The 72089-nt window shown below is 41.1% G+C and overlaps 3 protein-coding genes across 3 annotated transcripts; 2 read left to right on the plus strand and 1 right to left on the minus strand.

The window, feature by feature from the left end:
• Positions 1 to 188: 188 nt before the first annotated feature.
• On the minus strand, positions 189 to 7502 carry LOC139645361 (dynein regulatory complex protein 11-like; the record flags this gene model as incomplete). The annotated part of the gene is made up of 5 exons (XM_071521053.1): positions 6937 to 7502; positions 4795 to 5122; positions 3628 to 3747; positions 2707 to 2895; positions 189 to 260 (listed from the first exon to the last, which is right to left on the minus strand). Coding segments are annotated over exons 1-5 (1275 nt in total), but the record flags the coding sequence as incomplete, so codon positions are not given.
• Positions 7503 to 12874: 5372 nt separating this feature from the next.
• On the plus strand, positions 12875 to 21256 carry ackr3b (atypical chemokine receptor 3b). Its single transcript, XM_071521055.1, has 2 exons — positions 12875 to 12978; positions 18956 to 21256. Exon 2 carries the CDS (start codon positions 19018 to 19020, stop codon positions 20125 to 20127), a length of 1110 nt encoding a protein of 369 aa, XP_071377156.1. The 5' UTR covers positions 12875 to 12978; positions 18956 to 19017; the 3' UTR covers positions 20128 to 21256.
• Positions 21257 to 57881: 36625 nt separating this feature from the next.
• LOC139645366 (piggyBac transposable element-derived protein 4-like) lies at positions 57882 to 61115 on the plus strand. The gene is made up of 2 exons (XM_071521058.1): positions 57882 to 58027; positions 59276 to 61115. Exons 1-2 carry the CDS (start codon positions 57882 to 57884, stop codon positions 61113 to 61115), a joined length of 1986 nt encoding a protein of 661 aa, XP_071377159.1.
• The last annotated feature ends 10974 nt before the right edge of the window (positions 61116 to 72089 follow it).

The raw sequence follows: 72089 nt of genomic DNA on the forward strand, positions 1-72089 counted from the left end.
ACTATCAGAATGAATTCACTTTGAGGAAATTTGAGAAATACAACATTATTCTTATGTTTTTATTTTATGTTGTTCACATCATTGTGATTACAGTATACTCACCTTTTATTTCAACGCTGCACACTCACACTCACACACACACACACACACACACACACACACTAGCATAGTGAATGAGACTACCTTACCATGCCCAGGAATATCATTTCCTCAATACGCTCTCTATTGGTCTTCTTCCTCTGGCTGTAGCCTCGCCACACCTACAACACAACAGTGTGTGTGTGTGTGTGTGACAGAGAGAGAGAGAGAGAGAGAGAGAGAGAGGAGAGAGAGAGAGAGAGAGAGAGAGAGAGAGAGAGAGAGAGAGAGTGTGAGGAAAAGAGAGAGGTTAATATAGATTGTTCATTTGACCTTTATTGATTGTCTTTAATTCATTGTCTTTTATTGTCTGTCTTTGTTGTCCACCCACCTAAACCCAGTTACCCTCTTTTTTTAGACTGATATAAATCTTCAAGACATAAATAAAGTATAAAGTATTCATCATAGTTTCACAAGTACGTAAGTACATAAGTATTCATCATAGTAAGTAGTATCAAACTGATGCAACTTCTATAAAGAAGGTTTATTAAGGAAAAAAAAAGCATAAATCAGTGCTTTTCTGAACATATAATTGATTTTTGTTTCTATTGGTACTTGTTAGCCTTACGATGTTTACCGACTGGAGGTCATAGGTCATCCTCCTTTTTAATTGCCATTACATCACTGGCCTTATAAATCAACTGTACTAGCAAAGGTGCAGCGAACTCACTAGTGATGCAAGCAGTCACCATTTAGGACAATTAGTGATAGAAAGTTATGAATTCTTACTATTTTATAGTCTGTTGAGCAGAGACAGACAGATATGTGAAAGTTAGCATGGAAAACAACATGGCAGACTAAAAAAAATACAGAATAGATGATTTGGTTTGCCGAAAAAATCAAAAAGATATATTGTTTGGAAGGGAATCTAGAAACATGGGACAAATATGTACCATGCTTGTGTGTTTTTTCCCTGTATTTTTTTTTCTCAAGCGACACATTTTCATATGAATCTATTAAAGTTGTACAGTTCATTGCTGGATTTCTTTTTCAGGCAGCATTGCATTGAAGTAAAGTGCATGTACGGCAGTTTGTCTGACACTAATAACTGGTCCATTTGAGACTGAACCAGCAAAATCACTGTCTAACCATTAAAACAGCCCTAAAAGTTCAGGATTCATGGTTTTATCTGGATGCAGAGGCTGGGAGAGTCCACCTAAACACCGAAAAAGCCCATCGATGAATTACACAGGCAGATAACGGAGCAACATTTGTCTTCAAGCTGTGTATATCTGGACCGAATCCAAGGCTGCTCTCTGCTGCGTGTCCAGACACCAGTTTAAGCCCTGAGAAAAAAAGCACGCGATGTTCGAGTCGGCGGCGCTATCTCGGTGCCATCTCTGCTCGCCTGAGGTCGGTACACAGAGATGCAACAGGGATGCGGTCCATAACCACAACTCATTCATCCCCCCCCCCCCCCCCCGTACGCGCATCAAAGTGCCAGTGATCACATTACCAGATTAGCGAGGTCACGAAAACCGACACCTGAAATCCCGACTCACTTTCTCCCCCACCCGGGCGGGTCGGGCCTCGGACGAGCAGAGGCCGACGCCGCGCGGCTGTCAGCGAGGAAAGATGATTGGTCGATGGGTTTTATGGATTGGGTTTTTTTGGATCGTATGACGGGTTGTTATCGCTGGAGAAAGGTGGGTGCGAGCGGCGGCGGCTGGCGATAAGCTGGTTCATGGTGGCAGCGACCTGTGAACCAGTTTGTAGGTTCACAGTCAGGAGGTCAGATCCTGATGGTGTGGGTAAAACGGTATGAACTAGACCGATACGTCAGGCAGATATCGGCCATGTTGTCCAGCCTGTCATATCGTCCACTTTTGACATGATGGAGGCTCCTTTCTCTTTTTTTTTTTTTTTTAATAATAGTTTTATTGGGATTTTCCATAATACAGTGCAGAAAACAGAGACACATATCAGAAGGAGGCTCCTTTCTGACCACAGCTACAGAAAAACAGGCTGGAAAACCTGCAGTGAAACTGTATTTTTTTTTTCTGGATTTCAGTGGAGAGATTTAGCATCCCATGATGGTTTAAATGCTTCCACCCTGACAAGAATGCAATTCTGGGGAAAACAATGACTTGTTGCAATTTTTGGCAGGAAAATAATCAAACTTGGCAAAAAAATATCAGCTATCAGCAACTTCAGTCTGAAAATGTTAGCATCTGTACCGAACTTTAAAAACCCATATCTGTCAAACCGCAACATGACTCTATTCATTAGGAGTTAGGAATCGGGTGAATCATCTAAACTTGGATGATAATACTTAAATGTTGAATTCTTGAAGGTCTTACTCATACATTCCTGCACATTTTCCCATTTCAAAATACTTTTCCAGACCTATTTTTGTGACTGGGTTTGCGGATTTGTTGGATTTGGGATTTTTCAATATAATGTGTTGCTATTAAGTGGCTCAGCGCTGTGTCACTCTGTGGAGAATTTGAACTCGTAACCTTAAACTCACAATCTCGTCTCTTTAACCATAAGGCTCCCACTGCACTCCATATTGGTTCTGATCTGACACAAGCTAAATTCAATTATAATCCATCACGGACTCGGTACCTTCTGGATGTGGGTGGCGGCCCGGTCGGGGCTCAGGGTGCTGGGGGTCCGGCTCTTGCCCAGGCCGTCCCGCTCCGCCTGCCGGATCTCCTTCATGAACTGGGCCCTGAGGCGTCCCTGCCGCGCCCGCTCACACACCTGCAGGACCCGCACCGCCTCCTCCACACACATCGTCTGGACGGACAGCGCCTGAGGACAGAGAAAATGCTCATTACATACAGTATATATACTGAAATACATGTAACCTTGGGGCAATTCTTTTCTCATGGCAAGAACTTGAATTAACTATTTAAAACTGTATGTAAGAGTTTAATCATATTTAATTGGAATAAGAAATTAGTGTGAACAAGTAGAACGAACTAGAGCTATCTTGAACTTTTGGACTAATATCCAATAAATCTTCTATTTAAAGGTGTTAAATAGAGGCTGCCAATCATCTTGACCATGCTCTCATTTGTTTACAGTCATTATACCAAACTAACACAATTCATTTGACAATGATAGTGTATATGGATGTAAAAAAAACAAAATCTAAAATTGCTTCTTGCATAGCAGTGTCCTCCTGCAATTATCAGACTAATGCATGTTCATCAACACTGATACTAGAATATATATTAGATACTGGAAATGTGCTGAAAACCTAATTACTGACAAAACAACTAAAAGCGGAAAGCTGCTAAATGAACAGTTAAAATGCATTTGACTGTAATTATAATATAATAGAAAAATGAGGTGTGGAGTGGATATGCAGTGTGCTGTGGATGTACTATGAAGCAAAATGTACTATAAAATTGTCGTTATATCTCCCTGCAAGAATCTGGACAAACTACTGAGTTTGTGGACAAAACTAGAGAAACTAGCATACACTTATTTTATTTGGTAATAATAAAAGGGAGCATGTTAAAGTGTAATCTCTCTAACCGGCTCTTGCTCAATGAGTCCGCCTTTAGCCAGGATGTGAGCGAGCATCCTCTCTCTGTCTTTCAGCACTTGCATCTTCTCTCTCACAAAATACCGTGGGATGGGAATCTCAAGGTCCTCCTGCAACGAGAAACACACAAAATCATAACTTCCCTCTTTCCAGAGTTGGAGTCAGCACAGTTCAGTCAAATGCAATGGATCTTCTTCTAATTTCAAACACTGGAAACAGTTTCAGTTTACATTTTGAATTGAGTGGATTGATTGAAGTGTTATCCATCTCTCACAAAGACTGCACAAGACGCAGACTTCAGAGAACTAGATGAGTTTGAGTTTGAGTTTATTAGTATTCATGCTCACAGTTAACAACTGAATAGAAGCAGAATTTACATTAATATGATGATTATGCAGCAACTATACTCATCTTTTACCATGCTCAAAAAGTACTAGTACTAGTAATATAAGTAAAAGTGAAGGGTTTTTTGTTTGGAATTTACAGAACTCAACTGCAACATCATACACTATTGAAACCTGAGGAAAGTCTTTGTACCGAAACGTTGCTCCTAATAAAATTAATTTAATTGTTTTGCAAGTGAAGTGGACAGAGTGCTGGAAGTTTTTCCTTTCTAACTCTAAACTATGTTTCCCCTGGCGTTGGAGTGTTTTCTGCTCGATTTCAGGCCAAGAATGCCGAATTTGAGTCCGCTCCTTCACACCTGTCTTTGGAACATTCAGGTGTTCAAAAACTTTAGATTCAGATTCAGAAAAAGCTTTATTGACAGGAATCAATTATTGCCAAAGCATATTAATGTAGTAAGGTACAATACAGATAAAATTATAGGCAATATATGAATACAAAACAAAAATAAAAATATAGGAATTCCTAATTATAAGAACTCTATTTTAAAAATGGACAATACTCATATACAATGCATCCTAGATAATTTCACTAATTATCATCCCTGAGATTATAACACAGTGAAGCAAGTATCATTGTTTTCTCCTCCCAAAGAACCACTGGGAGGTTGAGTGGGTTTGGGAGGGAATAGGGAAATTAAGAAATGCACTTTCAAATTTTGAGAAGCATATATTTTGTGTATTTTGGACATTCTAATAGAAAGTGCTTTATAGTTATTATCATACACTGTGTAATTATAACTGTATACTCACAGGCGTCATCTTGAGGTCCAGCAGCACGTCGTCAAAGTAGTGAAACTCGGAGAACTCCAGCTCCACCATCTGGTTCCTGAGCTCCAGCAGCCGGCCCATCACCCCGTCCAGCACGTGCCGCACCGCGCGCCTCTTCTGCGGGTGGACCAGCTGGTCGTACACGGCCTCCAGGCTGCGGAAGATCTGCAGGTACTTGAGGTAGAAGGCGGCCAGGCCCTGGAAGACCTGCAGGCGGTCCCTCTGCGGGCGGGGAGCCTCGGGGGGGAACTCGTCCAGCAGAAGGTCCTGCAGAGCGCCGTGAGCCGCTGCCCACATCCTGGCATAGGAGCTGAGGAGGGGAGGGGTCAGATAAGACTAGAAATCATTCTGTGGGGCGCAAACCTTCACCAACGCTGAATAATTCTCCAACTTGCAAAGCTGCAGCCTCTGTAACAGTTTATGTCTTCAGGCTTTGATTTTCTAGCAAAATAGCATGTGAAAGCAACGCTGTTTAGCAGCTGACTTGGAAGTCTCTGAAGTCAAACTTTCCCATCAGCACATGAACGCAGCATAATAGTTTTGGCAGATATCTCAGGTCCAGATCATCACCAAAATCGAATTAACTGATCTTTGGGCCAAGAGCGATCTGTCCACCAAATTTGAGCCAAATCCATTCAAAATGTTTCAAGATTTTTTTGAATTTTTTTGAACAGACAGACAAGTGAAAAAAACCCCAGCAGAGGTTAGCAGAGGTGAAGATGATTAAGATTAAGATTAAGATTTCATTCCATTTCAGTACAGTTTAGTTGTGCTGCTCAACCTTTATTTATCCAGGTAGGACCAATGAGAGCAAGAATCTCTCTTTCCAAAGGGACCTGACCAAGAAAACAGCATCATGACAAAGAGAAAGGATGCAGACAAACATACAACAAACAATGAACATGGTATAATGTAAACCTGAGCACACCTAACCATATATTTGTAAATATTGCTTTCCTTGACGTTCCATACTCTCACTTTTCTCACTTCTCACTTTGTTAATATTATCATACCCTATAGGGACACTGGTATAGTCTTTCTTCCAAGCATGTTAAAGGGTTTGAATCCAAAAAAATCTAGACGGAGAAAGTGAATGAGTACAGGATATGGTATATTTGCTGCAGAAACAAATTTTGTCAGGTTCACGTGGAAAGAAGACATGTTTGCAGAAAAAAACAAAACAAAGTGCTGCGTTGGCTCAGCAGTGTGTACAGGCTTGGTAGTCTGCTATTGGTCTAAAATGGTCACATGATTGGTTGTGTAGCGCCTCCATTTCCTCTTTTCCAGTTTATTGCCTTTGTTTACATACAAACTTTCCCTGCCTGGATAAATAAAGGTTAAACAGAAACGCTGATAGGCTGAAGCAGGACAGTCAGCGGTGTCTTTGTCATGCAGCGACAGGCAGGTGGTCTGGTGGACTCTCCGAACCTTCAAACAGTCTTCACACCAGCTGACTAACACACCTGCAGAGGCAGCACCGCCCGGCGCTTTACAGGTGACAATTAGCAGGGAGGCGTAAAAAAAACCGCTGGCTTCCCATGCAGGGCGAAGCAGAGACAGTCTGCTCGGTATCGATTGGACGGTCACATGACTCAGGAAGCAGAGACTGGTGACTTCTGAAACTTTTTCCCCACTATGGCCAAAGAATGAAGAAATTCCTGTGCATCTATAAGTAGTTGGGGAATAAAATTGCTCTGATTCTCTAAGGAAAAACAGCCTTATTTTCAGATATACAATTGAAAGAGTTTTATTAGGTCAAGGGTCATGGATAGGGTTTGACCCAATATGGGTTTTTGAAGGCCGACATGATAGCTGACAGCTGATATTTTGTACCGATTTGAAATTTCTTTGAATTTGACCATTTTCATGCAAAACAAATCCCCAAAATTACATGGATTCAGTATTTTCCTCCAGAATTTTCTTCTTGTCAGGGTGGAAAAGCCTCTGAAACAGCATTTGGACCATCATGGGACACTAAAACTCTCCACTGAAACCCTGTTAATAATAATAATAAACATATTCATGCACACTTGAGTGGAATACTGGTTATTTTCCCATAGATAACCAGTGTAGTGTTGATCAATTATATAATAAATATAAAGGCCCGAGTCCAGGCCAAGGAACAGGCTCAGGAAAAGGCCCAGGCCCAAGCCTAGAAACAGGCCCAGGAGCAGGCCCACAAAAAGGCACAGATCCAGGTCCAGGCCCAGGCCCATGCCCATGAACAGGCCCAGGAAAAGGCCAAGGAACAGGCCCAGAAATGGGCCCAGGAAAAGGCCCAGGAACAGGCCCAATTCCATGCCCAAGAAAAGGCATAGGTCCATGCCCATCAACGGGCCCAGGAAAAGGCCCAGTACCAGGAACAGGTCCAGGCCCAGAAACAGGCTCATGAACAGGCCCAAGAAAAGGCACAGGTCCAGGTCCAGGCCCAGGTCTATGCCCATGAACAGGCCGAGGAACAGGCCCATGAAAAGGCACAGGTCCAGGTCTAGGCCCAGGTCCATGCCCATGAAAAGGCCAGGGACCAGGAACAGGCCCAAGCCCAGACGTAGGCCCAGGAACAGGCACAGGAAAAGGCACAGGTCCAGGTCCAGGCCCAGGTCTAGGCCCAGGTCTATGCCCATGAACAGGCCCAGGAACAGGCCCATGAAAAGGCACAGGTCCAGGTCCAGGCCCAGGTCCATGCCCATGCCCATGAACAGGCCCAAGTCCAGGCCAAGGAACAGGCCCAGCAACAGGCCCAAGTCCAGGCCCAGGAGAGCCACCTCCTTCAGCAGCAGGAGGAGAAAACCGGTCTCCTCAAGGCCAAAATTGACAACAAGCAGACGCAGGAGGAGAAAGAGCAAGAGTGGGCAAAGAGAAAAAGCTTCATGCTGGATAAGATTACTGTTCTGGAGAGGGACATCAATGAGGTTTTGGAGAAGAAGAAGAAGAAGAAGAAGCGTAGCTTGCTGCGTAGACTCGTTGAGGCCCTGACTCCGAAACGCAAGGAGAAAAAGAAGAAGAACAAGGGGGACAAGATGGAGTCTTCTTCAGTGTGAGCACATTGATACCTGTGCTCACATACACACACATCCTTTTCCAACCCACCACACCACCACCCCCCCACCCCTGTACATCCCCCAAATTGCATTTAATAAACGATATCACAAATGATATCTCAAAAAATGTGCTGCCTGCATAGTTGTATTTCTGTAGAGATTTGTAAGTTCCACTACATTCAGTAGTGTATGCGTAACTAGATTATCAATTGTTTGTGTGTTTTCTCTATTTAAATGCTGTTAAAAACAGGACCTGCTCTTCTCTCTCTCCTAAACGATCAAACTCAGAAATGGAAGTGGAGCTTCCATGTTACTCTACATGTATTTCATCCTGGAGTCACATTGTGACCTTGGAATCTGAAGGTTCCAGTTGACATTTTAATCCAAAATAATTTACTCATTTAATGCAGCTCTAAAAGAAGTCTTAATATATTGCTGAAGTTTGATGTAGATGGGTATATTAACTTTGCAATAGTGGTGACGTTTGAAAATGTGACTCTGACAGCCCATAATTACAACCAATAGAAAATAATGAGAAAAAACATGGAGCAAACTTAAATTCTTAAATTGTCAACATTATAAGCAACTATACTTTTCCTCCACTACAATCTGCCTACAATACAGATAGTCATGGAATTCTGGACAAAATTGTATCTAACAATAAAAATATTCTCAGATTTGGGTCAGAGAGAAAAAATCGAATCAAATGGGGGTCCGTGGCCCTAATGTGGACTAAATTAGGGGTCCATGATATGAAAAAGGTTGAGAATCACTGGTCTAGAGGCCCAGGTATTCCACTAAAAACACTGAAAATCAAAACTAAAACTAGAGCTGGGAGGTTTTCCCCTGCGTGATAAAAGCAACATCCTGCTCAGCTTATCATGAAGTCACAGAAAACTCAACAGGAGTTGATGCAGGAGCGGTAAAACTATTCTCCTTTCATATTCTGATGAGTCTCTTAAACAGAAACCCTCAAGGCGAATTTCCATCGCCTCCCTGGAGCAGTTTGTTCAGAGGCTGGGGGCTGAATCAGAGGGAGGGGGGAGGGGGGTTGGGGGTTGGGGGTTGGGGGGTGGGGGGGGTTAAGGGGGCGGAGCAGTGAGGAGGCTGAGAGGGACGACATTTACAACAAAAAAGGAGGAGGGCGTGAGTGGGATTTAACCAGATACCCGACTGGCGCCCGGCAACAAAGTCCCGAGTCAAAGAATCCTGCGAGGCGAAACCCAAAAGAAACGCAACGTCGACGAATCACAACGGCTGCACCTGACAGGAAATGAAGGCTGCTGGGTAATATGAACAGGTGTCAGTGAGCCATATGTGTCAGTAGCATGTGCTGAAAAACTCTGCAAGCTGTTAATATGTTGTCAGAAATGTCACCAAGATGAAACCCCTGGTGTTTAGTTAGTGATTAAAGAAAACAATCCACCATAAAACTCTTAACACTGTTAAAAATAGCTATTGGTGATGTATTGTATATTATTTGTTAACCCAAACCCCAGCCTGTCTCTCTGCTGCAGTGCATTCTGGTCTCTCTCCTGCTCCTGTGGGTAGAGAAAGTGGTCTCTCTCCCTCTTCTACGATGGATTTCTCCCTGTATGATTGTTGAACGTCTCTTGGTGCAAAAATGGCGGCTCTAGAAAGAAGCCCTCGCTCTTTGATTCTGAGGGACTGACACCAAAACCTGATGTTTACTGCTGAGGTTTTACATCCTGAAACATTTTCTCATATCAAACTCCACTGGAGCTGCTGGAAGAAGAAAAACAATCCAAATAACAAAAGGGAACCCTGAAATGTAAGGTAGCCTACATTACAAATAGCTGTTTTTTTTAGTGTTAAAGAGTTTTAGGATGGAGTTTTCCTTTTAAGATACTGAATATCAGCACAAAATATCAGTATCATCCTTCAAAAAACCATATTGGTTGATCCTTACTTAATATCCAAATCAGAATCGCAATTAATTAAATGGCCAAGTACAATAAATGTACAGTAATTTGTCTTTAATTTGTCTTAGAAAACCTGTTGAAACCAGTTGGCTCCATTCATGTACTGAACTGAGAGTTCATGGTTAACTCCAGTTGAGCTCCTGCAGTGTCAGTGTGAAAGTGAAAGTCTCCCAGCTGTAAGGAAACAGAATGAGAATTGAATTGGAATGACAGGAAACAGAATTGAATCCCATGGAATTCCACTTCTGAGAGAGTTTGTCTCATTGTCTCATATGACACATTCAGTCATAATGTATGGGTTACCATGACATGTTCTGCATCAAATACCAGCTGAAAGGAACCTTTAACATGTTATGATATTCAGTATTGATCATATATAACACTATGTGGAATCTCAGATATGTGGTGAGAAGAAACAAAACATTTCGTTGAACTAAATGAAACTTCCTGAAATTCCAGCTCAGTTCCAATTGTGTTTCCTGTAGGGTTTTTTTTCAAATTCCAATGAGTTCATTCACAAATTCACTCCAACCCTCATACTGACACAGTTGAGGACCAGCTGGGCCTCACACCGAGCAAAGAGACAGAAAACAGAAAACAGACAGTTGGCTGTATGAAACTCTGTAAATTCAGACAGAATTCAACTCCTGAGTGAATTCGGGCAGTAAAGTCAACAGTAAAGCTGCAGCTGCAGAGGAGCTATGAGGAATATTGTTATATATATGTGTGTGTGTGTGTTCTCTGCTGGATCTAAATGCTTTTCCATGAAGCCGGGTTATAAAGCCATGCCTGTCTGTTGTTATGGGAACAGCAACACAATGTGGACTTCCTCTCTCTCTCTCTCTCTCTCTCTCTCTGTTGGATTTGGATTACTATTGAGACACAGAAGCTCACATTTTGTTCCCTTCCTCCTTTAAACTAACAAGATATTCCAGAAAATATTCACAGGAAAAGGTTAATATGTTGATAATTTGCAAGAGGAAAAGCCATATAGAGAGTTCAGACCCTTTGGAAGACATGCAGTGAGGCTTTTATTTCAGCAGCTGAGGAGGAACTTCGTGTTGATTCCCATGCGGACACACACCGGATCTGTGCAAATCAATGTTTACCTGTGAGACATCTCTGTCCGGAGGGAGTATCACACCGAGCCGGTGATGCTGCTGCAGCCTCCTGTGGCGCATCAGTCGCGCGCGGCTCACAATATTCTACAACACTGATGGAAGAAAATTGGAAAATATCAAAACTTCAGCATTGCATTTCGGCTGTAATCCAAAAGCAGCGCTGCGGCACGTGCGCATGACTCATCATTTGAATAAAGCATCTGCGGTGACATCAGGTATGTCTGAACGCGCTCGCTCCATGTGAAGGCTTGACAGAAACTTTACTCCTCGCGTCGTTTCCAGTGTTTTGGCTTCTTCGCCTCTGCTGTGTGTGCAGCGGAGCGTCTAGCAACGGCACGCCGCGCCTGCGCACAGCGACTTGTGAGCCAGGATTTATGCCAGGGCTTTTCAGTGAAACTACTGTGGGCGCTGCGGCCTGTCATCTCTAATTTAATAATCATCCTCATGTCAGCAGGTTATGCAATAGTTGAGGAAATTGCAGCATTATCCCGCGGCTTTATTTGCGGTAGGAAAAAAAAAACAACCTGTGCGCACAAAGCGCATCATTATGCGCAAAAGGCGGCCCGTTGCGGCCCGTTGCGGCCCGGTGCAGGCCTTTCCCCCGGTGGTCCTGCTACACAATGCTGTGTTATTATGAATGTCATATGATCCGTCATGCTCGCCTGACGGGCTTTTCTTCATTGAGAATACCTGCGTAGGTGAAAGGCAATTACAGAGGCGCTTTCTGAAATAAACTTTCCATTGTTGGAGAAGAAGAAATTGAGGAGCTGATGATTTGAGGCTTGAGATAATCTTATTTGTACCATCTGAGGCGGATGAACATCAAATGATTCAAATAGGTCTAATATAAATTCAGTCTGTCACTGCATGGAGACAGAACACTGACGCACTGGATAATGAAGTTATTTCCCCTAAAACCATCATTTGCTGTCATGTTTGTTACAGTGTCGAGCAAAGATTATCACAGCTAAAATTATTTTGGCGGAAACTCATCCCACTTTCTAATGTTACAGTTCAGATTGATCCAAACAACTGACACTTTTGGCTATTAAGCCTATAGGCTACACCCTTTTCAATGTACCTCTTATTTTAACGCATTCAGCTATTTGCACGTATAGTCAATGAATGGGATTTTTTCCTAAATCTTGCCTATGCTTTATTGGCATGAATGTCAAAATTAACAATGCTGCCAAAGCTTTATAAAATAGGCTACAGTATAATAAAAGTAAGCGCTTTTTGGGGGGCAAACAGTTATCATTAGGTCCAATAAGCTTGGCCTAAGTAAGATGTAATTGTGTGCTAAAAATACCAAAAAAAAAAAGAAAAGAAAAGAAAACCTTAATAGTAGCAACGTGTCTTCAGTTTTATGTTAAGATTTTCAAAAACCATCAGTGTTAAATGTAATGTGATGGAGTCTACAGGCTAGTATACGATTTATTAGCCTGTGCGCACGTTTCACTCCAAAACTAATAAAATGTATCTTTTATGATGATAATACAGAGGCTTCTTTATGTTTATATTTGGTTAAGAACAAAAAGCAAAATCCCCAAAACCTAACATAAATTTTCCAGGCCTGTTTTGCTCTTCTCCAAACTAAATGTGGCTATAAATAACTTTATAAAAGCCCAGACCTGGATCTGCATGCCGCATCACTAAACAGCAACAAAGCTTTCTTTATGTGTCCAGTCCATTTTACGCACATCCATCGGTGGAATTGGACGTCAAACATCATTGAGACTATTGTCTGCATGCATATTGTTCGGGGGAATGGAAATCCGACGTTTCGCACATCCTTCAGCAGCCATTGTCCAAAAGCAGAAACCACAATAAATCACTTTTCCGAGCTGCGTCGGTAGGCGTTTCTCTCTCCTCCTATAACAGCAAGTGCAGCGGGTCTCCAGCCTCACAGTCAGAGCAGCACAGCCTCACTCTCTCTCTCCTTCTTTCTCTCTCCACACTCACCCTGGGATAAGCGGGACTTAACAGCCAGTTCTTCTCCGGGAGACTTTGTGTTTTTGCGGAGCAGAGGAATAAAACGCAGGATAAAGTCTTTTTTTGCCAGTAAGTCTTTTAATTCCGTAAAAGTAGGCTAATGCAGTAGCCTACTCCATATGCTTAATATCAACTTGTATGTGTCGCCGAGTAGCCCCGTTCCGTTTGCTCTCGTAATGGAAAGAGTTGTAGCCACGCTCTGTTCAAAATCTGTAAATTTAATGTTTTTTGCTCATAGGCAAACATACACACATCCTAGAAACTGACTTAAGACTTTACACGAATCTGTAGGGTCTTCTGGCTATTTCGGCATGCAAGAGATCCACCAAGCAGCATTTTATTTAAACACAATCTCAACTTTTACACTTGGTTCACACTGCGCGCTCCTGCCCACCACGGTGCATATTTAGGTGGAAGAAAATTGTGGGAATGACAGGCGAGCCGATTCTAAAAGTTGATATTTTATTTAAAGTGCTTATAATGTGTATTGGATGTACGCCGAATTGAAGAGTGGATACTAATGATTCGTATGAGGTCTTAAGTTAGGTTTTATCCTATGTGTCTGTTTGTCAGTAACAAGGGAACATGAAACTGCTCTTTTTTGAAGCAGAGTTCGGCGACTCTTTCTCTCCATACGAAACACGGGGCTACTGCGACTGTAGCAAAGTCTGAAGTAAGAGTGGGAGCGAATGGGAGTGAAACAGTCTACTTTCTGCTGCTTCAGTTATATTATGATGGGTTATTTGCTAGTGTGCATCATTGCAGCACTGAGATTATCTTGGTGCGGCGTTCAGGAGCCTCTCGGTCAGCCTGCATTGTCAAAGATCTGTTGATTTTCGCAGTTGGTGGCGCGGATCAACAGTGCGTCTTATCTGCCAAACAAGTTTACATTGAATGGGAACTCAGATTACACTGTATGTAAGCTAAGGATAGAGAGATACGGACCTTATTAACCTAAACCTAAAGATTCCCACTAATTGTAGCAGGATTGTCGGATAAGTCGCTAAGTAAAAGCATAGGTAAAGCAAAATGTTTTCTCCCTAAAGAAAAATAAATCACTAGAATATTCCTATAGAGACTTACAGGCTGCTCAAAGTTTATAGTGACCTCATGGTACTTTATGCTATTTATATTTCTTATAGAATTCCTATGGCATTGCAGATAGCTACTATCGACCTGCTGTGAGATCTATTGCATCGTTGTTTTATTATTCAGCGCAATTATTTCACTGTTGGGTCTACAGACAAGATGATGTATTAAACTGCTTATTGAAAAAAAACCCATCAACTGATATGACAGAGAGAGAGAGAGAGAGAGAGAGAAAGAGAGAAAGAAAGAGGGACTTGAAGAGAGGGGGGAGACAATGAGAGGGAGAGAGACTTAGAAAAAGAGAGGGAGAGAGAGAGAGAGATTTGGAGGGAGGGAGGCATAGAGGGAGACAGAGATTACAGGTAGAGAGGGAGAGAGCGAGAGAGAGAGATACGTAAAGAGAGGGGGAGAGAGAGAGAGAAAGAAAGAGAGAGGTTTGGAGAGAGGGAGGCATAGAGGGAGACAGAGATTACAGGGAGAGAGAGAGAGAGGTAGATACTTAAAGAGAGGGGGAGACAGAGAGAGACTTGGGGAGAGGGGTGGCATAGAGAGAGAGAGAGAGAGAGACAGAGATCACAGAGAGAGAGAGACGCTTGGCTCCCAGTAAGAAAACAATGCAGATCTAAGTGAGTGTTTCTACAGTGAAATTTGGAGGAGGGGGTGGAGTCACTGGTGTTACTGGGTCTGTAATGAATGGGAGAGAGAGAGAGGGAGAGAGAGAGAGAGAGACAGAGAGGCAGAGAGAGAGAGAGATGTAAAGAAATGATAATGTATAGAGAATAGGGGAAAAAACAGGAAGACAAAGGGAAGGACAAAGCTACAGTGAAAGAAAAGAAGAAAATTTAGGCTAAAAGCTGACATTTGAAGAGTTTCTGTCCCAAAGAAAATCTAGATTTCCACCACATGAAAAAACAAAACTGTCCTCTAGTTTTTCAAAATGATACCTGGCATTTCTGTGTGGAACTTAATGAAGATCGACTGCTGTCTTCTACCTTTTTCTTTCAAAAAAGTGACATTTCTAAGGATGCAGTCACCTGGATTTTTGGGAAAATTGACCAATAAATATCAGTAATCAATTTTTTACATTGTGAGCTTGGAATTATCAAAATATAGCCTATATAAATGAGTGTCATGGTAAAGAGGGCGGCTGCTTGTGAGCAGTGTAAACACCAGACGTTAAGGAGTGACTCAGGGATCCCTAATAGGTCCTCTGCATTTTTTATGGCACCTGAAGCTGAGGTCTCCCAATTACCCAACAGCCTCTCTGCCTATTGTCTTTCTGCTTCCTGAACCCACATATCAAAAAGAAGAGGGACTGTGCTAAGTTCTCCATACAGGGAATAAAGCCTCTGTTTTGGGTAATATATGCTGTCACATTATGTGCTTATTGGAAGTGGATATATATTTAAAATGTAATTAATTAACAATAAATCCTACTGGAGATTTCTGACCCTTTCATGACACATGTTTATAATGATGAAACCACTTTAATAATCCTTTCAAAAAATCCACATGTGAATTCAAAGCACATGTGTTTTTTGGACACATGTTGGTTTTCATATGTGAACATGTGAAATTCCCCGTTTCCCATGAGGAAATGACATTTCCACCTGTGAATTGTCTCTGCATGTGAAATACAGTTTTCACATGTGAAACAAATGTAATAATTGTAATACATAATGACTGACAGGTGAAAATGTGAAAACAATGTTCACATGGGAGGGGAAAAAAAACATTACTGTATGAATTGAAACTTTCACATCTGACGTAAAATCTGTCACAAGTGATGTCAGAACACAATGTGAAAAAAAAAAATTGTTCACATGTGAAAACCAACATGTGTCCAAAGTGCACATGTGCTTTGAATTCACATGGATTTTCACGTTTTTTGTTAAGGGGTTAATTACTTTTGTACCGGCAGATGGAGTGCCTTGGGGTTTCCCCCTTTGATTGGAGATATACAGTATGTTTTTACACTTTTAGATAGGGATGTTTTGTTTTTGTTTTTTCTTTGCTAGTAAGAAATCTCCATAAAGACCTATTGTTAGCTTCCGTTTCTTCTGGTCTGGTCTGGTCTTTTCTGGTTTGTTCTGGTCTGTCCTGTGATTCCCCAATTTTATGTCCTTTCCGCCTTTATCCCAGTGGAAGGTACTGTAGGATTCAGGGCAGTAAAACAGAGAAACCTCACCACCTCGCCCACTGGCTTTTGTTTGGATGCCCCCCCTCCCCTGTCCTCAGTTTGTGGCGGTCTCAAGGCTTTTTGTTTTTCATCTGCTGGTGATTTAGGACTACTTCACTACAGCTGTCCGTCTACTCACGTTACCCCTCAATGCTTTTAAGGCTATCTAGCTAACTTTGTTAGCAGAATAAACATCTGGCTAATTTTAAGTGCACATAAACAGAAGGGGATTCTTTCCTTTGATGGTCTGAGCGGCTTGAATTAGCTGATTTAAGGCCTTAAAGTAATAATCCGCAACATTTTCATATAACTAAATCTTAGTTTTGCTACTCTCTATGTCTGATTGATACCATACAACAGTGATTCAACCTACACCCAGTTCATGAAAGCTTTTCCATTTGCAGTTTGTGTCTTTCTTGGGGAAAATCCTCTGGTGGGAAGGCAGAACAAATTCAGCTACTTTGGAAGCTGATGGCTGTATTTAAAAATGTCTTTATTGGTACATAAAGGCCAAAATGTTTCAGCAGAAAGCCTTCATCAAGTTGTTATTTTTTCTAGGCTTCATGCACCATGGTTGTAAGGCGAGGCAGCAACAGTTTTGTTTTTCTTGACAGGTGATCTGTTGGAAGTGCAGAAACAAAACAGCAATGAGCGCTTAGCACCAAAGATGAAAGACAAAATCAAAAATGAGAAACCAACTACCACTTTAATTTGAAGATGAATTGATGTGAGAACATATCAAGTTACTGAACAAGACATTTTTGCATTCAGATCAGCTAGGCGATGTCACCGACTTGCCTAAACATCACTGGAAATGGTTTTTAAAGGGTTAAAGTATTACTAAAGGAAGGGACAACAACAGGGCAACTTCTTGGGCAACTCTGAATAATGCCAAGGGAGTTGCCTCAGCGTTGTTAAGCTTGTTGCCAGGAACAACTTGTTGCCAGGAAATATTTGAAAACATTTGGGACGCGGCGGCACACTTTGGTGCTTGTTGCACATCCACATCGCCTAAAAAATGTATATCTGCTTTATATTCCACTCCCAGTTAGACATGGATCTTCCTGGTGTGGATATTTTGGTCAATAACTTCCAGTAAACTGTATTATGATGATATTTATGAGTCATTGCCACTTCACATTGGTGACTGACTCTGTTTGTTGTGCCTGTCAGTTTTTTTTTTTTAATGTGGTACCAATTACCCAGTGGGCCAAAACTTGAAACTTATAATTAAACCATTATGATCAACTTCATGTTCACTCAATCAATTCTTATTAGCTGAAAAATTGATTAGTAACACTTTACCGTATGTTTTCCATCACACATTCGGTATAAACGCTACGCTTTGAATATGAGACTGAGCAAACAGATTTATATGCTCACTTTTTTATGTTATGGGTTTTGAAATTTTGTGGTGGTATTATTGTGTTTTTTTTATGGAGGCATATAGTGAAAATGTTATACTGGCAAATCCACCCATTCATCTCCATCTTCCCCCTCTTTCAGTCTGAGGCTGTCAGTTCAAAGCGAAGTGGTAACGATGTCGAGAAGCTATTTCTGGTGACAAGACAGACTGTTCACCTCCTATAACCGGCGACCCCCCCCCCCCACACACACACACACACACAAACACACACATCCGTCCCTTAAGCATAAACGCACAGCTGCACACACACAGATGCACACACAGGCATAGCCTCTCTGTCTGTCTGTCTCTGTCACACACAAACACACACACACACACACACACACACACACACAGACACTCTGTTTGTCACCATACTGCCTCCAGGCCGAGACCTGGTCAGTCTAGAAAGCATCACAACGCTCCCATTATGTACACAAGGATGTAGCTGTGTGGTCCTCGTAATGTTAGAAGGTCAGGATTTAGCCCGTAAAGATGATGGCTACTTCAGACAGCACCAGAATAGAAAGGAGTCTGTGTGTGTGTGTGTGTGTGTGTGTGTGTGTGAGAGAGATGACACAGACTGGGGAGGTCAAGGCAATTAAATGTAAGACTGTGAGTTGAGTGCATGTATGTCATTTTATGGCAATATCTGCCGTTTTCTGTGTTTTTAACTTGACTTGCACTGAGGCTAATTTCACGCTTTTGACAATACAATGGGTCGTTTTATCCAAGCAGCCTGCTTCGCCAGACACATTACAACTGGCAGATTGCAGAAATAATAAATAACTGGCAGAAATAATCTCATTGGTTGAGTTAAACCTCAATGGGCGGAGCCAAAGAAGCACAGTTTCTCGAAGCGCAAGTTAGCTAACTGTCATTTTGATTCATTATTTTATTTTGTGTAATTGTCAGAAGATAAGTAAACAAAAGGAGAGGACAGAAGCTTTTGAGTAAGAGCTCCCATTTCAAATAAGTCAAAGAGTAACTTATTCATCACAGTGCGCAAACAGGATTGGACATAACTTATAATAATAGCGTATCATTCATAAAGTAATAATAACATACTGTACAACTCGTTTTAATTGAACCCATATGAGTACAACTCCGGTTTAGACTTCAATTAATCTTTTTTTGGCTACGCCGACCCAGATTCTGCATGTTATTGATGGCCTGAGAGGAACCTGGGAGCTATGGGAAATGTTTCTGTGTGATGAACAAGAGGGAGAACATTCCTCAAAGCCGCAGGGAGTCTGAACCTGTAACATCTCACCACAGAGATGTTTAAAAATGGCGTCCGTAGTCTCTTTAGATAAACAACAATTCACGTTTTTATGAATGAAGCACTAACCTGTTTTGTTCCCGTCTTGCAGATTGAAAGGCGACCTCACCTGACAGCCTCCTTTGAGTCAACCTTCTGCCAGCGGAGTTCACGATGAGTCTGAGCGCCAACGACCTGACGGAGCTGATGGAGATGTGGGAGGAGTTGAACTTCACGGCGGCCGAGCACTACGACAACGTCTCCCACGTGGAAACCCTCCTTTGCACGGGCGGCTTCAGCCACAGCGCCTTCCTCTACACGCTCTCCGTCCTCTACATCTTCATCTTCCTGGTGGGCCTCGCCGCCAACGCCCTGGTGGTCTGGGTCAACGTGCGCTCCGAGAGAAACCGCTACGAAACCCACCTGTACATCCTCAACCTGGCCGTGGCCGACCTGTGCGTCGTGGCCACGCTGCCCATCTGGGTCAGCTCCCTCCTGCAGCGGGGCCACTGGCCGTTCGGCGAGGCCGTCTGCAAGATCACCCACCTGGTCTTCAGCGTCAACCTCTTCAGCAGCATCTTCTTCCTCACCTGCATGAGCGTGGACCGCTACTTGTCCGTGGCGCTGTTCGACGACGCCTCCAACAGCCGCAGGAAGAAGGTGATCCGACGGGCCGTCTGCGTCCTGGTGTGGCTGCTGGCGCTGGCGGCGTCCGTCCCCGACACCTACTTCCTCCAGGCGGTCAAGTCGTCCCACTCGGACAGCACCGTCTGCCGGCCGATCTACCCGTCCGACAGCCCCAGGGAGTGGATGGTGGGCATCCAGCTGAGCTTCATCGTCCTGGGCTTCGCCATCCCCTTCCCGGTCATCGCGGTCTTCTACCTCCTCTTGGCGGGCGCGATCCCTCCCGGCTCGGACCAGGAGCGCCGCATCAGCCGGAAGATCATCCTGACCTACATCGTGGTCTTCCTGGTGTGCTGGCTGCCCTACCACGGCGTCCTGCTGGTGGACACGCTCTCGCTCCTCAACGTCCTGCCGTTCAACTGCAAGCTGGAGAACTTTCTGTACGTGACGCTGCACCTCACCCAGTGCTTCTCGCTCATCCACTGCTGCGTCGACCCCATCCTCTACAACTTCATCAACAGAAACTACCGCTACGACCTCATGAAGGCCTTCATCTTCAAGTACTCCACCAAGACGGGCCTGGCGAAGCTCATCGACGCCTCGCACGCCTCCGAGACAGAGTATTCCGCGGTGGCTATGGAGAGCAACGTCCCGATGTGAACGGGGAATTTCGGGAAAAAGACTTTTAACTTCCAGCTCTCGACCAAAGCTTTACCGGGGCTTGGACAGACACCTGGGAACTGCGTGGGAATAGAGGGACGATTTCAAAGGCACTGTGTGAATCTATGACCAAAGTTTTTTTTTTTTTTTTTTTTTACAGTATGTTCTGTACTGTTTGTCTCTCCTCACAAACAGTAACAAGGGCTGGGGGGGGGGGGGGATCTAAAGAAAGCACTTCAACTGAGCTGGAGACACTGCGTCGCCCAAACAGATGGGCAAAAGACACTGTAAACACCGTCTCTCACACACACACACACACAAGCATGTAAACACACACAGACACACACCATCCCCTGGTTGGTGCCTCAGCCCAAGTCTATGTTTATCTGAGTCTGAGTTTTGGAGCAATCCGTCAACAAAACTCTCGATGGAAGGGCCTTCCGCTTCCAGTACACTCCGTCTCTGTATACAAATTCCAGGTAGAAGCTCGACTCTTGAGTCACAGATCTATGCCAAGATTACCCAAACCGCAGACCTGCAGCGAGACCAGTACGCATCTTTCCATGTAGCTGCAGGCTACATGGAAAGGCAACTTTGGCCCGTGCCGGTTTCCCAGGGGAGTGAGGAATGTCATACATTTCGGAAACGGAGATGAAAAATTTGAACGCCCACATTTCATAATCTGGCATTTCCGATCTTTTGAGTGTGTGCACGACATTCGGTAAACTGTATAATAGCATTTCTTTTTTACTGAATATATCCAAGCCAAGGAGTATACAGTCTAATTAAACCTACTTTCTTGGTGCTTTGTAAATGAATTGAAGGAGTATATCGTGTACCTTCAAAATTTAAGATACTATATTCTGTGAATATATTTATATCAGTATTTACGTGTTTAAGTGCTATGACTCTTAAGTTTGATGTGGCATGTGATAGTGGTATGCTGTTGTGATTTTTTTTTTACACAGAATTTGAATCAATGAAGGTTTTTGTTTTATGTTGCTGTAAAGAGTTCCTGTCCGGCATGTTTGCATTTATCTACACACAGCAAAATTATGTGAACATTTCAGTTGTGCAAAGTTTTGACATCCTATTTTTGTTACTATGTTGTCACTGATGTTCTGCTTTATGCTCCGATGTAAAATAAATAAGTGTAAGAAACAGGCTTTTTGTTTTAAGTGTCCACATATCTTTTGCCTTTTCAATCTGTGTGTATGTGCGTGTGCGTGAGAGAATGTGTGTGTGTGTGCGTTGGAGACCTCATGTAATTCATGAATTACATGAAGTCTCTATGTTTCATGAAACACAAAAATGAAACATGAAAATGAAATTCACAGAAATCAGAGGCGTCCGATTGTGAAAGGTTGGGATTTTACAATTTGTGACTTCCTGATTTAACAAAGCAGAAGTTGAAGTTTGTGTCTAGATTCCACTACTGCCTGCATTTTTCACGTTAGGAGGAAGATCAAAATTGCGTTTCTAGAGAAAGCAGAAAAAAAAAATTGTGCGGCAATAACAAATTACCAAGATAACCAAAAGTTAAAATCACACAGGATCAGTCTCATCGGCGGCCCTCTGTTTTCACCAAAAGACAATAGGTAATTTGCGCTGTGATTTTTACTTTACAAATTACAGACATGGTAGATTTGCACAGGAATAAAATCACAGATGATCTCTGCAGGTAATATTAGTCCCATGTGAATAGAGCTTTTGCCACTTCTGTGTGTGTGCAGCTGTACCTATCCAAGCATAGGGTTAGGGTTTGTTTTAAAAAAAACAAAAATAAACATGGCTACCCATTTTTGCCTTTTTTGTGTGTGTTCGTGAAACTGTGTGAGGACATGTCTGTTGCAACACATTGCAACTCACTCTGAAACAAAGACTCCTGTCTGTCTGGGTTAAGCCGAGCCAGTAGCAGGCCTTCGGTAATCAGTACCAACTGCGTGGCGGAGCGGCCTCCTGTTGTTTGTCCTGCGGAGATGAAGAGGCGGCCCAGGTGTGCAGGGAGCCACTTCAAAGCCTCAATGACAGACCTCTCAACCCGCCGAGGTCGACGGACGCCATGTAGACCATACAAATTACACAGCCCCCCCCCAACCCACGTCACTGGCAGATGAGAAACAGAGAGGAGAGCTGTGTTTTACACAGGATGACGTCTGAGAAGAGATGCAGAGTTGGGTGGATTCGAGCCAAACTCTTTCAGCACAACACCACAGATTGTTAGCTTTACATTTGACTCAAATTTGCTTGTTAAAAAAAGCATAGGCCTATTCTGTTTAAATGGTGAATTCAAATGAGCATGTAGTTAGCAATAAAACGGGGCTGGATCCAGAGGTCAGATCCAGGATCAAGAAGTCTAGGAACTGCGTCTCTCTGTATCCATCAAGACATCCAGACTTTTTTGACAAGATAACTTGAATGTTATCAACTCTCAATGAGAATGTGTCAAATTCATTGGTTAAAAATAATGCAAATGTGCAGCTCAGAAATATGGAAGATAAGCATGAAAGCCTGTCTCATCATCACAATTAAAATGATCCTTAATTATGCTTTTCTCATTAGATTAACCTTTATTTATCTGGGTAAAGTCAGTTGAGCATGTAATTGCTGTGCTTCAGTCGCACACATTCAGTGCCTTGCTCAAGGGAATCTTGACAGTAGTAAGTTGAGGCAGAGAAGTTTTTAATTCACTTTCCATGTCCAGATTTTCCCAGATGGTCCGGGGATTCAAAACCATTACTTTCCAGTCACAGGACCTACTTCTCAAAACTTCTATCGACTAAAACATGCCATGCAAACATAAACACAACACCTCCAGCACCCCAGAGAAAGGTGTGCACCCTGGGGTGAGAGAGAGAGTAGCTCCTGGGATTCCTCCTGTCCTGCCCAGGCTCGTCTTCAGCCCCGAGGCCCAGAGCCGCAGCGTGGAGCGAGGCCTGTTGGGCTAAACCAGTCTGGGCAATCCAGGTTGGAATGACTGCTATGAAAACATAACAACAGTGTCGTGAAGATAATTTATCTGAGAAGATAAATAAGGGGCATGGATTGTAATTTGAAAAAAGTGCTATTTTTAGTGCTATTTAGTACCTGACCCAGAAAACATTTACATGGTGATAGGATGACTTGCACCAACATGAAACGGGTGTTAATAATCATCCATAGTCGCCCAGCTGCTGCCTGCATCGTTTTGTGAAATCAGGACCTAAATATCTTTCTGATATCAGACCAATACAGTTTCCAAAGCTGTTTTAACCTGTTTTAACCATCCGTAATATCATATTTAGTTTTGTGCTCATTTGGATGTTGAACTTGGCCAACTACATGTCACCGTCCATCAAATGCTTGCTGTTACAGGTTAAAACTTTTCCATCTCAACAGAATTGAAGAGACGGTTGGTTTCTGTGGAACTTATTAGGAACTGATCATTTCATCACTGATCCATCTGATTTAGTGTTTCGATAATGTCAGCTTGTTAGCTAGTTAGCATAGTATCTCGTCAGCTAACCATCACCGTCTTATCTGAATAGCACACTAGCTAACGTATCTAGTAGCAGCTAGCGTGTCTTTGCTAAATGAGCCTGCTGGCTAGTTAGCTAGCTAACAGTTTGTTCAGGTGAACTGAGCTGACTCTTCTCAAGCTACAACTCAGAGTGTTTTGGAGTAGAGACTAGGGCTAAAGACAAGATAGTTTACTGTGTCACAGTAACCTAAATCCACCTCATCACACTATTCACCTTTACTGAGAACGTTACTGAATGGATCTACAGCCACACCACAACAAGCTGCATCAGCTGCTCTCTTTCTCTTTGGCCAGTTCTTATATTTAGCCATTATTTGCACACAGCCAATTCAGCCAATGACGGAGCCAGACATTACTGGGAGATTTGTGACGCAATTAACTGCAAAGCCTCTGTTAGTTAATGAAGGTCATGAATTTGTTTTTTGGTCCCCATCCCAAGACAATCTAATGTAGGATTCTATGACTTTGGCATTGAATTTTGCGACAGTGACTATGACAAATCCTTGTGCTATTCACCCATTCTTCCATCGTCCCTACCCATCTCAGCATTAATGGGATCTTGAGGAACAACTGGTATGGGTGGGGGGGTTAGGGGGTGGTGGTGGGGGGGGGGGGTTGTCTGAGGGCGGCGTACCCCTCTCCTGTGTTTGGGTCCAGTGAAAAGCCGGATCGTGGGAGCGGTGCGTTTCTGAATGCAAAAGGCCTCGGTGCAGGAAAAGCGATGCAGCAGAACAAATAGGCTTTTTACCGCATCCTCATTCTGTCCAGCCTGAGGACAGAGACAAGCAGGGTGTGTGTGTGTGTGTGTGTGTGTGTGTCTAGGTCTCTAAGGGTATGCTGATGTAAGTGTGGGTACATGCATTTGTGTGCAAGTAACCTATGTGTGTGTGTGTGTGTGCGTGTTTGTGTGTGTGTATGTATACATGCTTCTACAGGTATGTTGTGTATCTGCATGCTTTTTTGTGTGTGTGTGTGTGTGTGCATGTGTGTGTGATTGTATCTAGGCTTTTAAGGGTACAGTGACGTAAGTGTGTGTGTATTCTTCCTTTGCATGTATTTGAGGATATATTGGTATGTGTGAACATGCCTCTGTGTGCATGCATGTATGTGTGTGTGTGTGTTTTTTTTATCTAGGCTCCTGAGGGTATATTGATGTAAGTGTGTGTGCATTCTTCTGTATGCATATAAATGTGTGTGTTGCACAAACGCTTCATTATTAGCAAATTAGCATTAGTGTAATGCATTAGTGTGTGTGTGCGTGTCCTTGTGTTCTGCATCTAAGTAAGTGTGTTTGAATGTGCGTGTGTTGCATCTCTCGGTCTTATTCTCATTGTCGTGAATGGGATCTAGCCAATCAGATCCACCGTCCAATCAGATCACAGCAGGAGATTCAGACTCGTTCATCCCTCATCCATGAACAATAGATTTTTGTGTTTTTATTTGAAATGAAGCTTAATACGTAGAGAAAGTTTCCTAACCCCAGGAGCAATTAAAACCCACTCAAACCCCACAATGGAAAAGCAAAAACCCATGGCTTTTTTTTTTTTTTTTTTTTACATCAGATGAAACTTTAATGAATCCCCGTGGGGAAATCGGTTCATCGGCTATGAATCTGAGAAGAAAGCTGTTTTTTGGCTTTTTGAAAGATAAAAAGGTTTTCGCTCGACCGCACTGGCGTTTTTCCGTTCCAATGACGACTTCTTCTCAAGTGGGATTTTCTATACGTGCGTTTGAGGAGTTTCCTTGGAAGCCCATTTAAAACTCATTACAGAGTTTCAGAAGAGGCACGGTGGTCCATCTGAATGTAAGGCTGCTTTTCAAAGTCAGAAAACATTTTGACGTTGAATAGATAGGACGGCTTGTACCAGCGCTGAAAACCGGCCAAAAAGAAAGTCGAGACGACGTCTGCAGTCGTTCAGAGCTGCTACCTGCATCGCTTTGACCTAAAATATCTCTCTGATATCAGTTCAAACCAAAGCAGTTTTAACATGAAGTTTTACCATGAAAATCATCATTGTTCTTGTTTTGGTTGATGTTGAATTTCAAACTGTCAAATGCTTGCTATGAAATCCCTGAGAAGTTTAGTTTTCAGAGAAATAAAGTTTTGATCCAACAGTAGAGTTACACATACTGTACTTCTGATGATATGAAACCCTGCTGGAGTGTCCTTGAGCAAGACACTGAATCCCTTCCAGCTCCAGGACTGCTGCTCTGTAGCTGAGCCTGACCTCTGACCTCCCTGTGGATCGATGCAACATAAAGTATCACATTCACAGAACTTCAAAATAAAAGAAGTTTCCCTGTCAAAAGTATTTTTCCTGGCAAAGACCTTTCATTTTATGCTTGATTTGTATATATAGTACACAGGATTTGATGTAGCTATTCTGTGTGTGATCACTTTTTGAGATGTGAACTGATATCTAGGTGTTGTTTGAGACAATAATACTAGATGTTACCTTCACATATAAGTGTATTTTTATGGTGAAATGCCAATGTTTCAGGCGCTAAATCGGCAATTCTCTCTCTCCCGTGGGTAAAAATCAAATGTAGGTGAACATCTTTGGATGTTTTGCAGTGTTGCACTTTAGTTCGACTCCCCCCCCCCCCCCTCTCTCTCTCCCTCTCCATCGCTGCTCTCTCACCCATTTCATCGCATTTTTCAAACTCGCGGGGCAGGCGGAGAGGGACTGAAACTGGGGGGTAGCGTCACCCTTTAACCTCCTCCATCATTACAAACCCATGTTAGGCAGCCAAGCATTTCTCAGACCCACAGGACTTGATTTTAAATTCTAGTCGAGATCCCAAGGTTTGCAAAGATGCCAAATATGTCATGATGAATTACAAGGAAATGTGTATAAAATGATGCTCAAGACATGGCGCAACCATTAAAAATCCCATCTTGGGTTTGAATATTTCACGCAATATAAGCAGCTGTAGCTTTAATGAAGCGCTGGAACGAGCAGATACAGAATATGACTCTTTCAGACAGTATGGACAAAGTTTTTCTTCTAATTTTGAAGCTATTTAAGAGGAAATTTAAGGGAAAAGTCAGGATGCAAGGGGTTAAACTAGGGTTTCGATCACCTACGTTGAAACCTGGCATGGATGCTAGAGGAAAGGGGGGTGGGGGTGAAAGTGGGCGTGTCACTGGGGCTTTGAAGTGGGCGGTTCCCCTCAGAGTCAAACTGAGCAGAGCAGACTCTGGGTCACTGCACATACCAGTTTGTGAGGTTTGATTGATTATTCATAGGCTGCTGATTTAGTGCCAAAGTCAGTTTGTTGCGTAATTATCATGACAAAAAAACTGGTATAATAGAGGGAGTGACTTTTGGAGGAGGAAATATTTGCAGTGTAATAACTGACAAACAAAGGTGGTGCAACAATAAACTAATAGACCAGACACCAAAAATGTATCAGAAACATTTAAAGATGCCATGTGTAGCTTTTTAAACACCCAATACTTTGTTATAATTACCGTAAACAAATGAGTCCATGTTGGAGTCGATTGGTCTCCTCTATCTCACTCCAGTAGTATTGTTAGTTCTAGTGTTTCTCCACATTAAGACTACATTTCCCATAAGCCCTGTTGCCTCCTCCCCCTCCTCCCTGTAGAAGGATCAACATGTTGGAAGTGACTTCTCCATCTTCCTTTCTCTCCTTCCACCATCTGCTGCCAGAAACTCTTTCAGCTTTAGCTCCGTTTGCTCTGGAAGAACAGAACCTCTTCCTGTTTTGTGCCATAAAGCGATCCAGCAGATTTCCCTCCAGATCCACCAGGTAGAGAAACAATGGAGGATGCAGAGTAGAGACTGAGAGAGGCTGACAGGCTGATGCTGATGGTCTGGTTTGTTTACGGGAATTGTACTAATGTCTCTAAATTAATATGGCATTGATTTATTGATATTAAAATGATACAGATCGCACCTTTAAGGAAACTTCTGGCTATTTTTAACTCTTGGCTTTTCTTTGGAAGAGTCAATCTGATGATCTTAGTCCGGCAAAATCACTGTCATCTTTTAACTCATCTCTCAAAACATATTTTTCCACATCAATATAATTTGGAAACTCTGGTTTTAGATCGACTTTGTGATTATTTTAACACAGTTATCACAGTAATTTGGGAATGCAGTATACAGTATTGTTTGCAGACGAGAAATCCGGAGTGGATTTGTCTTGGCGGAGGGTGAGACGAGGCTTCTTGTTGTTTGAGAAGAACGAAAAAGGAAAATAAATGAGCCTCTGACTCGGGGGGCTGCGGAGGACTTAACCTTTGGTACAATAATAACCAACTGCTAAGCTGATTGATGTCAGAACTACAAAAGGAATGCTGCAAAGCCCTTGAAGCGGCGATCTCAGCGCACTAATTGAAAAATATCTGCTTCTGAAAAAATCTTCCCAGGCTTATAATGAGCTCAGAACGCACAAGCTCAAATTAGTTTGCTGGGGAAATCGTGTGAATTGTCAAACCTCGGCAGAGTTACCGGCGCTTCAGCAGTGAAATCTATAATTAACGTCTATCCAACTGGGGGAAAAGCAACCTAAAAATACTCAGAGAAGTTTTCGCTAGAGACTTGCATTCTGGGTGAAGCGCTCAGTCTCCAAGACAACTGGAACGGTTTGGAGCATTCCCACTGCCTGAAAACATGCAGATAGAGAGAGAGAGAAGCGGGTTACTGGGCAGGAAAAACAAATGAAATTAAGTTGCTTTTGCTCGGATTCTTCAAAGATCACAGAGATGGGTGGAATAGATAACTGTGCGGTCGGACAAATGCTCGAGATTCAAGATTGGAAACCATATTAAACACAGGTTGGCGGGATTGTTTCTGGGTGGAACTTGGAGTGAATACACAAGAGACGCATTAAAGCTGCACAAAGCAAGATTTTTATGTAAAAATAAACCCACCCTATCAGACTAAATCATGAAATGGAGCCACAAAAGACAAGTCCCATCTCCACTAATTGAGATGCTGGAGATTCACCCTGTTTTCCTCAAATTAAATTCTGGAGTCAGTTATGGACAATTCTGCCAAGAAAAACTGATGAATCCAAACTTGAGAGTGAAATCCAAACGTTTGTCCAGAGAAAGCTGGACTCTCCAACGTTAGATCTTCTCCTCTCTCTTTGGTTTCTTTGGTATAAAGCATCTCAGACCGGCTGGTCGGTAAACATGAGCAAGCTGTGAGACGTTTACTGACCTCACTGCACAGGATTTCTGGGTATTGAAGTTCAAATTTTTCAAACAGTTACCTCTTGGTGCCATTTGGAGCCATGAATGTGCAAAGTTGCCTGGTGCAACTTTAACAGGAAATTTGCTTAAAAAAAGGAAATTTGTTTAAAAGTAATCTATTTACTAATTAGACACACAGGGTGTGTATCAATACTGTTTTTTGAAAAACAGTATTTACCAACAAAGTAAGAAAGTTTTTTCTCTTTTTTTGAGGCTTTGTTTTCACCCCTGTCTATCTGTTTTTCTGTTTGTTAGCAGGATTCCTCAAAAAGTTACAGATTTTTGAGTTGAAATCTGGCGGACAGATCGATCAGTTGGTTAGATTTTGGTGATGATCTGGATCTGGGATTTCTGTCATTAGATGATTTTGGGTTTTTTTAGCCATAACTATTACGCGGCGTTCATGAGCTGGTGGCAAAATCCGACATCTAGGACTTCCAAGTCGGCTGCTAAACAGCGTTGCTTCCACACACTGTATTATAGGAAAATCAAACCTGGAAGACAAACAATAAACAAACATAAAGTGTTACAGAGGCTGCAGCTTTGACAGTTGGAGTATTGTGTTCTACTGAGATATTTCTAATTTAATAAGTACATTCATAAAAGACTCTTTTAATAAACTCCTAGCAGTGAGTATGACTGAGTCCTGCTTTCTTTTGAGTTTTCTGGCCATTGTTGATGGGAAAATGGGAGTATTGAGTGATGGAGGCTGTTGAAAGCCGGGAGACAGAAAGCCTCATCTCCATCTCCCTTCTCCCTCTATACAACATGAGGCCCAGGCCGGGCTGCCAGGCAGAAGTTAGCTTGTTCTGTCAGGGTGTGTGTGTGTGTGTGTGTGTGTGTGTGCGTGTGTGTGTTTGTGTGTGTGTGTGTGTGTCCTCAGAGGCCAGGGGAGGACCGGCGGAGCCTCGTCCCCCTTGCTGAAAAGACACAAGGGAGAGTTCAAAGGAATCCTGGAACCGCTGTGTTGAACGAGGGGTATTATCACACACACACACACACACATACTGGTCTCCATGTTGGATGGGGACCAACTTTCTGATCATCACTTGTGGGTACCACCCTTTCTAAAGGTTCTAGAGGTATGAAAAAAATCAGGTACACTAACCATAGCTTTGTTAGCTTATACACGACTTCAAATCACTGAATTGATGAAGTAATGACTTGACCATGCTAAATGGGGACTTATGAAAAATCGAGTGAACATGGCTGATGGGGACCTCATTTACATATATTTTGCATAATTCACACAAATTCCCATTTGATTAGTGGGGACCTTGCAACAAAAATAAGTGTATTACTATATTGAAATGGCATATGATGTGCATGTATATTGCGGAAATCCTCAGATTATTGCATTCGTTAAAAAAAAGTTTAATCTACAACTAAGTAGAATTAAAAGATACAGTAGTAGTACATGACCGTTCAGATTTTGAAATGGCTTGGTTGTTCATAGATGATGTAAATGTAGCATGAGGCCTGCACATGGTGCTAGTGATGCAAAGCACCACTCTTGCATAGAACACCTAGTGCTGTGCATGTAGCCATCTTCACAACATTGCAGATTTTAGGTTTGATAAGAATATCAGGGTGTTTGAAGTTAATATTTATGGATGAAGTAGTGAAAGGCTATCTCTATTCATTACGTATGAAGGATTGAAAGAGTAGTGAATTATTGTCTGGATATTTTCCAACCCATATCTGCCACACAACAAGTCAAACCTTTAAAGTCAAACCATCTTGACCAGGACTCCCTGGCAGAAGATTGTATCTCAATGGGACCTTCCTGGTTAAATAAAGTATAAATAAAAAATAAAATTTAAACCCTTGTACTTTCCACTGTTTGAGCTATTCTTTCTTTAATTCTCACACAGGCACAACCATTTTGTTTTCTAGTTTTTACCTCAGTCAACCACTGTTAATCACCTAACTACTACTCAATCACCTGACACTTAGTACCACCATAATAAAACTACTACTAACTACTAACTGAACTCAAATACATGAAACTCACATTTAAATTGTACAATTCAATGTTTAATGAGTTCAACTTCACAAATGAACTCAACAAATGAAGTAAAATAAACCTCCAAAACAATGAAACTCCTGTTGCTTGAGTTTTAAAATGGGAATCCACATATAAAAAAAAAATGGAAACATAACTTTCACATATGCTTCCTTTCAAATAACTCACTGCCATTTTTGGCTATTATTGGCACTTCAGAGCAAAACAATTTAATGCAAAACATTCAAATGCTTTTTAAAAGGTAGGAAATATGTTCAACATGTTCAGTAGACCTTTTGCTGAGACATGCGAATGTAAACAAAAACTGCCATCCCAGAGAGTTGGTAATCTTCACACTATTGACGTTGCCATTTCCTTTTGTAGGCCATAATGCGGTTATGAACATAGAATTTCAGGTTCTGCCAGTCCCGGTTCTTAAGAGCTTCTGGTTCAGCCCTTAAACATTTCTCACAGTCACTCTTTGCTGGTACAATACAAGATGTGATGAATCGATTCATGTGCCTTTCCACCGCCTGCACCTCTGTCTGCTGCCAGGGTGTTTTCGTCTTCTGGGTAGCTTCACCTTAAAGTGGGCAGAAAAACACATTTGTAATTGAAAGGATTAGAAAGGGTGTCTGCTGGAATTCCGATAATTTCTGAATCCTATATCAGTATACAGTATATGCCAGCATCTACAGTACAAGTAAAATTATTTGCACTCTACCTATGGATAGAATTACATTGTCAGTCAAACACTGATTTGTGCATTCTGCCACTTGGACTGAAATGAACACTGGGGAAAAGGAAAAGATGATGAGGACCATTTTTTCCTATAAGCCATACATATTGTGTTGTCTTAAAAAAGAAATTGTTAAATCTGATCACTGTAGTGGGCTCACTTTTTATACATTCATGAAAATAATATTAATTTATAATTTTTCAAACTAAATTTTCAGGAAGAAACAGTATTTATCATGTTCTTATCAACATTTTAGATCCTGTGCTTGCAGGAGTTTGGCGCAAAGTTGCTACAGTGGACATTAAGCAAAAAATGATGAGTGAAATAAATCCATCTAGTTATTCTACTATGTAGTATGTCCAAAGAATTATATAACACATTACAACCATTAAACAAGTACTACTATGGTGATTATGGCTTTAGCAACTTTAGCTCTGTTGATATTAAAGCTACTTGAAACACTTGCATTAGCTCTAACATGAGTTGCTTCTACAGTATGAGTAATACTGCACGTTATTACAATGCATCCATCCACTCATTAAACTGCTCCAGCCCCTGTGAGCACCCAGTTCCTTGGTATAGGGGCTGTCCTAAATATTCCACTACCATTAGCCTTCTAGATGCATTACATTAAACTGTTTGACTGTACTGATTCACACTAGATTACCATCACAATAAGCTTCCTTATTTCTTTTAGCTGGTTAAAAACACAAAAACAAACAAAGCATGACTATGACAGACTCTAGAATAAAATCTGAAGTGATAAACATGAATGTACCTGTGGTGTTTGGACCAGTAGCATCATCCATCTGTGTCTTTGACAGGAGAGAAGGATGTGAGTCCATGGCATTAGCTGTATCGCTGGTCATCTGTTAACACATATTTCACAATGACAATATTTTAGACTATGAAAACATAAGAAACAAATGGTAAATTTGATGTAAAAAGAGCATAACACACAATTAGATTGATGACTTGTTCAGACAAATCTCTGAGATGAGATGCATGCCAATATACACCAGACTTCAGAGAAAAAACCTCAAATTCATATTAAAATATTTCTTCTTGCCCATCCAAGCTCTATCTGCGTTCACACTTCTTGAATAAAACAGGCTTTGTGGGGACATTTCACACACAATGTTACAGTTCCTTGTGGGGACCAGTTGCCTCTGTTGTGTCCAAAGTCAAACACTGACTGAAGGTGTCCCCACAGCACACCTTCAGTCAAACACTGACTGAAGGTGTGCTGTGGGGACGTCGTGAGTGTCCATAATATAGTGATAATTAACCAAGAAAAAAATCCCTATGAAGGTTAAAATCTGTCCTAAATATCCCACTACCATTAACCTTCTAGATGCATTACATTAAACTGTTTGACTGTACTGATTCACACTAGATTACCATCACAATAAACTTCCTTCTTTATTTTAGCTGGTTAAAAACACAAAAACAAAAAAGCATGACTATTGAGAGACTCTAGAATTAAATCTGAAGTGATAAACATGAATGTACCTGTGGAGGAGTGTTGTTTGGACCAGTAGCATCATCCATCTGAGTCTTTGACAGGAGAGAAGGATGTGAGTCCTTCTTCATCATGGCATTAGCTGTATCGCTGGTCATCTGCAAACACATATTTCACAATGACAATAATTTAGAATATAAAACCATAAGAAACAAATGGTAAATTTGATCTATACACAACATAACATGCAATTAGATTGATGACTTGTTCAGACAAAATCTCTGAGATGAGATGCATGCCAATATACACCAGACTTCAGAGAAAAAACATCAAATTCATATTAAAAATATTTCTTCCTGCCCATCCAAGCTCTGTCTGTGTTCACACATCTTGAATAAAACAGGCTTTGAGGGGACATTTCACACACAATGTTACAGTTCCTTGTGGGGACCAGTTGTCTCAGTTGTGTCCAAAGTCAAACACTGACTGAAGGTGTCCCCACAGCACACCTTCAGTCAAACACTGACTGAAGGTGTCCCCACAGCACACCTTCAGTCAAACACTGACTGAAGGTGTGCTGTGGGGACGTCGTGAGTGTCCAGAATATAGTGATAATTAACCAAGAAAAAAATCCCTATGAAGGTTAAAATCTGTCCTAAATATCCCACTACCATTAACCTTCTAGATGCATTACATTAAACTGTTTGACTGTACTGATTCACACTAGATTACCATCACAATAAACTTCCTTCTTTATTTTAGCTGGTTAAAAACACAAAAACAAAAAGGCACGACTATGAGAGACTCTAGAATTAAATCTGAAGTGATAAACATGAATGTACCTGTGGAGGAGTGTTGTTTGGACCAGTAGCATCATCCATCTGAGTCTTTGACAGGAGAGAAGGATGTGAGTCCTCCTTCACCATGGCATTAGCTGTATCGCTGGTCATCTGTAAACACATATTTCACAATGACAATATTTTAGAATATGAAAACATAAGAAACAAATGGTAAATTTGATGTAAAAAGAGCATAACACACAATTAGATTGATGACTTGTTCAGACAAAATCTCTGAGATGAGATGCATGCCAATATACACCAGACTTCAGAGAAAAAAACACAAATTCATATTAAAATATTTCTTCTTGCCCATCCAAGCTGTGTCTGTGTTCACACATCTTGAATTAAACAGGCTTTGTGGGGACATTTCACACACAATGTTACAGTTCCTTGTGGGGACCAGTTGCCTCTGTTGTGTCCAAAGTCAAACACTGACTGAAGGTGTCCCCACAGCACACCTTCAGTCAAACACTGACTGAAGGTGTGCTGTGAGGACGTCGTGAGTGTCCATAATATAGTGATAATTAACCAAGAAAAAAAATCCCTATGAAGGTTAAAATCTGTCCTAAATATCCCACTACCATTAACCTTCTAGATGCATTACATTAAACTGTTTGACTGTACTGATTCACACTAGATTACCATCACAATAAACTTCCTTCTTTATTTTAGCTGGTTAAAAACACAAAAACAAAAAAGCATGACTATTGAGAGACTCTAGAATTAAATCTGAAGTGATAAACATGAATGTACCTGTGGAGGAGTGTTGTTTGGACCAGTAGCATCATCCATCTGAGTCTTTGACAGGAGAGAAGGATGTGAGTCCTTCTTCATCATGGCATTAGCTGTATCGCTGGTCATCTGCAAACACATATTTCACAATGACAATAATTTAGAATATAAAATCATAAGAAACAAATGGTAAATTTGATCTATACACAACATAACATGCAATTAGATTGATGACTTGTTCAGACAAAATCTCTGAGATGAGGTGCATGCCAATATATTCCAGACTTCAGAGAAAAAACATCAAATTCATATTCAAATATTTCTTCATGCCCAGCCAAGCTCTGCGTTCACACTTCTTGAATAAAACAGGCTTTGTGGGGACATTTCACACACAATGTTACAGTTCCTTGTGGGGACCAGTTGTCTCAGTTGTGTCCAAAGTCAAACACTGACTGAAGGTGTCCCCACAGCACACCTTCAGTCAAACACTGACTGAAGGTGTGCTGTGGGGACGTCGTGAGTGTCCAGAATATAGTGATAATTAACCAAGAAAAAAATCCCTATGAAGGTTAAAATCTGTCCTAAATATCCCACTACCATTAACCTTCTAGATGCATTACATTAAACTGTTTGACTGTACTGATTCACACTAGATTACCATCACAATAAACTTCCTTCTTTATTTTAGCTGGTTAAAAACACAAAAACAAAAAGGCACGACTATGAGAGACTCTAGAATTAAATCTGAAGTGATAAACATGAATGTACCTGTGGAGGAGTGTTGTTTGGACCAGTAGCATCATCCATCTGAGTCTTTGACAGGAGAGAAGGATGTGAGTCCTCCTTCACCATGGCATTAGCTGTATCGCTGGTCATCTGTAAACACATATTTCACAATGACAATATTTTAGAATATGAAAACATAAGAAACAAATGGTAAATTTGATGTAAAAAGAGCATAACACACAATTAGATTGATGACTTGTTCAGACAAAATCTCTGAGATGAGATGCATGCCAATATACACCAGACTTCAGAGAAAAAAACACAAATTCATATTAAAATATTTCTTCTTGCCCATCCAAGCTGTGTCTGTGTTCACACATCTTGAATTAAACAGGCTTTGTGGGGACATTTCACACACAATGTTACAGTTCCTTGTGGGGACCAGTTGCCTCTGTTGTGTCCAAAGTCAAACACTGACTGAAGGTGTCCCCACAGCACACCTTCAGTCAAACACTGACTGAAGGTGTGCTGTGGGGACGTCGTGAGTGTCCAGAATATAGTGGTAATTAACCAAGAAAAAAATCCCTATGAAGGTTAAAATCTGTCCTAAATATCCCACTACCATTAACCTTCTAGATGCATTACATTAAACTGTTTGACTCTACTGATTCACACTAGATTGCCATCACAATGAACTTCCTTCTTTATTTTAGCTGGTTAAAAACACAAAAACAAAAAAGCATGACTATTGAGAGACTCTAGAATTAAATCTGAAGTGATAAACATGAATGTACCTGTGGAGGAGTGTTGTTTGGACCAGTAGCATCATCCATCTGAGTCTTTGACAGGAGAGAAGGATGTGAGTCCTTCTTCATCATGGCATTAGCTGTATCGCTGGTCATCTGTTAACACATATTTCACAATGACAATATTTTAGAATATAAAATCATAAGAAACAAATGGTAAATTTGATCTATACACAACATAACATGCAATTAGATTGATGACTTGTTCAGACAAAATCTCTGAGATGAGGTGCATGCCAATATATTCCAGACTTCAGAGAAAAAACATCAAATTCATATTAAAAATATTTCTTCCTGCCCAGCCAAGCTCTGCGTTCACACATCTTGAATAAAACAGGCTTTGTGGGGACATTTCACACACAATGTTACAGTTCCTTGTGGGGACCAGTTGTCTCAGTTGTGTCCAAAGTCAAACACTGACTGAAGGTGTCCCCACAGCACACCTTCAGTCAAACACTGACTGAAGGTGTGCTGTGGGGACGTCGTGAGTGTCCATAATATAGTGATAATTAACCAAGAAAAAAAATCTCTATGAAGCTTAAAATCTGTCCTAAATATCCCACTACCATTAACCTTCTAGATGCATTACATTAAACTGTTTGGCTGTACCGATTCACACTAGATTACCATCACAATGAACTTCCTTCTTTATTTTAGCTGGTTAAAAACACAAAAACAAAAAAGCATGACTATTGAGAGACTCTAGAATTAAATCTGAAGTGATAAACATGAATGTACTTTTTACCTTTGGTCAAAATCTGTGTTTTTTTATATGTACTTTATAAATAAATTTCACTTAAATGTAACTTCACTACAAATATTGATCCTGAAGTCATCATAGCAAAATAAAAACCATACATTTAAAAAAGCTAAACTATTATTAACAGAATCAATTTCACCACACCCCCTCCGAGAGCAATCAATTAGTCTTTTTTCGTTTGCATAAACTCCTTCACACTGAATTGCATGACAACACTAACACTAGCTAGTTGTAAAAACAGACTAAAACATTTTTGATTAGATGGTTAGGCCTGCACTTAGCCTCTACCTAGCCTCGAGCTAACTACCTATCCTGCAAAGTAATGAGAGCTAATTAACCTAATTTGAGGGTTGAACACTGGTTATACTGGTTTGTCATACAAATGTGCTTACCTTGTGTTTCACTTTTGCTCCTCTGCACAAGTTCTTAGCTCCTTAGCTGGCATCTCCTGGAAATAATCTTCTCCCTTGTCCACCGTGTAGATTGCCACCTTTAAATGTCCGCCTGAAAATGTGTTATTGCTGCTGAAATCCTTCCTAAGGAGGACCAGGAAGTGGGCGGTACCCAACCATATTTGGAATGTGTGTGTGTGTGAAGCAGTGAGTGCATTACCAGCTGGAAACTATAAGGGGGCGCAACCGAGCACTCCACACACACACACACTGACCGGTAAACGTGTGTTATGGGCCAATGCTAAAAACCACACAGGCACCTTCAGACTCGCTCCTGCATTCATTTAAAAGGGTTTTCCTCATGGGGACCTGATTTTTTGTCCCCACTCCGCAACAGGTCCCCATGACGTGACTGTGTAAACAGATTCTTGTCCCCACAATGTGATGATTACCAGAACACACACACACACACACACACACACACACACACACACACACACACACACTCCTGAGTAAATGCATGTAGGCTATATCCCCACTGAAATGTGCATGCAGGCTTTTATTTTCACACAAATGCAAATACATATAAATATATACACACACAATGATATACAGTAAATACACACACATAAACACATACATGCACACACACACACACACATACACACACACATACACCCTCTCATTCTCTCTCTCTCACACACACAGAAATAGACTCTCTCATACACACACAGGCATGCACACATACACACACACTGTGTCTCTTTCTCTCTCTCTGTCACTCATACACACACTCACAGACACACACACACACACTCATGCTTGTTAGCAAGCTAGGCACACACATAGACAAATACAGATTCTCTCTCTCTCTCTCACACACACACACACACACACACACACACACACACACTTGTTAGCGAGCAGAGCCTGTCTGAAGACCACAATAGAGTCTCTCCTCATGGTATTGATGCTGCTCCCTCATTCATATTGAAATCATGTAATAACGCCTTGCTCAGTGGCAAAGTAAATCCCCATTCTCACACTCACATCTTTCATACCCAATTAAATTCAAAGTTTTCGTGAAGTAAAAAAAAAGAAAAGAAAAGTATGCCTTTGTCCAGTGATTATTGTGATGGAAATTTTCAGGGCCAGAAATTTCTTGGAAAAATCCACCCTAAGACACTTTGACACTGTTATTGCTATTGGTGAAGTACTTCGCATTCCTGGCTCCATCTAGTAGCTTGTTGTATTTTTCTTCTTGGTGGATATCTGGCCAATCGTAGACGAGGTGACGTCACCTCCAGATGTTTCCAGTGGAGTTTGATATGAGAAAATGTTTCAGGATGTAAAACCTCAGCGGTAAACGTCAGGTTTTGGTGTCAGTCCCTCAGAATCAAAGAGCGAGGGCTTCTTTCTAGAGCCGCCATTTTGCACCAAGAAGACGTTCAACAATCACACAGGGAGAAATCCATCGTAGAAGAAGACGTCGGGTTAAGAAGACCAGTGAACTGAACAACATTTCAACAGTCTGACAGTCTGACCAAGGCTTTAAAGAAAGTATGGCTGTTGTCCTGTGAACGTTGAAGGACTATGTGTTCTTCTTTGGGTTGAGAAATTCCACCACCCTTGGTCTTATGAAACCTCTTCTAAACCCAATTGGATGAACAGAAAAATTCCTTGTGGTCAAGCTGAAAACAAAGCTTTCTTAGTCTTCCCTGAAAACATGACATTTTGGAGATGCATGGGTTTTCACCGGACAGCGATGTTATGATTCTTATCGTAGGAGGGAGAGTTAGAACAGACTGATCACTTCTTGTCCAAACAGCGGTGTGGGGAAGCCAACTGTTCTGGCTGCACTCTGCTGTCTGCTGCAGGATTATATTCAGTGTTAATGGGTGACGATGCTTCACTAACGCACCGCCAGAAACATCCAGAAACAAGCAGCTGCCATATAAGAATGAAACAGGAGCAGATAAAAGTGCAGGGAACTTTGGATTTAAAGGATAATAACCGCTGTTTTTTTTTTGTGCCAAGTTCGTGCCAATGGTCCAGGTTCCTCTCTGCTCATCCTCATTTGTTCTTGTCCAGTATGAAAAACAACTTCCACAGAGTGAGACACGCACAGGAAAGAAATGGAAGTCTCCGCCAGGAAATAATCCCTCAAAAACAAACTTTACTGTCACTTCCATGTCTTCTTATTTAGGACGTCTTTGTTAGCCGGGACAGTGACTCATTTCAGGCTAGGTTTGACACCGTAAAGTTTGTATTTTAAAAATGATGAGGTAACACTTTACAATAAGGGTACATTAATTAAGGGTTAGTTAATGCTTAATAAACATTAACTAACCCTTAATTAACAGTTAACTAATGTGTCTGGTAATCATTTACTTTTGGTGTTCATGTTAACTAAGGTATTAATTTATACATTATTTAATAGTCATCTTTATAAACTATTAAACAATGTATAAATTAATACCTTAGTTAACATGGACACCATTAGTAAATTACACATTAGCTAACTGTTAATTAAGCATTAACTAACCCTTAACTTAGTGTACCCTTATTGTAAAGTGTTACGATGATGAAATGATGAAAAACGAGTAAATGTTAAAAAAATATGGCATGCATTGCAAAAAGATTGGACAAAATGTAAACTAGACACAGACAGAAGTAAACAAGCTTTAACTCTAAATGACAACAGTCTTCTCCTTTAACACAGACGCATGAGTAACTGATGGTGATTGGCTACTGGCAGACGCATGGCGGTCAGTTTTTGGGGCGTTGAGCATTTGTCTTGATCTTGACTCAAACCACAAACCTGCAGGATCATAAGAGTTGAAATCGGCATTGCGTTATGATCTACTGCTTGAAGAGGATCCAGTGGGATATTTCACTTTTGCCAGTGAAAAGTTTTGTAGGGTAAATTCGTATAGATCATTTAAAAGTGTAATTTCTGAGTAGTTCTTGTCAAGTCCGCTTAAATTTCATTCAACTTTTTCTTCGCTGTAGTGTGGATCATTCCCATGTTAAATCTTTTGAATAAAGACATTTCAGTGGTTTTGTCGAGCTCCTCTTACACATCCCAGTTTCAGAATAAAATCCCTATACGACTGAGCAGCGGTTTGTTCGGAAACTCTGGCAGCTCAACTATCCAGTAATTATTATTCTACAGTAGGCTAACCGATGTGTAAAACTCCCTGCGCAGAATAAGAATAATAGACAGGGAGTCTCTTAGGATGAGAGATTTCAGACAGCGGCTTCCCTGCCAAAATAATTATCTGCGCAGGAGAGACTCTCCCAGTCGCTCGGTGCCAAGTCGCTGTCCGTACAGAAAGACCAGATTCATCCCAGGTCTTCCTCCCAAACCGCATATCGCTGCTGCTGGACGACAACCAGGTATCTGCAGAAGTTTTTCAAGAAAGGAAGAAACGGATGTGTAACTTCTAATTGACGCAGATGTATTTCTGATATGGCACCACTGGGTTTTAAACAGGTTTCAAGCGTCCAGCGGGGATGAAACTTACAGTAACACTTTCTATGAAGCCAGTGTCTATAATACATTATAATCATACTTCTAACACATTACAATGCCATCATAATGCATTATAAGTATAGTTATAATCATGCATGGACAGTTATAATGTTTTATAACATTATAAACACATTACTTAGAATCTGTTATAAAGCTTTTTCATTACCACTTAAATTAAAAGCTTTGTAACAGATTATGTAATGTTATAAAACATTATAACTGTCTATGCATGATTATAACTATACTTATAATGCATTATGATGGCATTATAATGTGTTATAAGTATGATTATAATTTATTATAGACACGGGCTTCATAGAAAGTGTTACGGCACATAAATAACTTCATAGGCTTTAAATTCAAGTGAGAAAAACACCAACGTTGCAGTGATGTGGTTTTTCCTGCGACAGCAACGAAACACAACGTCAGAGTCTCCCGGACCAGATGGTTTTTGGCAGGAGGAGGAATCCACTTCGGGTTCAAGGTGAGTTTGTTGACGGGAATAAAATGTTCCCCTTTTGCCACAGGCATCGGCATTCACAGCCGCCGGGGCGCTGATGGAGTTATGGACTCCGTCCCACATCACACACACATACTGTGTCCTTGTTTTGTCCCTGGGGGTGGGGTTGGGGGGGGGGGGGGTGGCTGTGCCCACTCCTGTGCCTGTTTCTGGTCAATCGCAACTCAGTGTAAAGCCACAGCACCTTCAGTCAACATGGAAGTTTACAGTAGTCTCACCAACATTTTGTCAGCACCAACTTTGAAGGCACATTCACATCTAGAACAATAACTATAAAGATAACTATAAACTATAACGATACATTGTTGCCGAAGCATTTACACTACAACGATATCTGTGATCAGTTTCCTCTGCAGTGACCTACCGAATGCTCCGCCCCCTTCTTTCTTACAGCTTTAATTTGATTGGTTGAAAATGTTTTATCGTTGTCTTTGCATCCAGAAAAATCGCTCTGAGATCAAACCAAGAAGTTATAGTTATCGCTTTGAATGTTTTTATAGTTATAGATGTAGTGGGAACACATTTAAATCATTTTATAGTTATAGCTATCTTCATAGTTATTGTTCTATCATGTTGTGGACATTAATAATGTGAACATTACATTACAGCGTTCCCATACTTACTATGACATCAAATTAAAGGACTTTTCAATGGATTTAAAGGTCTTGAAATTCAAATTGAAATTCAAGGACTCAAAATTGGCATGTTTTGGAGTCAGAATTAGACATCATAGAAGCCTCATTTTGTTTATTCATGATCTTGTCAAGTCAAGAAATCATGTTGAAATCTTTCATTTTCAAACTGCAGATCTCCAGCTCAGGGTTTTCCTCAGGATGTGAAGTGTTAAGTGTCGATTTAGATGCTAAATCAAGTACTTTCAAGGCCGTCCATTCATTTTCAAAAACAAGGCCATGTTTTGTTTTTCCTCAAATTCACAAACTTTAAAGGATTTTCAAAGCCGCTGTTACATTCCTCCACTATGAATGAATAATTATGTGACAACAGCAGGAATTAGACTCAACATTTTCACCTGTTGGTCAGGGTTAGTTAACGGTTCAGTTGAGGCAGCTAAAACAGTTTCATTAAGGTGTATAGGTTGTCAACGGTCACTTTATTTTATTCACAGAATATGTTAGGTACATTAATGTTGAAAAATCTTATTCAAAACCAATAGTTCTAAAGTTTATTCTATATCAAGATGGATTTACAGAAAGTTAAAGAGTTAAACGTGTGAACTTTTGGCATCATTCAAGCTTTTATTTCCTCGTTTTATGTCACTTTTTTTTAATTCACAGAGCATTTTTGGTCCATTAATGTTGAAAAAAAGTAAATAAAATCCTTTAAAACAATACATTGATACTCAAAACTGATAGATTCTACATCAAGAAAATTGGACTTACAGCTTACAGCTACTGAGGCTTCACTAAGAGTTGCTGTTAAAGCCGTCAGTTAAAGGTGTCAAACCCGGCAACTTCTGGCATTACAGCAGTCATTAGGGTTTTACAGATGTAACACCTGACCTGCTGCCTCCCAGCTGTCCTGCCCACCTCCAACAAGCTCAAGATACTTTCCCAACCTGAAACCTACAAGGAGACAAAAAAAAAGACTTGAGTTTCAGATCGCCTCGGGCAGCGCTGTCAAACACGATCATCAACTTTCTGCATCTTACATTCCTCAGATTTGGACATTTCTTGACCTTCGAGACCTCGGTGACAGGTTTGCCTCGAGCTATCTTTTGTTTTCGGCACTTTGGGCAACGTCCAACATGAGACGGAGAGCAGCGAACAGACAGTGCATCTGCAGGGAGAGCCTGATTGGAAGTGATGTCTTCAGAAATAGAGATTTTTTTGGGGGAAAGACATGTTTTGGGAGATGAGTCATGCAGCAGATTTTGGTACACGAGTCGAACCAAAGCCATGAAAAAAAATCCCCTACTTTTGGAAAAGAGTGATACAGCTTTCCTGCTGAAACAACCTTCGTCAGGGTTACAAAATGTCATGCATAGTTGGCAATAAATATATTGAATGACATCCAAAAAAAGGCTCATAGACCGATCATACAAAAATGAAAAGGCCTCTCTTCATTTTTCTATCTAAATCACCTCCTCCTGGGTTAAGAGAGAGCTTCTTGATAGCTACGAAAGAAAGGGAAAAGAAAAGGTGATTTCTATTTCCTTAGAAAACAAAGAGAGGCCTTTTGCATCTTTCATTTTAAAAGCCTTTAAACAAAAAGGATGAAGGAGGAATTTAATTTTAAAATGCAGATTACCCGTTGCATTTCTCTTGACGGGAACTAACAACAAACATTGTTGATTGTTCATTCACATCTGCTGAGAGGCTGTTTGTAGCTCAGCTGATTGGACAGAATCTGACTTTTCAAAAAGTAGTGGGGACAAGATCAGACTTTTTTTTAGATCATATTGTGGGCATTTTGCCTTGAGTAGATAGTGAAGAGAGACAGGTTAGATCAGGAGAGAGAGAGATAACATGTCACGGCTACACCTTAGACCAGTGGTTCCCAACGTGGGGTCCGGGGACCACCAGGGGTCCTTGAGGGGGTTCCAGGGGGTCCCCAGCAAACTGATGAATTGTTAAACTTCGCCATTATTTCATTTGCAAGAAGTTAACACAATTAGAGAATGTAGAAGAATGACTGTTCTGATCATAGTTTCTCTGTTGTCTCTCTACCTACAATACAGATAGTCATGGAATTCTGGACAAAATCGTATCTAACAATAAAAATATTCTGAGCTGTGGGTCTAAGAGACAAAATCTGATCAAATGGGGGTCTGTGGCTCTAATGTGGACTAACCACTGATCCACCAGGACGCCCAAGAATATCTGACTTTTCTCAAACTGATGGGTTCACGTCTCCAGCGTCTCCAGAGTAAAGCCTCTGTCCACAGTAAATACAGACACATGGGGTGCGAGGACAACAGCATCACACCCTTATAATTAGACGTGCTGCAGACACAGTAAAACACAAACCCGAACGTCCCAAACAGTCTCTGAACACCACAGCGGCGATGACACTTCACCTAAATGTAATTTCATCTCAGTTTATTTCAAACAATTCTGCTGCCGGCTGCCAGGAGGCTCGCTGCCAAACGACCGGCGTGAAATATCTTCCACAAACAAACCTGAAACTCTGCACCAGCACATTAGATCAGCTATTCTAGCGGTGAAACTCTAATTGTGGATAATGATCAATTGTCGTGTGTTATTTGAATTCAGGTAATTAGCTGTAATTGCAGAAGCTATTTAATCCAAAGCAGATCTATGCCAATCACAACTCCATTAAGTTTCTTAAGTCTGTACTGTAGCTGTCACTGATGTAGAGTTATCATGTGACTAGTGGTTAATATCCCATAATAACCTGCTCAGAATTTGAAACTCTTAAAAGATGACTGACAGCACAAAATGAAAACAAATTATGCCTTTTTTTTAAGTTTTGATGGTAACTTAAGTCATTGATTGACACTTTACAGCCTGGATCCTCTAGATTTTAGAGATATTGAATAATAACATTCAGGTAATGATCATGCTGCATATATAGCGATTTCTATATATATAGCATACATTTTATGTGTACTATATATTAGGTATCTACATATGTCCAGATTACACATTTAAATTATCACATATTTGTATCCTGTAATCACCATAGGTTACTATATTACATCCCAAATATTACTTCATTCACACTACATTTTGCTCATTTACTGTTTATTTGCACATCTTATGCATCGGTTCATGCTGCTTCACCTGTTTTCATACTTGCACTAACCTGAACGTTGCTCAACTTAGTTTGTATAATACTTTGATGGTCTCCCTTTGCTTTTATTATAAATATTTTGCTTGAATGTTTGAACTTTATATTTGTGTTTTTAGGATAGAAATAAACCTGAACTGATTTAGAAATAAACTTATTGTTTATGACAGATAATAGTGCTGTTTATCCCTAAAGCGATCAGCAGCACTGCACTGCATCAGAGAAAACCAAACCCGTCATGCAGACCTCACTTTTAAACAACTTGCTGTGGAAATCAGACAAACAATTCCCCCCCGGTTCACCTGACCTTTGACCCCGGGGTCACATTTACCGTCAGCAGGTGTGAAGCGGCTCGGCACATTCCGCCGGCCCGGTGATCGGTGTCAGGGTCGACCTGTAGACACGCTCGGCTGCCCGGCCCCGCCTCCCCCCCCCCCCCCCCCGCCTCCGCCCCGCCACCAGCCTGGGAGCACTAGACTAAACGTCTCCACGGTTACCTGGCTTCAAGGCTTTTCATTGGCCGAGGCCAGATGTTCTCTCTGTCCTTTGCTTTGTTTTCAACTAGCAGTTTCTAACACTTAGGCTCCATCTAAATAAACATAAGCCTCTCCTTGTAAACTGTGAAAGAACATTTACTGTTGCTTAGCTGCTCAATTTAAAGTAATAGTCTGTGACATTTTCATATATAATAACTATATAATAACATTATTTACTGAGCGCTTTTCAAAACTAAAGTTACAAAGTGCTTCACAACAAGGAACAAGTACAAGGAATAAAGCATGTAGTGCAAATAAAATGTAATTCACTGTAAAAACAACAGAGCTGAAAGATGCAAACACAAACAAATGAAAATAAATAAAGCAAAATATATAGAAAATATAAAATTAAATAATGAATGAGGCAGCTTGGCTACAATCAGACCAGGATTAAAGGATTAAAACAAAGTGTGTGACAAAATCTGTATCTTCTAAAAATAGTGTTTCCCCAGCAGTGTGTCCTTGTTTTGTCCTCAGTGTGTGTTGTTGTTGTTTTGTAGATTACTGTGAGGGAAATATATACGCTCAGTAAATGATGAGGAGACTAATGTAGAGCCTGACAACTTCCTTGTAGAATCGATGGACACTTGTGGTTTGTGATAATAAGGTCACAAACATGATGAAGTGTGATCTCTGTTCAATATAAGGCAATTAAATAGGCTGGGAAAACGTTTCGAAAAGCCAATGGTGGGAAAGCAATCCACAAAAATTTTAATGATGTTATTTTTTTTTCCCACTGGTGTGAAATCGAGGCAAACTGAGGTAAACACATTTTTAGGGGAAACAAATACTGGCACAAGAAAATATCTGTTTTGCTACTCTCTATCTGGTCATTTTTGGTGTTAATGTGCTTTTTTTTTTGTCTTTCTTGTTCTGTTATGTTTCTGTTTTAACCATGCAAAGCGCTTTTTAACAAAGTGGTTTGTGTTTAATGTCCGTTTTGTTAATACCGACTGCTCTAACACAACAGTGATTCAACCTATATCCAGTTGATGACATCTTTTCCATTGTCTGTTCTAAACAGCAGGTGTCTGGTAGCTCTTTAAACAGAAGAAGAAGAAGAAGAACTGGGTAGTTAGCATGAGCAGCGATAGCCACCATGGCTGAACAGACAAAAAGAGAAACTCAAACTGCATCAAAAAAGAAAATCCAAGGAAAAAGACGTCACATGATCGCTTGGCACCAAAAACGGAGACTAAATAAAAACGAGAATTTCACAGATTGCCCCTTTAAACTCTGGTATTTCACTGTGATGGATGTTAGCTGCGAGTCCATGCCAAAAAACACGTCTCGCACACAAAAGCGGGACCCGTGGCTGCGATACGCCTCGTTTCACTCTTTTGTTGTTGATTCCTATGAACGGAGGCGTCCAATCACGCAAGCTATCCATCACACACACACACACAAACACACACACACACACACACACACACACACGCGCGCACCCTGCAGCTGGAAGACCGTGATAAAAAAACGGCACAAAGACGCCCCTCGGAGACGCTGCGGATGCGTTTTGTATCACATAATTGGAAATGTTGTTCCCTAAACGCACCGTCGAGGATAATTGTCACTTTTTAATCAGTGTGGAAGTGGATGGAAATGAATCCCGGCATCAGCAGCAGTCAATAGAAACGAACACAAAGGAGGAAATTCCATCACACGCCTGTGAACTCTGACCTTTCTTTTCTCTCTCTGTTAGTTTTGTCTTCCTCCTGCCTCAGTCTGCTGATCCCGTTGAAAGCCATTCATGGATTATTACCGAGAAATATGTTGTTTTTTTCCCACTTTTAAATGATCCAACACACCTGGCTGGCAGAGAGATTCATAACACATTTCTGGTTTTTTTTTATACATATATGAACAATTTAATCCCAAAATGCTGCAAATCATAAATGATCCTGTCTACTATTTTATGAGCAAATGTCTTAAGATGGCTCCTAACTTCAATGCTAACCCATAATGTGCTTCACTTTCATGCCAGCAGTCAATATGGGAGAGTGGATGCCATTTTTATTATTATTATTTTTTTAAATCTCATTTTGGAACGAAAAATGTACATGAAAGCTCTTGCAAAAGCATTAGCAGAGAAAAAGAGAGAAAAACGTTCACAAATGCACAGACATATACATGAACACAGATGCATGCAATATTCCTACACACACACACACACACACACACACACACACACACACACTAGATCTGACACAAGAGACACTGAACAGACCGTATGGGAGGAGAGAGCTGCAGCTTTTAGGAGAAATTAAATTCATTCATCCATTCATCATGTTTCTCCCTGCAGGTTTTTCCTTTCTCCTCCACACACAAGTCTGAAGTGAGTTCAGATTGAGCCGCAGAAGGAGCGACAGTTAGAAAATAATAAAATGCGTCAACACAGTCGACCCGTCCAAGTCCGGACCGTCCGTTCATTCCTTCCTGCTCTCCGGGGTCAAACCGCTGAATTCCTGGACGTTCCTCAGCTGACTCTAAACCCCGTTTTGGCGCTCTGTGTGAATACTTCGGCCTCTTGACATTGTTGGCTATCGAATAAGGGGCTTTTTTTCATGTGTGTGTGTTTGTGTGTGTATATGAGTATGTGTCCACATGGTCTAAATGCTTTCCTACCCTGCAAAGAGCAAAATAAGGCGGGAAACACTGAATACTTGGAATTTTTTGGCATGAAAATGTTCGAATTTCATGTATTTTTTTCAGTCTCGTGGTTGTTTGTTTCTATATTGCGATGAGTCATTTTATTTTTCTGCTTTTGATTTAATGTTATTAAATTGCAATTATCTTTGTTTTTTACCTTGTTTTTTTGCTGGGAAGCGTCTTTGAGTTCCCTGAAAAGTTCTATTACACATAAAATACACAAATATAAATAGTGAAGTTGATCCTATGTATGAATTTCTTTCCAAAGCCTTTTCCTTTCCATCAAGGCAAAGGGCAGCTACTTTAAAGAATCTAAAATATAAGATAGTTTTGATTTGTTTGACACTTTTTTGGTCGCTGCATAATTCCATTTGTGTTATTTCATAGTTTTGATGTCTTTACTATGATTCTAAAATAGAAAATAGTAAAAATGAAGAAAAATATGGCGTGTCCAAACTGTTGACTGGTAGTGTATCAATAAATTTAAATATTGGAATCAGCAGCATCAATCCCAGAAATATCATCTGAACCCCGGTGTGAAAGCTGATGCTCCTGAACCTGTCAATCAAAAGGCAGAGCTGACCCGGGGTCAGTCTTCCTCATTGTCACGTCCTGTCAAACGCAGACAAATGTGCAAACGTGATATCTCTCTCTCTCTCTCTTTTTTTTTTTTGTGCGACCCAGATTGACAAATGACACCCACAGTGTGTGAGCAGGCGGGTGCTGCTGGCAGCACCCTGAGGACCCCGGCTCCGTGACGTGAAGGGAGAGAAGAGAGCGATGGGATGTGTTGCATTCCTGAGCCTCTCTGTCACATTTCACAAACAAACAGCGGCGAGGCGTTCACTGATCTGAGGCCAGTGGCATTCCTCTCCTCCTCCTCCTCCTCCCTCCCTCTCTCCCTCCCTCCCTCTGTCCGCTCTCAGCTGTACACTTTCTTTTTCCAGTTTCATTTTCCTGTAAATCTGAGTTTTTCCAGGCATGATCTTGATATAAGGCAAGGCAAACTTTATTTCTACAGCACATTTCATACACAAGACAAATTCAATGTACTTCACATAAAACACAAAAAATACATAAATTGTGTTGTAAAATGACATTAAGAAAGAAAGAAAGAAAGAAAGAAAGAAAGAAAGAAAGAAAGACAAAATATAGTAAGGATAACAATCTCAACGATCCACTCGTAAAATGACATTAAAAAGAAAGAAAGAAAAAAGAAAGAAAGAAAGAAATTAGGTAAGTAAGGATAATAAGCATGTTTCCTCTCAGCCCTAAACTTTCCATTACAATAATCCATTACCTTTTTGTGCTAATAAACAAAACTAAACTGTCCTGTCAGAGTCAGGGGGGAATTTCACAGCAGGCGACATGCTGCTATTTCAACAGTTTGAAAGGCAAAATCAAATTATAAATTCAGTACAAAACAATTTGTACTATAAAACTCTCTTCTCTAAACAGATCAACCATCAAGCGACAACAACAAGTCACGACAACTGAGATACGGTTCCCAGTTGGACGAGCAGGATCCCAAACAACATTACTCAAAATCAAATCAGATTGTTCTGTTTGTTCTGTGAAGCTTTTCTTGCACAACAGGGAAGTTTTCCAGTAAAGTTTCCAACAAAGTTAAATAATTAGGATAGCAGGCAGAATCCCATGTAAACACTGCAGACATATCAAATGTAATTTCATCCAGCACTGAGGCTTAAAGTCTTATTTGTCTCAAAACAACTGAGAAATAGAATCTGTCAGTCAGATGAGATCATTTCACTTGTTTTTAATGCAAAACTATTTGTTCCATTTTCTTGATCTGGCTTTTTCTGCCTCGTTTCAAGATTTTGACACGTGTTTCTAGTAATTTCCTGAAACAAATGAAACTGGACTAGAAGTGGACTTATCTCATCTGCAGAGCATTATAGTTAAATAAAAGAAAAATCAATCGGATCAATCAACAAGATAATTAAGTCGCGATCTCAAGAAAAAGTTTGACATCTTGTGACAAAGTGATAATCAAAGTTACAATAAGTAGGATTTTTCCTGCCTCAAAAATGCACAAAATGCCGATAACATATCTGCAGGGGTTTGATAGTGTTGATCAATACCAATCATACCCAATGATTATTTCACCAGAAGCTGAGATTTCTGGCTTTCTAAACTCACTACCCAGCCCGTACACTGTGTTTTGGAACAAAATCAAGACGCTCCCAGTCCCCGAAAACCCACAGTCAATAAATAAAGACTGAAAATCCAAACAACTGAAGCAGCAGTTCAGTGTGTGATGATGTTCCTGTCAGATGTAAAGGGATTATAGAGGTACAGTGAAGTAAATGCTGCTGGTAGGAGCCAGTTGTCTAGATCAATGCTGTGATATGGTATGATGAGAAATAACAACCCACCGCCCCTACCCTCCTCCTCCCCTCACACACACACACACACACACTGTCTGGGTGAGTAGATTATTATCGCTCATTTTATAGCTGTACAGTCTCCATGGTGTCCCACTGTGTTCATAACAGACCTGGATCTACTAGGATTTACAAACATTTTTCTTAGCGACACGAGGCAACTTCGCACACCGGTGGTCCCAAATGGCAGCCAATGGAGACAAGTGTTTTGACTTTTTAAAAACCCGGAAACCATATAACGTGACGTGAGTTAGGCAGCGGCCAGACAGAAACAGATGAAATTCGTCTTTGGATCCATCTCTCTTGTTCTTTGATCGATTGGAATGGAAAGGAAAACAGAGGTGTGGTATATTTGAAATAAAGCAGGTGGATAATCTGTAGACACAGAAATATGGATTTTGACAAGCACAAACTCCTTGCTATTGCCATTTTTGCACACTTGCTAGCCAACTAAAATATCAATGTCAGGATTCACAGTTACAACCGACCTGGAAGTCTCTGCTCTGACATTATGCCAGGCCAGACTAGCTCTGTTTCTGTCTTTGCAAACTGGTATCGGCTGCTGCTCATACAACTCTGGGCAGCTGTGTTTGAGGGAAATTAGTCGCTCTTCCATTTTATAAATCAAGAGAAAAGGCTCTCTAGCTCTCTATAGGTTAGTGAACTGTTAACGGATAACGGGTAATTACGTCTAATATGGTATTACGTACTATTTTTGTGGCATTTTTGCCTTTATTAGACTGTTAAAAGTTTAGAGAAAGACTGGGAGAGAGAGAGAGAGGATGAAGGTGTCGAGCCGAAGTCGAACCCAGGACATATTGGTTTCAAAATCTGATGTACAAAAATATGCGGACGCTGTGTAAAAAACAAGTCCTCCATTCTCTCCGTCATCCTTCGGAGAAAAGAAAAATCCTTACAGAAAACAGCGGCTCAATCTGTTAAAAAATCTGTCTGTCCTCTTAGTGGCTTAGTTGTGGGACAAGATGGTGAAAAAAAAAAAAAACATCTTTTCACAGCAGCTCCACTATACAGCAGCTGGTTGAAAATAAACTATGTGTAAAAAAATGAACAAACTCAGCATGACTTACGAACTATGTTTTGGCAGTGAGGAGGAGCGAGGCTGATGTTACACATTATGCAGTTATGGTGCGGTTAAATTCTCCTGTGCAGAACTCCCGGGCCGCAGAACGTCCCGCTGCGGTGTCCCTTGGACTACTGAACCGAAACCTCCTCTCCCCTCAGGCTCTAATGATGAGGATAAAGGCATTTTGCTGCCAACAAGCTCTCTCAAAGGAAAATAAGGAGCCATTTGTTCACTATACAGAGATACCAGCTTAATTGGCCTGTAACTGCATCAGAATCACTTTCATATCACATGTTGGCACACACAAGACACAATAACATGAAGCATTAATGATTCCCATGGGGGAATTGGATTGTTGCAACAGCAAACAGAAATAAGATACAACAAAGGAACACTTAATATAAACAAAATATAGCAAATAGAGCAATATGTTATATAAACATACACAATAATAATAATAATAATAATACATTTTATTTGCAGCGCCTTTCAAAACACTCAAGGTCACTTTACAAATTGATAAAAACACAATAAAATAGATAAAACAACAAACAAAGAACACAACATTAAAATAAAATAAAGATTATAAACCGTATGCAGTTTTAAACAGATGAGTTTTGAGTCTGGATTTAAACTGGGGCAAAGAATCAATGCAGCGGATGTCAGGTGGGAGTGAGTTCCAGAGTTGGGGACAACTATTTCACTAGAACTATTTCAACAGAAGATCATGTTAAGTACAATGTATAGTGAAAAACATAAGGAAAAGTACAGATTACATCATTATTATTATAACATTATCACAGATTTACAGAGGCAAAGAACGAATTAATGCAGAATATATACAATATGAGAATATACCAAAAATATTAAATACATGCAGTGCAAAACAGGTGGAAGCATAGAAAGATGTAATATTATAATATATATATGAGAAGGCTATGGGAATCTGAAGAAAATAGATATGTGACTTTACATCAACAGGTCAGATGCAGATTAAAGAAAAGTAAACAAATCAGCTGCATTGTCATGAATGATGCAGGAAGCCCTTCAGCCAATCAGCAACAAGATGCTTCGTCCCTCCAAGTTTCGTAAAAATCAGACCAGTGGTATAGTGTATATAGTGTTTCAAAATTGACCTTTTGAGCTTTTGTTATTGCGCCCCCATCAGGCCAATTAGGGTTTGTAAACATCAGAACACAGTGCCAAAATGTGTCTAAGAAATCATATTTGATGGACAGATGGACGGACACAGCCATAGTCCCGCCCTCACCCACCTGCAATATAATAATACAGCAAAAATGCCATAATTGCGACAATAAAACATACAGAATGTGCCAATTATGAGCTATGCATAAAACTCTGTATGGAGAGACCATATCACTGTTGTCGGGTGAAAACAGTGTAACCCTACCCCAAAATTTCAACTTTTTAGGCACTTTTTTTTTTACCTAACTGGTTTTGAAAAGGTTTTATTAACCCAACAGTTGTTAGAACTTCCTCAACCCACAGAGGAGAATGTAATCCTTCACTTAGTTACAACATGAAAATCACAAAAATCTCCATCTCCGTCTTTGTGATCTGCATAGATTTAATATGGGTTAATCAATAAGGAATAATGGCTTTTACCTGGATTCAATCATAGTATCTATCTATCTATCTATCTATAGTATACATCTATCTATAGTATCTATCAATCATCTATCTATCTGTCTATCATCTATCTATCTGTCTATAGTATCTATCTATCTATCTATCTATCTAAATTTCTATCGATCTATCTCATCTATCTATAGTATACATCTATCTATAGTACCTATCAATCTATCTATCTGTCTATCGTCTCTCTATCTGTCTATAGTATCTATCTATAGTATCTATCTATCTATCTATCTATCTATCTATCTATCTATCTATCTATCTATCTATCATCTGTCTGTCTATCTATCTATAGTATCTATCTATCTAAATTTCTATCTATCTATCTATCTTATGTTTCATAAAAGCAGATGTTTCCATGCTTGATGAAAATTGATCGACCTGAATCCCTCATCTTTACCATAACTCAGACGATTCCACGGCAACAGCTGATCTGATTTCGGCGAGAGAGCGCGGGCCGCATGTGGTTTTCATAAACTGTAGAGAGTAGAATATGAAATAGATACTGTAAGACCATGGGATCAGCCAGAGTGTGTGATACTGTATAACTCAAAAATAAAGTGCTCTCTGTTCAAACCGTCTCTCGCTGTTATTAGTCACGGTTCACATGCAGAAGGCTGTACCTGGCAGATGGATGAGCTGCTGGATGGAAGTCGTCACGTTCTTCTTCTCTGCCATTAATCCCAGACAGAAACTGGACAGTTTTACACCGCAAAACATTTCCATCTTAACGACTCATTTAATCTTCCGTTCAGTCCTAATCTCTTAGAACATTTCTTCAAATAAGTGGGAGAATGTGACAGCGCAACTCAACCTTTCTCAGGAATGTTCTTGCATCAAGTGACTATTTATATGTTATTTATAGGCTACTGTATATATCTCTATATAAAACTGACAGGAATGACTTCGCTTATTTCAAGAAATTGTTACTGATTTCAAAAAAGTGAGAGTGAAACAAGTAAAAAAGTCAAAACAATGCAATAAGATAATTTCAGTTTTCTAGTTGTACTTGGTTCACGAATTTTGCTTGATACTATTTTGAATATCCTAAAATAAAGCCACTTTGTTTTTGGAAAAACGCCACTTGATTCGAGAAAATTTTCGAGACTGAGGAACAACCTTCCCAAAAGTATAAAGTTATTATTTTTTTAATGCCATTTTGAAAATTTAATTTTAACATATGCTCTGTCAACGTGTCTGATGTGTTTTACATGCTTTTTTGTAATATGCTCAGTCTTTTTTCTTCTTACTGTGCTTAGCTTTTTTGTCTGTTTAGCTTGTTTCTTGTTCTGTTGTTTTTCTTTTAACCCTCTGAAGCACTTTGTGACAAAGTGTTTTATGTTTATGAAGTAATAATCTGCAACGTTTTCATATAAATGTCTGTTTTTCTACTCTCTGTCACCTCTATCTTCTGCACTGATGCTGCGTTCACGTTACATCGGAGGAAGCAGAAGAACTGGATGGAGTCTCATTTCTACAACATGGAAATGTTTGCGTGTTTGACTCATTGGAATGCCCACATCCAAAATATTTTTGATACCATGAACAAACTGCAGCAGATATTGCTCGCTTTTCATGAGTACAGTTGATTGTATTACTGCTAATAAAACAGATTTTGTTGTGACGCCAAGTGGGAAAAATTAGAGCCTATAAAAAAATCCCACACATCCTGTTTGTGATCACCACGAGAAGGCAGACGTGAGTGTTTTTTCCCAGTTGGGAGCTTTGTATTTACAGTAAATCCAATATGACTTGAGTGCAGCAAGAAGACCCCGGTGTCTGGTAGCTCTTTCCTGCCGCACAGGAAGTGATGCGTTTTACGTTTCCGGTTTGTTTGGAATAAACAGAAGAAGAAGAAGAAGAAGAAGAACTGGGTAGTTAGCAATGAGCAGCGATAGCCCCCATGGCTGAACAGACAAAGAAAAGAGAAACTCAAACTGCATCAACAGAAAATCCAAAGGAAAAAGTTCTGGCAGCAAGTGAAGCGATGTCACCGCACTGACAGGTTCCACTCGTTTGATGAAAAAGGAGAAGAAGCCTGAATAGTGGATGAGGCCGTGTTGTTCAGGTGATGGTTGTCGCTGCCTGACAGATATTACATTACCTCCAGGTATGCAGAGCGGCCGCCAGACTCATAATCCTGTTCATGTTGTTTATCATGCTGCATGACGGCTGGAGGGATTTACTGTAATCACCTCTGCTGGCTCCGCTTCACAGATCATACAATGAGACACTTTTGTTTTTTTACTTGATTTAATTGGCAGCAGACCCAGGACAACTGGTCCTTACAAAGGATTCTGGGTTACATCAGCGCTGTTCAGGTAGTGTAATATAACTGTCTGTCAAATACTTTTATACTTTGCTTTCACACTTTTAAATACTTTTATAATACTGTCATGCTTTCAGCTCTTCAACTGATATAACTGATACTTCAATTATTCAGATTTTTATGTTTGTACTTGAACTGAAGGTTTATAAATGTCCTTTATTGAGCAGGTTTGAAGACGCTAAGGTCCCAGAAATCCAATTCAAAACCTAAACAGGAGTTGAGGAGTTTCATTCCAAATCTACCTTTTGAAAAATGTGGAATCTACAAACAAACAAATAAACACTACACTATTGAATATTATTGGTATTGGTATTGGTATTATTAGCTATTATTGGCTATTATCTTGAACATTTTACTGACAAAATAGTAGGATTTTTTAAAGAATGTAATCATCGGTGGTTTTTAAAGCTGCACTGAGCAAGAGTTTTATGTAAAAATACACCTGTGTCATCATGGGGATGTAACAGAGAAGAGCATCTCATCCCCACTTTTGATTGATTGATTGATTAGTTTAGTGTCACATGGATTTACATGACACTACTGAGCAGTTCCATGGGTGTACAACATTGTAAAAAAGAAAAAAAGATTCACCAAACTTCATCAAATATCCTGCCTTTTTTCCAATACTTTGCAAATGAAGCAAGCAATATGGAAACTAGCCTTTCTAAAACATAGTTCAGATTTGAAGAAAATGTGAAAAAACAAAACAAAAAGATTGTTTGTATGAAAATAAAGCCCATTATTGGGTTGAAGTTATGCATATGAATTGATTTAGACAGAGAACGTAGGATTAGACTGTTTCTGTTCTAACAACACCTTCCTCAAGTCAGATTATTTTCTATATGTGTGTTTCCTGAGTGGGGAGGACAGACTCGGCCCACTCGCCTGAACGCCACACTTCATCTTCTCCTGACACCTTCTCCATGAGCTCCTCGCTCCTCCGTCCCCACGCAATTCATCAAAACTTCTCAGCACTTCGCCCAAAAGCATCGCACTTCCCGTTTACAAGGGCGTCGTGTGTTTCCAACCGGACGCTAAATCATCTCATCCCATCCATCACCTCAGCCCAGTCAGGGTGATGGTGATTAAGCATCTCTCTCTCTCTCTCTCTCTCTCTCTCTCTCTCTCTCAGGCAGGGCGGTAAATGGCTTTCTCTCACTCATCTGTTATCTTAGCCTGTAATTAATAACAGCTCACTAATGGGGCCTCAAAAGACTTCCATCTGTAAATGTCTGCTGGGGTAAAAACCGCCCGCGCACAACTCCATACCTATAAAAATATCCAGACCCCAGGCCATACACACAGCCATTAATCACATGTGCAGGTGTGTGTGTGTGTGTGTGTGTGTGTGTGTGTGTGTGTGTGCCTGTGTGTTATTATATGTTTGTGTGTGTGCAATTATGCATGTTTACATGTGTTTGTAAGCATGTATGTGAAGAGGAGAAAATCCATGTCCAGGCATGTAATTTAGTCTTAATCAGGCTAATTTATTAAAAACAAAAATGTGTGACAATTAAAAGTTTTAAAAAAGTGAAAATTGAAATACATACAGAAATACTAGTTATTATTTACATAGGATAGAAAACACATAATTCATGATTGTTTGAATTGAATTGTTGTGAAATGGCTTTTGATTATACTGTTGTTATAATTGTTAATATTGATATATTATTGGTTATGCACTGAAAACTATTGGTTAATGTCTGCAATGTTATTGTGTAATGTAATTGAAGCACGGTATTGCTTTGGCAACATAGGTCACTTTCCTGTCATGCCAATAAAGCTTTGAATTTGATTGTTACCATGAGTTATTGACTAGAGTTGTATCGCACATATGCGCTTACCTGGTAATTGCGGTATTTCCCACAGCACTTGAAGGCAGCGTTTCAACTCCCGGATGTCGGACACCTCCCACCGGTACCTGAACGCACAAACACTCGCTCCTCGTGTTGTGAAGCGGCTGTCTTCTCCAATAACGACCGAGGAGATAAAAAAAAGAGAGAAGCAGAAGCGATATAGCAGGACAATGAACTAGTAAGACTGACACTAAACGTAAACAAAATGTCGACGCCGAAAACAAAAGTCACGATAACAGAAGAGTGGGAGAGCAGTGATGAGGATGAAGAAGGCGAATCGTCAGAGGTGGACAGCTTCTACTCAGAGGAGGAGATCGATATTGAAGAAGAAAATGATCCTTTCGAGGACATGTAAGTATTAGTCTATCAACCATTACCTCATAGTTTAGTTTCGTCAGTTGGTGAAGGTATTGCTGTAGTTTTGCCGTTTAAATCAAGCGCGTTGTTGTCCAAAGCGTTAGACATTGCTGATATGATCAAATACTGTACATTCAGGTACGTATTTAACACCTGTCAAGCGCTAACTTGTTGTTGGCCGATAAATCAATAAGGGATAATCAATACGGTTCACCAGATACACTTTTCGGCAGTTTCTTCAGACAGTAATGTGACCATAACGGTTGTAAACATTGCTCGGTTTGGCGTGTTCGCAATGTTTGTCCCTGCTGTCCACCGTACACTCTCCGACCGTGAGCCAATCAACTCGCAGCAAAACAACGGCGCTGGATCAAACAGGCTCCTGATTGGCTGCCCGTTTCGCGCGCTCGACACAACGCGGTACTGTTTATGTTGACATAGTAGGAGGATGTGCAGGGAATCTTAAAACGGGGTGAAAAGTATTAGATCCACAAAGTGAATGCAACCGGCTTGTAAACGGTTGGATTAGGAATTGATTTTTTCAACATTCATACTTTTCATATTTTTAAATCGTTTTGCCATCTTATGTACTAGTGTATTTGCCTATTGACTGACTTACTGCCACACCCCCTTTGCTTTATAGTGTTGTGCTACTTCATGTACAGCACATGTATTATGTGTTTCTTGTATTTGGTATTTTCGTTGTTGTAGAGGTGTGGGTGAACAATACTGCTCTGCAAAGCAAAAGGACAGTAACTGCATAAGACCAAGACGGAGTGAAACTGAGAAAAATGACTTAATTATCTTAATCTTCATTTTAAAACATAGAACAACAGACACACTATTAAGAAACACCAGTTACAACCCTAATGTCCAAAACTACAAATCAACAAGAACACACACTAACTCATTTTTTCCTGACTGCAAAAACTAAAGCTACAGGTTTACTCCACAGCTGTTGTCAGAAGGCATTGTGGGAAATGTAGGAAATCATGAACTGAAGTAGATGAGGCAGGTTGAGGAAAAGTGGGTACAACAAAGAAAGTAAATGACAACACAAAATAACTCCTGAAAGACATTGAACATTACAGATTGATGACATACAGTTTAAGAGTGTCTGAGGGGGGATCTCTCCTTTTTTAAGGAGAAGAATAGTGATTTGAAAGTTGTATAGAGAAATGGAAGTTACACTTTCTAATAACCCCTCTCTCTCTCTCTCCCTCTCTCTCTCTTTGTTGTCAGCTGTGAGGATGCCAGTGAAGAGGAGGAGGACGACTCTTCATCCTCTCCACTGAGGTCGACACGGAGCAGCACAGCGGGTAGGCCGGCCGCTTCGCCGGCTCGCACCTCCTCTACCTCAACCACACAAGCCGCCCTCCCCTCTCCGGTGCCGAAAACGCCACGGAGTCTGCCGAGCCGGGAAAAGCCGCCGAGTAGCGTCCGGAGAAGAAGCGGCGGAATCGCGGGACGCCGGCGGTCAGTCGCGGAACATTCAGCCCCGCCGGGACTGAGGTGGCACGCGCCGGAGGAGGAAGACGCCGCACACCGACTCCCGAACTTCTGTCCCAGAGTGCCTCCGGGTGTCCGGTTCCCCGAAACGGACAGGCCTTCGCCGCTGCAGCTGTTCCGGAAATTCTTCACCGACGAGGACGTGGAGACCGTCTGCGAGAACACGAACAAGAACGCCGCCAAGAACCTCGCGAGGGGGAAAACGTACCAGTGGCGGGACATTACCCCGGCGGACTTTTTCGCGTACGTGGGGCTGCTGCTGTTCATGGCCGTTCTGAAAATGCCCAGAACCGCGAGCTACTGGAGGCGCGGCTCCGTGTTCGGCGCGTCGTTTCCGGCCACGATAATGACGAGGAGCCGGTTCCAGGCGATATCCTGGAATATTCACATGAGCGACCCGGAAAAGGACGCAGTAAACGATGGAAAGAAGGGCGCCGCGGAGTACGACCCTCTGCACCGAGTCAAACCGCTGTACGACTCCCTCAGAGAACGCTGCAGGGCGTGTTGGCAGCCGCGGCAACAGGTTTTCATCGACGAGAGGATGGGTGCCGCCACGGCCAAAACGAGACTGCCGTGGGCCATGAAGGCAAAACCCAACAAATGGGGAGTAAAACTGTTCGTGCTGACCGATTCCAGCAATGGATACACATCGGATTTCACAGTTTACACGGGAAAATCGCTGTTTCCGGAAGGACGGGCGCTATCGTACGAGGCCGCCATGGAGCTGATGAACGAGCGCCACCTGGGGTCTGGTTATCACCTTTACTGCGATCATTTCTTCACCGGCCCAAAGCTCTTCGCCGACCTGTACGAGCGGCGCAAGTTCCTCGCCTGCGGGGCGTACCGCGGAGGGCGGACGGGCGTCCCGACGACCAAGGCGAACGCGCTAACGGCGAAAAGCCCCAGGGGGTCCATGAGGTGGTTCAGGAAGGGAAAGCTTCTGTACGTGAAGTGGATGGACGCGGCCGAGGTTTCCGTGTGCTCCACCATTCACGCGGCGTTCAAAGGCGACGCGGTAGAGAGGAACATGAAGGATAAAGCCACGGGGAAGTGGGAGAGGAGAAGGGTTCCCGTACCGGCTCCTGTGGCGGCCTACAACACGCACATGGAGGGGCTGGACTTGTCCCAGCGGCTCCTCCAGGTCTTCTCTGTCCGCAAGAACACCGACAGATGGTACAGGACTCTTTTTTACCATTTCGTCGATATCGCAACCGCCAACGCCTACATCCTCCACAGGGAGCAGTGTGCGAGACGGGAGGAGAATCCCACGTCTCCCCTGGACTTCCTGGAGCATCTCACCGCCGAGCTCTGCGGCGTCAAACCGGGAAACCGAACCAAACCCACCGGAAACCTGGAGTGCGCGCCGGTTACGATCGCACAGACCAGCGACAAGTCGATGAAGGCGTCGGCGGGGCGGCTCCGGTGCATCAACTGCGGCAGCAAGACGCCGTGGAAGTGCAGGTTCTGCGGCGTGCCGCTGTGCCTCATTCCCGACAGGAACTGCTTCGTGGACTGGCACGACTTCATTCTGTCCAAGCAGGAGAACACTAACGGACATTTAGCTGGACACTGAAATACACTGAAATACACCAGTGCCAGTGTGGCGATGGAAGCTTTCGACTGTTTTGAAGAGTTTAGTGAGTTTTGTACAGATCTATTTTTGAGTGCTTCCATTAAAAATACAAAAGAAATTCAGTGAGTTTGTTTTGGTGTTTTCATTTCATTAGAGCTTCATTGTAATGCAAACTGTTGGCTTGTGACTGTCGTTGAACAGAAGCTCAGGTTCCACTGAATTCAGCAGTACACACAGAGAATTATCACCCTCAAAAGAAGTATATATGTATAGAGCCATTATAAATTGGAATAATTTACCTTTTAACATACGCCAGTCAAGCATTTAAAGGGAATTTCATGGCACATTTACTCTTGCAAGCAGAAGTGAGCATCTGTGGCAAAAAACTAATTCTTTCAAACTATAATGAAAATGTAATTGGATTTTCTAAAACAAATGAGTGTCTCTCTCTCTCTCTCTGTCTCTCCTCTCTCCTTGCCACAGTTACTGTTAATGATACTGCATCACTTTCTTCTTAAAATGGCTTTTTTTAGTTGCACATACCAATGGTATTTGTACTGTTCTTGAAATTGCTGTTTTTAAAAATTATAATTATTTCTGAATTCACATCAACAAGGTTTCATTTGCGTTTTACCGTTGGTGTGCCTTAGCCCCAAAAAGACTGAAAACCACTACCATACAAAACCAGTGTAGTATAGCCTACATAGTTAATACAATAAATCTATAATCAATCAAACTGCATCATATCCAGCAGATCAGAGGTAAACGACACTGACTGGCTGTTAATGAAAGGCTGATATCGGTCCAATATATCACATATATGTCTAAGTCTTGTGCTTGTGTGTGTGTGTGTGTGTGTGTGTGTGTGTGTGTTGAGTTTACTCCGACAGTGATCTTGTCATCAGAAACCTCTTGAAACAACTTGACAGCTACACTGAAAACAAGTCAAATTCCCTCATCCCATTGCCAGATTCTTTCTCCCGTTTTAACACAAATAAGATTTGCCGACTCAAGAGGTTAAACTTCTTGTCAAAGTGTTAATTTTCAGCTCACAGACTTCATAGTGGACTCTCTCTTCAGTCTGCTGACCCCTGACCTCTCATGTCAGCGCAGAAGACTTTTCCACCATGAGAGTTTGCCCCGGTCAAACTCAGCGAAGCCCTCGGTAAATACGGACTCGGCCAACCTGTCAGCGTGAATACCGAAGCGGCGTTGATCGCCGTTGGCACCGATGCCCGACCCCCCCCCCCCCCCCCTATACATGAAGGACAGCTGAACTCTGGCCAAGACCCAGAGTGGCGGTTTTGGGGTGCTGTTTGCATTTAATGGGGGTTTTAACGTCAAGGAGGGAGCTGCTGGGACAAGAGCGCCTATAGAGGGATCAGGCTGAAGGCTGAGTGCTGCCTTCAGGTTCTGTTGAAATAAAAGTTAATTATCTATTGTTTGTATGTATTAGAGGTTTAACGCCAAGGAGAGAAATGCTTGGCTAAAGCTCCTATAGAGCAGTGGTTCTCAACCTGGGGGTCGGGACCCTCCATGGGGTCGTGAGATAATTTAGCGGGGGTCGCGAGATGATTTGTGGGATAGGAAAAAAGTATATTTCTACGATACAAATGTATTATCGTGTGTACTTTTGCAGATTTATCTCTAACTTTTGCTTTTTTTTCTTGTTAAATACTGACTATTTTCAGCCTCTAGGACTCTAGGACCTGAAAAGGGAAAATCATTCTTTGGTTGAACTCTGCCTGAGTAGAGATTGCTTTGTTTTTATGGGGTCATGAGCCAGAAAGGTTGAGAAACACTGCTATAGAGCAGCGGTTCCCAAAATGGGGTCCAGGGACCTCCAGGAGTCCATGGAGGGATTCCAGGTGGTCCTCAGTAAGATGAGGAATAGTTTAATTTCTCTGTGTTTTCATTCAGTGGACAGTTAGTTCATGACTATTCTGATAATTTCACTCTCCCTGCTCTTGTTTTCATGGGGTTCCTTGGGATGAAATCCTAGCAACTGGTGCTCTGTGGTCTGGTCTCGCCAAAATTTCGTGAAATGAGGTTGATGTCCTGTCAAAAATACAATTGAAAACAGACGAAAGGTGAGCGGAGAGTCAAAATTCACCCGCTGCGCACAGAGATCCAGCTGCATACCAGCAGGATCAGAGGTGAAGCCCAAATAGATCTTAGCTAAATAAAGGATAGACGGCTCCTTATTAAGTCTGCCTCAGGATCCTGCACATTTATTTCAGTACGTGGGAATGTGTTTAATGTTGCATTGCACCCAGATTTGAAATATTACATATTATAACACAAATATTACAGATTACTAGCAGGTACATGACTTAAACAAACAGCATGTTGAAATATGAAAGGTATAGCTGTGATATATAACTCTTTCCTTTCCCGAAGTGAGTCTAAAATGCGTATGTGAGTGAATGCTGGCAGTGCGCCCGGCCGTCTGAAAGGTGAGCGATGAACTTGGTGCCACTGTTGCTACGGAATCGGCGTTTCACTTCCTCATTTGGCCCGGCGGTTTCTCTCCTCACCTCTGACGGATCGGAGCCTTATCTCGGAGCCTGCGCTGTGTTTCAGCTGCCGATGAAAGCCATTAAGCAAAGTGATCTCCCGCCTCCCTTTTTTTTTTTTTTTCCTGTATAGCCCCTTATACTGTCCAAACACAGCAAACGAAACCCTTTTTAAAAACGCGCCTGGGTTTCCGTGGGAATAGTCTGTCAGAAAGATTCTTACAGAAAGTCAAAGAGCCAGTGATTTCAACTCAGTCAGGGAAAAGTTTGATGTTGATTTCTAACACAATGAGCAGCATTTTTTGTTTCTGATGGTTAGATGGTACAAAGGCTATTATCTCCTGATTAACTATGCAAACTGTCGACCAATCAGAGCATTCTTTAAAACCTGGGTAGGTGACATCGTTTACACCAGAATTCTAAATCTGTTTGATTCTCTTGACAAAATGAGGGAGAGTTTCTCAAATTTCCACAATGCCAACAGTTCTAATAATTTGTGTAACTTTACATTAACAGCTCCTTTCTTACATTATATCATGAAATTGAGGAATGCAATTGTCATTGCACCGAACCTTTAAGGCTGTATTTGGTGCTATAGGAAGACAGACATGTTCAACACAAAAAATGGAAAGGTTTATTTCACAAAAAAAGAGTGAAATTCAAACTTAACTGAGCAAATGCCAGTAAACAAACATACCAATAAAAATGATTTGAAAGTAAAGTATAGATTTCCTACAACTTATAGTGATTATATAGTTATTATAGTGATTTCCAAAACTCACAATTTACTCCAAACAGTGTTATACTCCAGTATATATAACTCTGTCACCATATTATTCAGCATGATTAAAGAATTAGTGTTTTTACATATCGGTCTGAGACGCAGATACATGTCACCAGTGGGGTCAGAGGTCAGGGACCTAGGAAGGAAGACACACATTTTGTTGTGGGGAATTGAACCTGTGACCTTCCGGTGACGGGCCTCTACCTGCCAGGCCACCCGGAGAGCTTTTGGCCAGGCTGCAAGAATGAGTAATAAACGGATAAACTGACTTTATAGGTGCATCAACGTTCTTGTTCTCACAGGAGATTTATTTGGCCGGTGATCAACAAACAAAATGAACAAACTTTATCTGAGGGAAGTTGCACGCTCGGCCCTTATCAGCTTCTTTCCGATATAAATTTGAGTTTGACAAACAGCCCAACATTTCCAGGAATATACAGTTTATGGTTTCGTAATAGTAAACAAATAAATACAAACACATGTCTCTCTCTCTCTCTCTCTCTCTCTCTGTAAACAAATAAATACAAGCAGAGGTTCTGGACTCTTGGTGGTCATTGGCTTGGAGGACAGTGGAGCTCTGTGTTCATTTCCAGTTGGCAGGTCCAGCACACTGCAGCCTGGACCGTTAATAATCTGTGGTTTATATGCTGGCTGACTGAGATCATTGTGTTTATGACAAACTGTACCACAGTCATCAGTGTTGTTTTATATGCTGTCTACTTCTGACTCTCTCCAGACTGATGACACACAGTAACTGAATGAGAATGGAATATGAATGGTGTGTTATGCTATTGTATGTTTTGGTATGCTATGCTACAGTACATTATGCTATGCTATGATTGGCAGATAACTGGTAACCTTGAATGCCAAGCAAAGAACTCTGGTGAAAATATAAATAATACTAGAAGGGCACTCAGAGAGTGCAGACCTCCGCCAAGGTTCGTGCTATTATTGCTTGTTCATGAGTCTGATCCGGATCCGCTCCAAAATTTAATTGGTTCTTCCTTGGCCCATGCTACACCCTTCCAGGAAGTTTCATGAAAATCGGGCCAGTAGTTTTTCCGTAATCCTGCTAACAGACAGACAGACAGACAAACAAACAAACAAACAAACGGCACCGAAAACATGGGAAAGTCAAAGATCCAGTGATTTCAACTCAGTCAGGGAAAAGTTTGATGTTGGGTCCGCCGGATCCGACCTCCGGCGGAGGTCTGCGCTCTCCGAGTGCAATTCTAGTTCAATTTATGATTTTCATCCGAAAGCGTACATACTGAGTCAAATGCCTCTAGAGAAGTAAAAGGTTAGTGCAGCACCATTCATCAAGTCCAAGTCGTCCATTCAGTGTAATGGGTAGTCAGGAAAACGGTCTCTTCCACTTTTCATTGCACCCGGACCCACAGCCATGTCAGAAATGAACCCAAAATATGCCAACAATTAAATCTGTCACCCACAAGCCAAATATCTGGAGCTGTGGAAGTATTTTATTTGCGTTCCCCTTAAATCTTTGGCTGACAAGCAGTTTAATTAGTGGGCTTTTGACCTGGAACTGACCCAAACATGCTGCAAACCGGCCCAATTAAAGCAGCTCTGCAGCCGGATTTACAAGGATTTACTTCAGAAAGCGAGACCACTTAAGCCTCCTGTAAAACACCCAGATTTTAAGAGACTTGTTACGATCGGTTTCTGAGGAGCGGCGTAACTTCTGACAGTAAGCTATCCCCTTTAAATTATATTTGACACCCAAATAAATCAAATCCAGATTTTACATTTTAGACGTTTGGCTGCTACCCCTATACAGAGTGATTTACAACAGTAGAATCAGCTCCAATTCCTACTCAACAACTTTACAAGCAACCAATAATGAGGTCAAAGGTCACAAACTATTCCTGTAACCCTACAATGATAATGCATTATGGTGAAGTGCTAGGAAAGGAAATAAGAGCTGAGGAGAGAGGTAGAGGGGATTTTTTTTTAACTTCAAGTGCATTAGAGCAAGTAGATAAAGACGATATGAAGCAAAAGGAGGGAGGAATCCACTGTAAAGATGTAAGAGAAGAAGATGTGTTTGTTAATTTATGCCCATGATAAAAGCTGCAGTTGAATGATGAGATACATGCAGCAGAAGTTACTCAATCTAAGAGTGCAAAACAAGTATCTCCGCCTCATAAAAAGGATAGAAATATAGATCAAAGAGCGGAGGTTAAGGAAACAGAGAGATTAGCAGGACTATTGGAGGGGAGGCAGGGGAAGGATGCAGACAACCAGTCTCCGCCTTTCATCTCCAAACACACAATCTGCCCCGCTTCCAAACCAGGGGAAGATAATTAATCACATATTTCATTACCGAGAATGAGCTCACTCTTGGAGACGAAAGAGAAAAAGCGGGACCGGCCCCCCGAAAACAATGACGGTGCCACGCTGGGGACGAAAATAACAAGCTGGGTTGAAGACGTAAAAAAAACAAAGAAAAAAAGTAAACACACCTTTCAGCTCGCAGGGAAATCACACAAACACAGAGCTGGTGTTTATTTAGCAGGAGGGATCGGCTCCACACTGTTATTCAACCTAGGCAAGTCCTGTATTCACAAAAGTATTATGCAAAATCTCTACTTTATTCCAATGCAACTCATTCTACTTCAAAAATGTTCTTAGATCAAATGACACCATCTTGACGTAAGAGGAGTGATCTGCCTTTTTTCAAGATATTGTCACTGGTTTTAAGAATGTTCTTGAAACAAGTTGAGTTGAATTGGAAACAGGTGAAATAATCTGTTTGGCTTTTTTAATCTTTTAATCTGCATTTAAGACTGAATACAAGATTAAAGATTAGAGTGAAAACTTCCGCTGAAGGTGAATAATTCTCCAACTTCAAAGCTGAAGCCTCCGTAAAGGTTTCTGTTTGTTTATGATTTGTCTTCCGGGTTTGATTTTGCGACAAAATAGCATGTGAAAGCAACGCTGCTTAGCAGCCGACTTGGAAGTTCCGGGTGTCGGACTTTCCCACCAGCACATGAATGAATGAACTTTATTTTGGTTGTTCACATTCAAAAAAAAACTGTACATTTCTCGAGATTAAAATTATTATAACCAAAAAAGGGTTGGGCAGAAGCAATGCTTTTTTTTAGCCCACCCTGTACATTACATCAAACAACTCAACACACTTTCAAACAACTTTTTTTTTTTTTTTTTTTTTCCCATTATGCTCACATTCCTCCATAACAATATGTAAATTATATTCTTTATTCAATTAAACAAATTCATTACTTATTAATGAACGCAGCATAATAATTATGGCTAAAAAATAAGAATCGTCTGATGGCTAAAATCCCAGATCCAGATCATCATCAAAATCGAATCAACTGACTCCACATCTTCTTGTTCCGTGATTGATTGTTGATCAGTTACATCTCAGTAGGTTCGTTCTCTGTAAAGTCTTTGATGCAGGCTGTGATGAAGAGCTGTAGGAATAAATTTGACTTGACTTAAGAGGATACTTCATAAGCCAGCCTGGGTTCCTCAGGTATGCGGTGAAAAAGCGCTGACCCGGGCAAATCAACACCGAGGTTCGACTCCACGCAGACTCGTTTCACGGCTGTTTGAAGAGTCTCAGATCCAACTTTCCCTCCTTAAGGGTTTCATGGGAAACGAGCAAACGTAGCCAAATCTGAATGAAGCACACACACAGGTTAATCTGTAGGCTTTTTGTCAAAGAAATTCAAGATGGACGTGCGTACATTAGGGTTGGTATGCAGCCCAAATTGAATTTAGTAAGATATACATTACGGTAATTGACTCAGAAACAAACTCTCTGAAGCAGAAATGCCTGGAATGCGTCAAACTGTTTTTACTGAATAATAAACCTGTCTTCTTGTCTCTTTAATAGTTCCAAGGTTTCATTTAAAGTCACAATGAAATGAAAAATGACCTTTTCCCACTTGACATGAATGCAGCATGAGCTTCTATTCCTACATGAGCGACATCATAACTGGCCAGTAATAAGGACTTTTACTTTTACGGGCATTTCTTAGGCATGTGGCTGATGCTTTTATTCATAGAGACTTTACGATGAGTGCAACAGCATCATAAACTTAAATTTACTGATCGCCAACATTATAAGCGTGAGCATGAGTTTTTGACGTTTTTAACACAATGAACTGAAAAATGACTTTTTGACCTTTTTTATCCAATTCTCCATATTATAATGTACACCCGTTTAACAATAAATGCACAAAAGATTAACAAAATGTTGTTTTTTTTTGTGTTGTTAATCTTGTGGCTGATCTTTGGTGCCAGGTGATGTCACCAAAGAAACGGCAATAGCACACTTTTAACCATTAGATGGCAGCAAACCCGCAGAAGTTGTCTACAGTTTGGTTACTCTTTAAAACAGAATTTTATCGCTGCTGTCACGTGAAAATTGTTTCTTCTGAAAGCGTTTCACAAGAGATTCGTAGAGTTTTGTCGACCCATATAGAGCAGCATGTGATCCTCCAACTGAAATGAAAACATGAAAACCAGCAAAATTGGAGTAACAGGGTTTTTTACATGACAAAAGCGACGATGTGCTGCTCGGTGGACGCTTCACTGGAAGCACCTTACTGTTTTCAACATGGCAGGTTCCAGTAGGAATCCAACCCAGGCATGAAGTCCAAACTACCAACCTCTCCAGCTTTCTTTCATCTGTTTACAAGGCAAACAAACCCTGACTGTCAGTAGAAGCTGACTTTCCTCTTCTGCTGAAGTTTACGACCCAGAAGACAGCAGCTCATCTCTCCACCACCGAGCCTCATAACATCTGAATCACTCCAACATCCCTCCTGTTTACTGACATGTTTGGTCATTAATACATTAGCCAAGGGGCCGGCAGGTTTCACTGATCCTGATCCCAAACTCTGGTTCAGGTTCATATCGGGTCTTTGTTCCTGTGGCCGAGGGGCTTCAGGAATCTCTGACCGATCTGCTTCCCTTCCTGTCCCACAGAAATATTTTCCTTTTCTCCTGCCTGCAGACATGAAGCGACATGGAGTTTATCAAGCTGAACACACTGTATCTTTCATCTTTAAGGAATCAGGACTCGATTAAATAAGATAAAATGTCTTTCACATTGCTCCAGCATTATGAACAGTATGAAACATCTTGCTGCTGTCTAATAAAATAAGATAAGATAAAATGAAATAAAATGAAATAGTCCACTCCACCCTTTCATCCAGCCATGTTCTAGCCAAGTGAGAAAAATAAAATTAAATATAAATAATATATAAATTAAACTGAATTCAATTAAACTAAATTAAATTAAATTAAAGTAATAGACCTGTCCAGTGTGTTTCCCTGCCTTCTGCCCCGTGCATTTTCAGATGACCCTGAATAGGAATAAATAGGTATAAATATAATAATATAAATAAATAGGTGAATGAATGAATGAATGAAATTAAAAGAAAAGAATAAGATGAAAAAATAATCCACCCATTCATCCATCCATTTTCTAGCCAGCCTCCCCCATTATGTCAAGTCAGACCAGGTCTAGTCATGCTACTTTACTTTATTAATCAAGAGCTTTTTAACAAACTCTTTGCAGAAGACGAGATGATAAAATATGGGACAGTAAGAGCAAGAAATACATCATAAACCCAAAGAAATGGGCTTTTCCATGCTTTACTTGACAAATTTACCTCACATGCATGTATGGAATGAGTTTTAAATTGGTCAAATAAATAAACCTGAATAAATAAAATACTGGATGCTGTTCACAACAAGGCTTCCAGTTGATTTGGAGGCTCAGATCCGGGCTGCACTTCATACCTCCTGCTTAATGAAACCATATATCTGTCAGCTCTCCAACCTGTTCTGGCTCTATTGATATAAATGAGCTGGCAGTGAGGGAGGCAAGAGTTCTGCCGCCCCGACCCGGAGTGTATCGCTGAAACAATCCCTCATCCTGCATGCTGTGACCGAACAGCCTCCCCTCCCTGCATTCCTCACCACAACACTTCTCAAACGAAGCTCGTCTCCGGTCTTCTCAGGTGGAGAAAGAGAGAAACAGAGGAGCCGCTGGTTTGCTTCAGAAAGAGACAAAGATAAAAGGCTTCTCCAGATTGTGGGGGAAAAGCTGCTGATAATAGTGCGAATACATAGAGAAAATCAAAGTGTTGTTTGCCCGTTCTGGGCCTGAGTTGATTATTTTCAGTAATGAGGACTGTGAGATTCATCAAGCCACAAGGAGAGTCAGTATCAACAAGTTATTTGATCTTGTTCTCAGTCTTAAAATCATATCTTTCATCAAACTAACTTCTCATTCAGTGTGTTTTTATTGCATGTTTTAATAGTTTGTTGTGGTGTTGTTGATGTTGCTGGTGTCATTGGTCATATTTTTTGCTCCCTCCAACTCCTTATATGTGTCCAGCTTATGCTAGTTCTACTTTACTGTCTTTTTCAATATTGCTGTTTATATTATGTTTCCTTTGCCTTCTGTGAACTGTGAGCCTTCTGGTCTTGTTTCCCTGTTTCCCCCAGATCTGCATCAAAAGGCCATCGCTATACACAAGAATTTGTTCTTAATTGAGTTCCCTGTTTAAATGAAGGTTAAATATGAAAATAAAATGATGGTAAATCTGCACATAGAGTGAGGTCATTTGCTCTACCCATTGACCTACACAGGGAATTGATGCAGCTAAGGCAGCTCAACTTGATTCAAGAATTTCTTTTTCATCAGGTGACAAATTCTTGATGCAAGTGGAGTGATCTGCTTTACTTCACTTCAAAATGGTTTAAAATCCAAATGTTATGCATTCTGCACTGAAAACAAGTGAAATATTCTCACCCTTTTGCCAGATATTTTGACTTGTTTAAGAAAATCAAAAGAATTTAGACAGAATACAAGATTGGTTTCCTGGTTAAAGCAGCTCTCTGCGGTGTGAGTCATTTATTTTCACTGTTCTAGCACTCTACACTATACTGCAGTGTGTGTTTTGGAAAGTCAAACCAACTTATCAAAGGCTGCCAGCAGTAGCAGCTGTGATGAAATGAAAAATGCCCTTTTATGTACCTTTTTTCTGAGAGTTTAGGAATAAAAAACCTGCAGAAAACAAGAAAGATGGTCAACTAATTGTGTTTTATAGGAATTATTAGCACGGTTGGACCATGTCTTACACCAGTGAGATTGTACACTTTTGAACTGAGTGAACTGAGCAGATCGACCTTGCTTCCCATATTAAATCACACTGTAGAGAATAAAAATACAAGTGGCACCGTACAAATAGAAGTCCTATAAATAGAAAAGGAGGAGTTCTGAATCAATTCTTCTTCTTTGAGCGTGGGAAACCCACTGGACTATAAACAGCCTCTCATTCACTCACAATGCACAATGTCTCCATGTAGACGTTTGATTTCCTGCAAATTAAACACACCGGCCACGACACCGAGAGTGTTTAGGCATCAGTAATACTCAGGATGTGTTTGTACACCACAAAAATATCCATCCTGACAAGTTATTTAATCTAGTATAGAGTCCTGGTATCTTATTTTTCTTAAAACAGGTGAAATTCATCTGCCAGTTGGCTGAGGTGATTCACTTGTTTCAAACTTGTTCCATAATTTTTGAGTTACACAATGTTGAGCAATCTGCTTTATTTCAACATAATGTCGTTTGTTCAAGAAAATGCCTGAAAGCAAGTGGCT

The sequence above is a fragment of the Centroberyx affinis genome, unplaced genomic scaffold, assembly GCF_046629955.1.
Source record: "Centroberyx affinis isolate AG114_WGS23_722 - 3 ecotype Tasmania unplaced genomic scaffold, CSIRO-AGI_Caff_v1 ptg000849l_1, whole genome shotgun sequence".
In the NCBI taxonomy this organism is placed as follows: domain Eukaryota; kingdom Metazoa; phylum Chordata; class Actinopteri; order Beryciformes; family Berycidae; genus Centroberyx; species Centroberyx affinis.

What these genes read in the sequence shown, in the direction of transcription:
- ackr3b (XM_071521055.1), top strand. Translation starts at nt 19,018, where the DNA reads ATGAGTCTGAGCGCCAACGACCTGACGGAGCTGATGGAGATGTGGGAG.
- LOC139645366 (XM_071521058.1), top strand. Translation starts at nt 57,882, where the DNA reads ATGTCGACGCCGAAAACAAAAGTCACGATAACAGAAGAGTGGGAGAGC. An exon ending in AATGATCCTTTCGAGGACAT is followed by an intron (nt 58,028 to 59,275) that starts GTAAGTATTAGT and finishes CTTTGTTGTCAG; the next exon opens with CTGTGAGGATGCCAGTGAAG.